This window comes from Zea mays, chromosome 1, assembly GCF_902167145.1.
Source record: "Zea mays cultivar B73 chromosome 1, Zm-B73-REFERENCE-NAM-5.0, whole genome shotgun sequence".
Taxonomy (NCBI): Eukaryota; Viridiplantae; Streptophyta; class Magnoliopsida; order Poales; family Poaceae; genus Zea; species Zea mays.
Window position 1 is genome coordinate 30,311,672 of NC_050096.1, and position 72,089 is coordinate 30,383,760.

General features: G+C 44.4%; 2 protein-coding genes and 2 pseudogenes across 3 annotated transcripts; all 4 read right to left on the bottom strand.

Annotated features, from left to right (window-relative positions):
• Nucleotides 1-9,678: 9,678 nt before the first annotated feature.
• Nucleotides 9,679-12,563, bottom strand: LOC103633216 (replication factor A protein 1). The gene is made up of 11 exons (XM_020547108.2): nt 12,309-12,563; nt 12,091-12,193; nt 11,877-12,007; nt 11,683-11,761; nt 11,437-11,566; nt 11,197-11,348; nt 10,507-10,909; nt 10,372-10,418; nt 10,224-10,266; nt 10,093-10,151; nt 9,679-9,965 (listed from the first exon to the last, which is right to left on the bottom strand). The coding sequence occupies exons 1-11, from the start codon at nt 12,466-12,468 to the stop codon at nt 9,932-9,934; spliced, it is 1,341 nt and encodes a 446-aa protein (XP_020402697.1). The 5' UTR covers nt 12,469-12,563; the 3' UTR covers nt 9,679-9,931.
• A 10,840-nt stretch (nt 12,564-23,403) lies between these two features.
• Nucleotides 23,404-25,409, bottom strand: LOC109461481 (LOC100217014-like pseudogene; annotated as a pseudogene). Its single transcript, NR_145266.1, has 2 exons — nt 25,257-25,409; nt 23,404-25,058 (listed from the first exon to the last, which is right to left on the bottom strand). The product of NR_145266.1 is annotated as a protein-like pseudogene (transcript).
• Nucleotides 25,410-49,006: 23,597 nt separating this feature from the next.
• LOC103633206 (uncharacterized) lies at nt 49,007-49,845 on the bottom strand. Its single transcript, XM_008654904.2, has 2 exons — nt 49,486-49,845; nt 49,007-49,252 (listed from the first exon to the last, which is right to left on the bottom strand). Exons 1-2 carry the CDS (start codon nt 49,757-49,759, stop codon nt 49,218-49,220), a joined length of 309 nt encoding a protein of 102 aa, XP_008653126.2. The 5' UTR covers nt 49,760-49,845; the 3' UTR covers nt 49,007-49,217.
• A 16,275-nt stretch (nt 49,846-66,120) lies between these two features.
• LOC103644526 (uncharacterized) lies at nt 66,121-70,435 on the bottom strand (annotated as a pseudogene).
• Nucleotides 70,436-72,089: the final 1,654 nt, after the last annotated feature.

A 72,089-nucleotide genomic window follows, 5' to 3' on the forward strand; every position in this document is an offset into this window, starting at 1 on the left:
GATCTGGGACACCCTCAAGATTTCACATGAGGGGAACGACGTCACCTTGCTCACCAAGATGGAGTTGGTGGAGGGCGAGCTTGGACGATTCGCGATGATAAGGGGCGAGGAGCCGACACAAACATACAACCGGCTCAAGACCCTTATCAACAAAATAAGGAGCTACGGAAGCACGCGATGGACGGACCACGACGTCGTCCGATTGATGCTAAGGTCCTTTACCGTTCTTGATCCTCATTTGGTGAATAACATTCGTGAGAATCCCAGGTACACCAAAATGTCGCCCGAAGAAGTCCTTGGAAAATTCGTAAGCGGGCGAATGATGATCAAGGAAGCGAGGTATGTGGACGACGCTCTAAACGGTCCAATCAATGAGCCTCAACCCGTTGCCCTCAAGGCAACAAGGAGCAAGGAGGCGTTACCCAGCAAGGTAGCACAAATTGAGGCCGCCAGACTTAATGATGAAGAGATGGCCCTCATCATCAAGAGATTCAAGATGGCGCTTAAAGGTCGCAAGGGACAGCCAAGCAAGATCAAAGCCAAGGGGAAGCGCTCATGCTTCAAATGCGGTAAGATTGGTCATTTTATTGCTAACTGTCCCGATAATGAAAGTGACCAGGAACACGGGAGCAAGAGGGAAAAGAAGAAAAATTACAAGAAGGCCAAGGGCGAGGCACATCTAGGAAAGGAGTGGGACTCGGATTGCTCCTCCTCCGACTCCGACAATGAAGGACTCGCCGCCACCGCCTTCAACAAGTCATCCCTCTTCCCCAACGAGCGTCACACATGCCTTATGGCAAGGGAGAAGAAGGTATGTAGTCGAAACTCTACTTATGCTTCTTCAAGTGAGGACGAATCTAGTGATGATGATGAAATAGATTATTCATGTTTATTTAAGGGCCTAGATAGAATCAAGGTAGATAAAATTAATGAGTTAATTGATGCCTTGAATGATAAGAATAGGCTTTTAGAAAAACAAGAAGATTTGTTGTATGAAGAACATGACAAATTTGTAGAAGCACAAAAATCTCATGCTTTAGAAGTTAAAAGAAATGAAATGCTTTTCTGTGAATTATCTTCTTGCCATGAGACGATTTCTAGCTTAAGGAGCATTAATGACGATTTGAATGCTAAGATAGAAATAGCTAGTAAATCAACAACTTGTGTAGAAAATGTTGTTATTTGCAATAGATGTAAAGACTTTGATATTGATGCTTGTAGTGAACACATAGCTTCTATTGCAAAGTTAAATGATGAAATGGCTAGTCTTAATGCCCAACTTAAGGCTAGCAAAAGTGATTTTGATAAACTAAAATTTGCTAGGGATGCCTACACGATTGGTAGACACACCTCAATTAAGGATGGGCTTGGCTTCAAGAGGGAAGCCAAGAACTTAACAAGCCATAAGGCTCCCATCTCCGCCAAGGAGAAAGGGAAGGCCCCTATGGCAAGTAGTACTAAAAAGAACCATGCTTTTATGTACAATGATAGAAGACAGTCTCATAGGAGGTGTAATACTTTTGATTCACATGCCTATGCTATGTATGCTTCCAGTTCTTCCTATATGCATGGTAGAGATATGCCTAGGAAAAATGTTCATCATGTGCCTAGAAAGAATGTTGTTCATGCTGCTAGGAAAGTTATGAATGGTCCTTCTACAATTTATCATGCTTTAAATGCTTCCTTTGCTATTTGTAGAAAGGATAGGAAGATAGTTGCTAGGAAATTAGGGGCAAAATGCAAGGGTGATAAAACTTGCATTTGGGTCCCTAAGGAAATTGTGACTAACCTTGTAGGACCCAACAAGAGTTGGGTACCTAAGACCCAAGCCTAAATTTGCCTTGCAGGTTTATGCATCCGGGGGCTCAAGCTGGATTATCGACAGCGGATGCACAAACCATATGATGGGGGAGAAGAAGATGTTCACCTCCTATGTCAAGAATAAGGATTCCTAAGATTCAATCATATTCGGTGATGGGAACCAAGGCAAGGTGAAAGGTTTAGGCAAGATTGCAATATCCAATGAGCACTCTATCTCTAATGTGTTTTTAGTTGAGTCTCTTGGATATAATTTACTATCTGTCAGTCAATTATGTAATATGGGATATAATTGTCTATTTAAAAATGTAGATGTGTCTGTATTTAGAAGAAGTGATGGTTCACTAGCATTTAAGGGTGTACTAGACGACAAACTTTATTTAGTTGATTTTGCAAAAGAGGAGGCCGGTCTAGATGCATGCTTAATCGCTAAGACTAGCATGGGCTGGCTGTGGCATCGCCGCTTAGCACATGTGGGGATGAAGAACCTTCACAAGCTTCTAAAGGGAGAACACGTGATAGGTTTGACTAACGTGCAATTCGAAAAAGATAGACCTTGTGCAGCTTGTCAAGCAGGTAAACAAGTGGGAGGAGCACATCACAGCAAGAATGTGATGACCACTTCAAGACCTCTGGAGCTGCTGCATATGGACCTCTTCGGACCCGTCGCCTATCTGAGCATAGGAGGAAGTAAGTATGGTCTAGTTATTGTTGATGACTTTTCCCGCTTCACTTGGGTGTTCTTTTTGCAGGATAAGTCTGAAACCCAAGGGACCCTCAAGCGCTTCCTCAGGAGAGCTCAAAATGAGTTTGAGCTCAAGGTAAAGAAGATAAGGAGCGACAACGGGTCCGAATTCAAGAATCTTCAAGTGGAGGAGTTCCTTGAGGAGGAGGGGATCAAGCACGAGTTCTCCGCTCCATACACACCTCAGCAAAATGGTGTGGTAGAGAGAAAGAACATGACGCTCATAGATATGGCGAGGACTATGCTTGGAGAGTTCAAGACCCCCGAGTGCTTTTGGTCGGAAGCCGTGAACACGGCTTGCCACGCCATCAACAGGGTCTACCTTCACCGCCTCCTCAAGAAGACCTCATATGAGCTGCTAACTGGTAACAAACCCAATGTATCGTACTTTCGTGTATTTGGGAGTAAATGCTACATTCTAGTGAAGAAGGGTAGGAATTCCAAATTTGCTCCCAAAGCTATAGAAGGGTTTTTGTTAGGTTATGACTCAAATACAAAGGCGTATAGGGTCTTCAACAAATCATCGGGTTTGGTTGAAGTCTCTAGCGACGTTGTATTTGATGAGACTAATGGCTCTCCAAGAGAGCAAGTTGTTGATCTTGATGATGTAGATGAAGAAGATGTTCCGACGGCCGCTACACGAACCATGGCGATTGGTGATGTACGACCACAGGAACAAAAGGAGCAAGATCAACCTTCTTCCTCAACTATGGTGCATCCCCCAACTCAAGACGATGAACAGGTTCATCAACAGGAGGCGTGTGATCGAGGGGGAGCACAAGATGATCATGTGATGGAGGAAGAAACTCAACCGGCACCTCCAACCCAAGTTCGAGCGATGATCCAAAGGGATCATCCCGTCGACCAAATTCTGGGTGATATTAGCAAGGGAGTAACTACTCGATCTCGATTAGTTAATTTTTGTGAGCATTATTCCTTTGTCTCCTCTATTGAGCCTTTCAGGGTAGAAGAGGCCTTGCTAGATCCGGACTGGGTGTTGGCCATGCAAGAGGAGCTCAACAACTTCAAGCGTAATGAAGTTTGGACACTGGTGCCTCATCCCAAGCAAAACGTTGTGGGAACCAAGTGGGTGTTCCGCAACAAACAGGACGAGCACGGGGTGGTGACGAGGAACAAGGCTCGACTTGTGGCAAAAGGTTATGCCCAAGTCGCAGGTTTGGACTTTGAGGAGACGTTTGCTCCTGTGGCTAGGCTAGAATCAATTCGTATCTTGCTAGCATATGCCGCTCACCATTCTTTCAGGTTGTTCCAAATGGATGTGAAGAGCGCTTTCCTCAACGGGCCAATCAAGGAAGAGGTGTACGTAGAACAACCCCCTGGCTTCGAGGATGAACGGTACCCCGACCACGTGTGTAAGCTCTCTAAGGCGCTCTATGGACTTAAGCAAGCCCCAAGAGCATGGTATGAATGCCTTAGAGATTTCTTAATTGGTAATGCTTTCAAGGTTGGGAAAGCCGATCCAACTCTTTTCACTAAGACTTGTGACGGTGATCTTTTTGTGTGCCAAATTTATGTCGATGACATAATATTTGGTTCTACTAATAAAAAGTCTTGTGAAGAATTTAGCAGGGTGATGACGCAGAAATTCGAGATGTCAATGATGGGCGAGTTGAACTACTTCCTTGGGTTCCAAGTGAAGCAACTCAAGGACGGCACCTTCATCTCCCAAACGAAGTACACGCAAGATTTGCTAAAGCGGTTTGGGATGAAGGACGCCAAGCCCGCAAAGACGCCGATGGGAACCGACGGACACACCGACCTCAACAAAGGTGGTAAGTCTGTTGATCAAAAGGCATACCGGTCAATGATAGGGTCTTTACTTTATTTATGTGCTAGTAGACCGGATATTATGCTAAGCGTATGCATGTGTGCTAGATTTCAATCCGATCCTAAGGAGTGTCACTTAGTGGCAGTGAAGCGAATCCTTAGATATTTAGTTGCTACGCCTTGCTTCGGGCTCTGGTATCCAAAGGGGTCTACCTTTGACCTAATTGGATATTCAGATTCCGACTATGCTGGATGTAAGGTCGATAGGAAGAGTACATCGGGGACGTGCCAATTCTTAGGAAGGTCCCTGGTGTCATGGAACTCTAAGAAACAAACTTTCGTTGCCCTATCCACCGCTGAGGCCGAGTATGTTGCCGTAGGACAGTGTTGCGCGCAACTACTTTGGATGAGGCAAACCCTCAGGGACTTTGGCTACAATCTGAGCAAAGTCCCACTCCTATGTGATAATGAGAGTGCTATCCGCATGGCGGATAATCCTGTTGAACACAGCCGCACAAAGCACATAGACATCCGGCATCACTTTTTGAGAGACCACCAGCAAAAGGGAGATATCGAAGTGTTTCATGTTAGCACCGAGAACCAGCTAGCCGATATCTTTACCAAGCCTCTAGATGAGAAGACCTTTTGCAGGTTGCGTAGTGAGCTAAATGTCTTAGATTCGCGGAACCTGGATTGATTTATAACATACATGTGTTTATGCCCTTGATCATGTTCCTTATGCATTTCGTTGCTTACTCATGGTGCTCAAGTTGTACAAACACTCCCTGGACCTCACAAGTCCGTTGCAAAGCGATGCACATATTTAGGGGGAGATGTGTTACAACTGGACCCTTTGAGACTAACCGTGTGCTTGAGTTTGCTGATTTAGTCTCAAAGAAAGTTTGAAAGGGAATAGATGGACTTGGACCATGAAAGACTTCCACTGCACTCCGATGAGAGGGTAACTTATTCCAAGTTCATCTCATGTATTCTTATTGCCTGTGTATTCTTATTGAAGATTTTGGTGAGGCAATGGGATTCTAGGGCCAAGATTTATCCCGTTTTGGTGCTTGATGCCAAAGGGGGAGAAAATAAAGGCCAAAGCGATAAATGGATCAGCTACCACTTGAGAGATTTTGAAAATAGTAGAATAGAGCTTTTGGTTGGTCAAAACTCTTTTATTGTCTCTCTTGTCAAAAGTTGGCTTCTTGTGAAGAGAAGTGTTGAAAAAGGGGAGTTTTTGAAATCTTGAATCAATTTCTCTTGGAATCACTCTCTTTATGTCTTAACATGTGTGTTTGACTTAGAGATAGAAATTTGAGTTTGATTTGCAAAAACAAACCAAGTGGTGGCAAAGAATGATCCATATATGTCAAATTTGAATCAAAACAAGTTGAGTTCTTAGTTGAATTGATTTTATACTTGTTCTACTTTGTTTATGTTGTGTTGGCATAAATCACCAAAAAGGGGGAGATTGAAAGGGAAATGTGCCCTTGGGCCATTTCTAAGTATTTTGGTGATTTAGTGTCTAACACAAGTGCTTAAATGTAAAATGGTGGACAAAGTACAAACCAAGGATAAAGGTATGTTTCTCAGACTTAGTACATTGTTTTAAGGACTAATGTATTGTGTCTAAGTGCTGGAAACAGGAAAAATCCAATTGAAAATGTCTTGGCTCGAGTAGCCAAGAATCTGCTCAGTCTGGGAGCACCGGACTGTCCGGTGGTGCACCGGACAGTGTCCGGTGCGCCAGACTGGATCGAGCGAAGTGGCCGCTCTCGGGAATTCACCAGCGACGTACGGCTATAATCCACTGGACGTCCGGTGTGCACCGGACTGTCCGGTGAGCCAACGGTCGGCCGGGCCAACGGTCGGCCGCGCGATCTGGCGGGACACGTGGCCGAGCCAACGGCTAGAAGGGGGCACCGGACTGTCCGGTGTGCACCGGACATGTCCGGTGCGCCAACGGCTCTCTGGCTGCCAACGGTCGGCTGCGCCGTTTAAGGAAAGAAATCGGGCACCGGACAGTGTCCGGTATGCACCGGACTGTCCGGTGCGCCAGTCGACAGAAGGCAAGATCAGCCTTCCCAGATTGCTCTCAACGGCTCCTAGCTGCCTTGGGGCTATAAAAGGGACCCCTAGGCGCATGGAGGAATACACCAAGCATTCCTACAACATTCCTAAGCACCAAGACATCAATTCCGCGCCTTTGATTCTTTGCGATAGCAATTAGAGCTCTAGTTGAGTAGTGAACTCTTTGAGTTGTGTTGTGAGCTCTCATTGCGACTTGTGTGCGTGGTGTTGCTGTGATTTCTTGTCTTGTGTGCGTTGCTAATCCCTCCCTTGCTCCGTGCTTCTTTGTGAACTTCAAGTGTAAGGGCGAGAGGCTCCAAAGTGTGGAGATTCCTCGCAAACGGGATTAAGAAAAGCAAGCAAAACACCGTGGTATTCAAGTTGGTCTTTGGACCGCTTGAGAGGGGTTGATTGCAACCCTCGTCCGTTGGGACGCCACAACGTGGAGTAGGCAAGCGTTGGTCTTGGCCGAACCACGGGATAACCACCGTGCCATCTCTGTGATTGATTTATTGTGGTTACTGTGTTTTGACTCCTCTCTAGCCACTTGACAATTATTGTGCTAACAATTAACCAAGTTTTGTGGCTTAAGTTTTAAGTTATTCAGGATCACCTATTCACCCCCCTCTAGGTGCTCTCAGTAACTTAAACATCCACTTCACTTGTTAGAGAGTCTTGGAAGACTTAAGTCCCTAGTATAATATTTGGTGCGCACAAGCACCGATAGCAAACAAATGTCATTGAATACTAGACCTAAACGTAATTAAGAATTAATGCATCCTCTAACTTATATAAACATTATATAAAACACATTTACGAATTAGCTAATCTTTTTAAGCACTTTAGGCGGCTAGAGAACCACTGAATGGACCTTAACTCACTAGCAACTTCTTTTAGCTCCAAGTCACGTGAAATGGTTGCATATGAAGGTGTATATAGCCCTAATGCATTAAATCATTATAACTCTAAAGACAAAATAAACACACATTAGACTACCAAAGAGTTCCAATATCTTGCCACATCGAATAGTTGTTGTAGATGACCATTGGAAACGAAAGTTCTGAGGCTGCATCAGAGAGCTCTAATGAGTTAACTCCACGAGTCTTCAACATATTTTCTATCTTCCAATGCACCAACCTCATAGAACTACAAGTATCTTTGTGCATGCAAGTATCAATGGAGGTACGAAAATCTTAGGGTATGATTGGTTGTTGTATGGTCGAGCATGGCTCGAATTGGGAGCTTGATTGGTTTAAACTATCTTAAGGAATTTTCGGTGGTTGTAGTCATTAGAGTAAGGCCAATGGTTTATCTGACTGTCGGATGTAAGTCATTGACATATCCTTTACAACTAATTATATAGTCATCGCATATAGGTTGGCTATAAGAACGTTGAACAATTATTATTAGGGTCGCCTCCATTTATTCTCTTAACACATGTTTTGGAATCTGTGCTACAACTAACTAAGTTGACTCATAATTATTTGCCTACTTCTCTTTTTTCTTCTCTCTCCTCCATCTTGGCAAAAAATGATGTGGTAAACCATTTAGCCTACTTACATCATCCTATTATACTTGCTCTTAGTTAACTATTGAAGGATCCAAACTTCGATGGGGAGTTGGGTAGCACCTACAGTGTGATCTTCAACACATTCTTAGATAAAGCTCTCATGCACTACCAGAAGGTAAGATGCCTTCTTTCTCTTCAATCTATTGTTGGATAGCCTTCTAAGGTTTTCTCTCAATCCACTTGGGCAGCCTTCTAAAGCTCCAATGTGACCCCAACTCCATTTCTATACATTCTTTTTGTGGCACCCCTTGATCTTTTCAGTTAGGATGCTAACCAATATAGCCTTGTCAAGTCTATCCTTGCGTTAATATAAGTAAATATAAGTAAAAAATATTAGAAAGCAAATAATATTAGTTTAATTGAACATATTATCACTCAACCATCAAAATCATAAATGGCTATGGACAAATGACATTTCTGTTACACTGAGATCCAACTAGAAGCTTCAAACATGATTTGAACTTTTAGGCTCAAGTTGAGGCGGGTAATCGAGATATCTTCCTTTTCCTATTAGAAATCTCATGCATGCCGGGTAATTTGAACTTCAGTAGGTTGTTATGTTATCATTGGGTAACTAAACTTCTTCCTTTTCTCTATTATGTTACCATAGGTAATATGGACTTCTCGCTTTTATGCCTTTGAGAGAATCTCCACCATTTTGTAAACATGTTAGTTCTCCAAATGCCTATAGAAACCATAAGTATATGTGTTGTTTTTCTCAACTACCTCTAAAATCTCAATTTTAAAATATATTATATAGTTTTACATAAAAAATCCTAAACTATTTCTAGCAATATAGATTTTATATTTTCTTTATATCTTATATTTTTTTGTGTTTTAAGTCCAATGCTCATGTCCTTTATCAACTGCCACATCAACTATCAATCATTATCAACACCAGTACTAACAAAGTTCTCGTACGTCGCTATAATTCTCTTTTATGCTTGAGTATAAAATTTTATCTTTTATTTGAACTCCCAACACAGAACTTTGTGGACAGTAGCATGAGGCCTCAAAATTTTATTAGAGAACTGGATCTTACAAATTTAGCAGAAGACTATCCGAAGTTGAGAGAACTCATACAAAGGAAAGATGAAGTTGTTGCTAAGTCAGCTTCACCGCCAATGTATTACAAGTGTGACCTACGAAAACATGTTTACAATTATATTTTTGAATCAACATGATTTATATGAAAAAATTACACGTCTCAGAAAATGCTTAAATATGATGACCTACTGTTTATTGCAATTTACAATCGCACGATCAGGTCAATATTTTTCTCTGTTTCTTGGACTCCTCTGAACTTGTTGTGATGCTCCCGGGCCATACTAACTCTCCTGAATCTTCAATTGTAGAAGGCATCCAGCCACTCATATGGCCTCCCTCGCTACGACAACGACATCTCTTTCACCATGATTCTTCAGAACCGTGGAGTGCCAGTTCACTCTCAAAGGCTGGAGAAAGGAAGGCCCATCATCATCTGAAGTTGGTATGTCTTTCTTAATGCACATCTCTCCCTCTTGTGTGTGTTATGGTGCCCACCGAGGGCATGAGAACTAAAAAACTTTCTCATGCGGTTGTTGCAGGATAAAGTCCTACTAGTGACTAACGCGCGCCCAGCGCGCCATAATATGTATGATACGGAAAATATGATACAGAGAGGAAGACAGACCTTGATGGCATATATATACAATGTTTAAAGCATTAAGCATTTAGTGTGATCCGAGTATTAATTATACAATATTTATGCCTTTTGTAAAAAAGGCAGTCATTCAAAAGGAAAATGAGGTAGCCATATGAACTGTTTGTGGCATGTCAGTACTACATTTATAAAGTTGCAAAAGGGTGGCTAGCTTGCACAGAATAAAGACAGTAGCCATTTTTGAATTAGTTCCATGTGGTTGCACATATCATTCTTGGTGGTGCCTTGGTCTTGTCTACTCTTTGATTGTCAACGGTCCTTGTTTGTGCCTGTTGAATGAAAAATTTAGAGTTTTAATAAATCGTCTGATTATTACGTATTAACACATAAATATTTGTTTTGTGCTACAACACTTGGTATCGTTGATGTCTATGAGGTATTTGTTTAGAGGTTTACCTTTTTGGAGGAGATTGAAGATGAGGTTCGATCTCTTTGCCTTTATCAGTGGGGATTCCCTGCAATTATTAAAATAGAATTAGCGTAATATTTTGTTTGTTTAAGTATGCTTTGGTTGATAACGAAGTTACCTTATCTGCATTAGTTCCTTGTGCTACATCCAAGACTTGAGACCTGCAGATGGAATACGTTAATTTTTGTTGTTGTATGGATACACTAAGAAACTTAGTATGCCTTTTAAAAGTTTGTGTATTTAATTTTAAAGATAGTAACAAGTACCCTATGATGTCTTCGTCCTGTGTTGAATATGTGAGTTTTTTGCCAACCTAAAATGTAAGATAAATACAAAATATGTGTCAAATTTATTGAATTTGTTATATATACCAATATAAGAAATATGGAGAAATAGCTTACATCTTTGGATACTTTTGTTGATAACCTTTCCATAGCAGTAGAAGGTGATTCTTCTAATAATTTGAGTGTAGCTTCTTTGTTTGGTGTTGATGGACCTTGATCTATGGTGTTTTGAATTCCTGATGGTAGAGAGTGTTGTCTTCCATGTACAACAACTATAGAATTTATTTGTAACACAGTGGGTTGCTTCTCTCGTTGAGCGAATGTTTGGTTTGATGCTGTAACACGAAATGTAAACTTTAAGGATACTATTTGTGCTAGATCTGGAGGTATTGGTGCTGCTTCAGTGGCTTGTTTCAGAACTGTTTCACATGGTCTGCCAACTATATGTCGTGCTACAGTATCAAAGCAAAACATTTGCGCTGTTGCTGTTGCATCTGATCCCATGAATGTTAATTTATATCTGCAATGTTATTATATAATTAAAACACATTAGGTCTTATTTGTTACCATGAGTAGCAATATAATTGAATTTAGAACCTGCTAATGGTTCTACAAGGAATGAAGAAGTAGAGTAAGAGAGAGAAAAGAGTAATTTTAGGTAGTGTGTTAGTAGAGCGTATTAGAATAATGAGGGAAGTTTACCTTAGTGTGTACGCTTCTGATTTACAGTAGGAGAGTAAGAGAGAGAAAAGAGTATTTTTAGGTAGTGTGTTAGTAGAGCGTATTAGAATAATGAGGGAAGTTTACCTTAGTGTGTACGCTTCTGATTTACAGTAGGAGCAATAGTAACCACCATCTTGTGGTCTACATGCTCGACTGCATTTGGTGCAAGATGGAAACCACCAACGATTTGTTGTAGGTACTTCTATGATTGTAACTGTGCATTCATATCCTTGTTTCTATAAAATTGTCAGTACATAAATATAGCAGAAATATATTTAATTGTTAATTGTAATGGTTGGTAAAAATATGTTTTTATGGTCATACCGGAAATGCATATGGATCCAACGCAAGAAGCTCATGCAAGGTTTTGTGTTCTACATGTGTTTCTTTTGCAACAGATAGTTGTTGTTCCTGCTCTGATGGTATTTGTAGTTTTATTTTTTGAGATCCAAACCTGTACAGAAATATATTTGCAAGTAATGACAATATCTGATTGAGTATATGTTGGCTTAAAAGGGTGTATAAAAGCGAAATAATATAGTGAATTATTTATTTGTAGAAAGGACATACCTTTGATAATAAGGAGCGGCTTCCTTAATACCAGGATTGAAATACCATCTACATGCTGTTCCACCATTTAAGTATGCACCTATTGTTTTTTCATGGTAAAAAATTTTAAATTAGTTTTTTAAAATTTGATTGAATTTGTCTTGCTATGTTAACAGGAAAATGTGAAAAAAAATGTTGATATTATTTGTATGTACCTTGGAAATTTTTGGCTAAACAACCTACAAAGAGTGTGACGATTGGCTTTTGCTCTAGAGGATTGTAAACATCATCTAATTTAAAAGCTTTAGCTCGTTCTGCCCATAGGGTTAGTCTCATTGTGACATCACTGCACATTATAATTATATGGTGAATTTAAAAAAATGCAAATTTTATCTAAAAATGTGGTACATAAAAGTAAATGTTTCATACTTGATATCTTTTATGATGATCTCTTTTATGACATTTGAGCTTTCCTGGGTCTGTGTCCGAACTGGTTTTAATGCACTCACTTGAGTGATAACTCCGAGCACATCTAATACATCATATAATAGTAACAGAAGTGTTGATATTGGAAAAAGACATAAAACAGGTCAATATAACATCCGACAGAAAATAATTTGTAAATAATTTTGATGTGATGAACTTACCAAGGAAGTATTCATTCTTTTGAATATAGGATTCGATTTGATGCAATGGAGTCAGATGATAGACATATCTAGGAAATGTTGACGGAGAATCAAGTGATGCCTTAATAATTGTGTGATATGTGAAGTGGATCATTTTGTCTATATGAACAGGTTTGAACATTTGTCTTGCTGAAGATATTATGAATCTACTGATCTCATATATTTCATTTTCTTCGATGATAGATCCTTTCTCTTCAGCTAGATTTCCTGGGATTTCAGCACTTATACCATTACCCTGTACAATAGAGATAAAAATGTTATAAATGTAAGAACTACTAAGCAATTGTCTATTTAAAATGTTTAATATAATAGGTATATTTTTACCTCTTTGTCTATCAACACAAGATCGATGTGATGTATAGGTCCATTGTCCATTGCGCCACGAAAAATCCATTTTCTCGAGACATACACTTTTATAACAGCATGTCTATTTTGTGGTACTAAATCTGGGTTAAGCGTGAACTCCATGTCTGTTAATGTAATTATATGTTAGATTTTTAATGAATATGATGAGTATTTCGAAAAAGAAATATGTTTGATAAAGAGAAATTTATTACACTAAAAAGTGATTTATAATACCTGATAGGTAATAATATGCTGTACATAGTGTAGTAACAATCATAATATTTACATATTTATGCTACTAAAGCGTGAAAATATTTCTTTGTACACTATATTTTTTGTTTCATTGTTTGACTTGCCATTGTCATCTTCAATCAGTATTTTTAATCCTTTCTTTGATGTGACACGTGATATAGCAACATATAATTGACCATGAGTGAAAACGGGTCTCTTAAGATATATTCCCACATCTGAAAGTGTCTGACCTTGGCTTTTATTTATTGTCATAGCATAACATACTTTAATAGGAAATTGTCTTCTTTCCAAAACAAAAGGTAGCTTGTAATTCTTCAATGATAAACATATCCTTGGGATAAGAACAGTTTTTCCAGTTTGAATTCCCGTTATTATTTTTGCCTCTAATACCAGATCTCCCAATGAAGTAATAATTAATCTTGTGCCGTTGCATAGCCCTTCAGATTGATTTAGATTTCTAAGGAGCATTATTGGAACACCCTTCTTCAACACAAGTAGATGTTGTGGAAAGTTATTGCCTTGTAGTGAGTTTAGGAACTCCACCGGATATAATAAATCGTAGTCATCATTCGTATTTGGACCTTTGATAATTGTATCACAACTCCTGTATTCTTTAGTGTCACCAGCAATCATAGAGACTATGTAGTCGTTGACTAAGTCGACCATATCATTTGTAGGTGTTAGAATTGCCCTTGCTTTTAGGTAGTCAGGATCATCATAATGTTCTGATATGTTGGGGTATGTACTTTCTATCAGCATAGATAAATTGTTGCCCTGTGGCATCAATAAAAAATCAGAAGGTATTATGATCCACGAAGGTTCTAATTCCCCATTTTTGGTTGATGCTTCAATTTTTCCTTCACCAATGTCTAATGTCCATCGGCTGAAAAGATCAATTTCATTTTTAGCCTGATTTGGTAAATGTAGTGATGAAAGTCGCATGTTCTCTGTTAGTTGGAGTATAGTGACTGAATGCCACAATGGTGAGTTAGTAATTGCAGCATTGATAATCTGTGTGCGACTACCACCTTCTATTACTGGTAGTATTTGACGAGGATCCCCTCCTAACACAACAACTTTCCCACCAAAGGGAATTGTCATAGCTTGCTGATGATTTGTAGACATTAAATCTCGAAGGGTCCGATCGAGAGCTTCAAATGCAGCTCTATGTGTCATGAAAGCTTCATCCCAAATTATTAATGAAGCTGCTTCAATTAATTCAGCGAGCATTGTACCTCTCTTAATATCACATGTTGTAGTTTCATCTAAATCACAAGGAATTTTGAAGCGGGAATGAGCTGTACGACCTCCGGGAAGCAGCAATGATGCAACTCCTGAAGATGCGACTGCAAGTACTATTTTTTTCTGTGCTCGTAGGTATGTAATAATGGCTTTCCATAGAAATGTTTTTCCAGTTCCTCCATAACCAGAAACAAAAAAGAACCCTGGCATATCAGAGAGTACAGTTTGTACAATAGAATGAAAGGCATTCATTTGTTGTGTATTCAATTTGCATTGCAATTCATGGGATTGAGTCAACATGTCATTGATATTATAAAACAATTCTTCTTCGATGAAACGATTTCCATGCAAAGTTTCGGAAGATACACTTTTTGAAGGTAGGTCGTGGTTTTTAATGTTTCCACCACATTTGTTGAATAGAACTGTGAGCTGGTCTATTAGGTGATCTTTTATTTGATGTTCTTCCATTTGATATGCAGGATGATTTAGTGTTTTGCGCATATTGTATTGAATATCATCTGCTAGTAATTTCCAAACTTTTTCAAAGAATGAATGTTCATCTCCAACTTCGCAAAAAAGTAACATAGTTACAAAAAGTTGTCGAAGTTGGTTCGAAGTTGCCCATCTAGCTGCTTCATCGAACGCATTATACCACTCTTGATCATCATTTAGAAGACCACGAGCTTTGCATGCTTCTTTGAAGGTACGATATAACACACCATTATATTTTCGTAGATCTTCGTAGCTTTGTGCACCTTTGACAGTCAGTAGTAACATTCTAAGATAATATCTTTCTCCTGTTGATGGATGAACATAGTAGATACGACCAATTTTTCCTTCCTTTGTTCCTCTCGGCTTCCAACTTCTTGTTTGTTCTTCCCAGCGCCATTTGGATGGGAATTCTATGTAAGTTAGCTCTCTTGCTTCTTCCCTTTCTTTATTGGTAGTAAACCATTCAGTTAGCATAGTTTTACGCAAGAATGGTTCAGATAGTATTTGAGACATATTTGATGTTGCATTATAAGTGATTGAATTTTCATTTGGCAGGTGAACTGGCATTCTTTCAACAGAAGGATAGTGTCTATGGATTTCATAGCCTAAAACACGCCAACATGAGTCTTTGTCACATAAATATCGACTGTCTAAATATTCTTTGACCTCATTCCTTGCTTCTGCATCTTTGTCATATGGAGCTTCTTCACCATTTCTTATTTTTTGTAGATAAGCTTTACTACAGTCTGGACCTTTCGTCACGTACTTGAAGAGGTATTTAACAAAAATGGTTTTGTTGCACCACTCAATGTTTATATGTGCCTGATAAATTTTCAGAAGTGTTGGATTGTATGGTACAACCCATCTGTTATCGAGTTTGTTTCCTGATTTTATAACATATCTGTTACTGTTTCTACGTCTGTAGATAACAAAACCTTGACTATCAAATGAGGTGGTTTCATGAAATTCTTTTGGATAGTTTTTTGAGCATCTGCCATTTTTCATGCAGGGACAATTTGGATTGAGTGTGCCACATGGACCGTGCATCATATGTTCAGCAACCAAGCAGTATGCAAGTGGATCAGTATTCGGATCTGGAATCTCAGCACATATAAAAGAGTCAATGAGCTCTGATGTCGGATGTGTTGTATCAGTTGAGACCCAAAATATAATATGGGAATGAGGAAGACCTCGTTTTTGAAATTCTGTAGTGTAAAGCACTGCAGAAGCAAGAAAAAATATACGGAGTAGTGAATGAATAGTTTTAAGAAATTTGTTGGTTAAAGAAATATTTTTTTGTGCTTCTGATGAAAGATAGTACATAATTATGGAATCAATATTTAATTGTTGTTTGTGTGTATCTAAGAAATGAGAAAGCTTATGTACCTGCATTGCATGGACCAAAAAAAGATCTAGATTTAATATCATGGAGCATATCTTGAAGCTTCATATGGAAAACTCGGACGACCACATCAGATCTATCTGGAGGATTTTGACCAGGTTCAAAAAAGCTTTTTTGAATTTCAGGCCAGTTTGCATTGCAGGTGAAAGTGATAAAGAAATCTGGTGGTCCGTGAATACGACAGATGGCTATACTATCATGATAATTTTGTATCATATATCGTCTGCCACCGATATGTGATGCAGGTAAAATAATTGTTTTACCCATCTCATTGCCACTTGTGTATCCATGACTAATAGCATCCGTTATGCCCTGAATAGTCTCCATGCGTAAATTTTTTTGGTTTTGTAGTATGTATTCTAATCTGCTCTCATCAATACAAGCTCGGGCATCAACCTTTGCTTGACTTGATAGTAATCCATAACATAGATATGGGTTGGGCTGATTTTTTCGGTAATGAAACTGATGGCAATAATACTCTTGCATAGTCATGTGAGTACGTTTACCTTTATCTGACGGATTGACACCGTTGTAGATAATTCCAATCTGAAATCCGCGTTCTCCAAAAGGAAAAAGAAGTGGATATTGTAAAGCCATGAAAGCTGGGTGTAAAGCAGATATTCGTTTAAGTTCTTTGCTACGCATTTCAATAATTATGTCACGCTTGAATGTGTCAAGAGAGAAATCACCAACAACTAACATGGCGAGTTCTTCAACTGATGGTAAGTTGTACTGCACAGAATCACCTTCTCTGGCTCCGATTAGTCTGATGATGAATTCTTCATTTTTATTGTTAGCCAGACGTTCTCTTGCCATTCTGAATTTTTTAGCCAATGGATTATGAAGATCGAGCATTTTTATTAGATCTTTCACTATGGCCGGATCTAGATCTTGATGTGGCCCTTCATTGTCTTTAATACATTCTATTCTGTTTTGCACTTCATTTGCAGTGTCATAGATATATAACTGTATAAACTTCGGAGGAGAACCATCCGGAGGTAATAGAGATCCAACACGATGATAAACTTGACCACATATTTTGAATAGCGGTGGTCCACGTCCATCGTTTACTGATTTATCTATTTGAGCACCCATTGATGTGAAGGCAAATAGGCAGTTATACTGTCTGATATTCTTGATGAACTTCTTTGATGTGTGATCGCCATCAAACCTTGCAAGAGTGGATAGAGGTTCGGGTCTTGGTTTGTACGGAGGAATATCAATTTTGCCACCTTTGCAACAGTTGTTGTAAACAATTGTTCCATCACGTTGTTTGGCTCTAACTCTCTCCCCATACCAGAAAATAGCTTTACAGTGACGACATTCATAGTCAGGGGTTCCATAATATGATCGATTTGGATAAGAAGCTATATCCAATGCAAAAAAATCATTTATAAGAGAAAAGTTAAAGAATGTTAGGAGTGTTAGATATATCCCTTAATTTAGTCTTAAAATGATTATTATTGATGTTTAATTTTTAGTAATTTACCTTTGAGTGCTTGTATGTATTCTTTAGTAAAATGACCACACTGTGAATTTTCTGTTGTTTGACATGGTAGACCTATGTTAAAAAACAAGAACTATTTGTTAGGTAAAATATGTGTTGTTGATTATATGGTTTGAATTTGAATATGTAAGTGTTTAGAACTTACCTCTTTTAGCAATACGTTGTTGGTCCAATAAACGCCTTCGATTTTGCCTTGCTTCCGTAGCATTCGTTATTGGCGGTGAATATAATACAGAGGAACCTTTTTTTAAAAAAAATAGTTTTAGTTGGATATTAGCACATATTTTTTATGTGTAAGTAATGAGCACTCTCATTATATTAAAAGCAGAAGAAAGGATACTTACTGACTTTTCGTTTCTTCGTATTTGCAATGTGTTTATCAGAGTCCATTTCATTCCAATTATACAATGCTTTGTCTTCTTTTTTTCTTTGATACCACTTTTGTTTATCAATTTTGATGATGACTGCTTGATTCCACAGTTTAATCTCGATATATTATTTCCCTAGTAGAAAGGAAAGAAATGTGCGTTTGTTGGGTTACTTATTTAATTTTTAATATAAGAGATTCTAACTGAAATAATGTAACTAATAGGGAAAAATGATGATACGGTAAAAAGATGAGAGTAATTGTTAGGAATAAATTCAGCTTCCATTCAATTGCAATGACGAAGGTAGGGGGAAAATCTTATGTCAATAGGCAAAGTATTTATTGGATATTACCTTTTTATGCTGTAACTCAGTTTTTTCCTGGAAATTATATTCTTCGGTCAGAAGTTGTAGCGTATCTAATTTGACCTCCGAAGATTCCAAGCAGACCTCTGAAGACTGCAAACAGTAAGTGATTGTCAAAAAATAGGAAACAAAAATTTCAGTTTTATGTCATACAGTTTGAGAGGGGTTACAAATTAAAAAAATACGTAAATAAATATTTTTTTATTGAACAACATATACAGTTCTAGACATTTTTATACTAAACATGGTGTATGTCTATATGAGTGTACAAAACTATATGACTGAATAGCCCATATAGTTGTAGATGAAGGATCCTAGTTCATAACACTACTGAATCCGACATTCAGTCTGCATTCAATTGTAATGGCAAAGGGAGGAAGAGAATAAAAAAACTAAATTGTAAGCACGGTGGAGGGAATCAAGTAAATATTTCAATTTTCTGTTATATAGTTTGAGAGGGGTTACGAATAAAAAAAAAGATATACGTAAATAAATATTTTTTGATGGAACAACATATACAGTTTTAGACATTTTTTATATTAAACATGGTGTCTGATAACCTAGGGAGAGTGCAGTAGAAAGACAGATTTAATATGACACATATTATTTACATATTTCTTTTATACGCGGTTATAAATATCATTTTACAGTAAAGGTCACCAAAGTTGTCAATCTCCTATGAAATAGCAGAACTGCAAAATTACTTTTACTTATTTTTTTTCAAAAAAAAAACAACAACTATGTAATCAGTGGCACCGGCACAACTTGGAATGAAGTGTGGTATTATTCAGAAGAACCAATTGTTTTGAATGCATTGATTCAGTTCATCTATTTCAGAAGAACCAATGGGCTCAACTGATTTTTCCCCTCTTTTTTTTTGTATTTGTTCTGCTGTCATAGATTCGAGAGTATACTAATCTTTGTGGCTAATAGGCGGAACAATTCCAAATACATAATTATCAGAAGAAATAGATGAAGTGAAAGCTAACGTAATTATTTCGAACACAAAAGTCAGTAGAGAATAAAATAAAATTAAACCTAATGTACATCTCATACGAGATTTCCTGGCTGTTGTACAACTACAATACATACCCAAGAAATTATTCAAGAAATTATGTGTGCTAATAGAACAATGGCAAGAAAGACACCTTACTGTCACAGCAATTTACTATATTAATAGCGGGAGTATATTAACAGCAACAACAAAGATTATAATCCATCTAACGTTTTTATCATCAGCAACAACAAAGATTATAATCCAATAAAGTTGGGATAGGCTAGATATCTATTGCAGAAAACCCCAACAGTGGTCTCTAAACCCTAACCGAATACGACCATTTTGTTCCGTGCTCTCTAGAAAATGCTAGCAGTGGTGTAGGGGACTCGACGGCAGACGGAGGATGAATGCCGCTCGGGGAAAAAAAATGCCTGTATGCTTGCGTTGTGGCTCTGATGTGTTTGAGAAAGCAAAGGGGAGGGAAGATGCTTGCTACATCTTGAGGAGGCGAAGGATAGGCATACCTGAATGCTGAGAAGTCGCTGGGAGAAGTCGCTGGGAAGCTGGCGTAGCGGCGGCGGCGGTAGCCGAGTCGTCCGTCGCCTGTGCGAAGGGATTGGAGAAAAGGAGGTTTCAAGAAAGAAATTTGCTTTGCTTCAATACTGTATCGCTCAGCTACACGGGCGGAGGAAGCAAGGAAAACCATTTCCTTCTGTCTGAATCTGGATGTTTCCTGGATGTTCTCCACTTACTATTCAAGATTCGTATGAAGCGTTGGATTTCCATCAGACGGCTGCCGTTATTTAAGATGACGTGGCCTAATCTTGTGTCGGAGTTGCTCCCGCTGTTAATATAGTAAATGTGGAGTGGCCACCGGGAACTGGTGAACTAGATATTTGTTGTACATGCTGCAACATTTCACCATCAGTATAAACTTCATGGACCATGGTTTGAAACAATGAACAAGTGTTCAGAGAGGCACTCTTAGAGCGAGAAAGAGGGAGCAAAATAAGTAATGACTAATAAGAAAAAAGGTAGCTAAAACTACATTATGTAATATAATTAATCTTGTATGTACCCTATTGTTCCTCACATTTAGTCCCATTTACTGAAATTGTCTCTTCATGTTCATCAGTAGACGCAATAAAATATTGGTGGCATTACTCTTTGGAACCAATAAGAAGTTTTTGTGATATTGGTGGTATTTTATTTTATACTTGCATGGACTGTCTAGCGCTCGGTAGGGCGCATTCTTTTCTAGTATACTAGATGAGTATAAAACATAAGAAACATATTTGTTTGTCGGTTATATTATATAGGTGTAAATAAGTATTTAGAGCTAACGACTATGGTTTAAACCCTTGTGTGTGTATATATAGCATATTTTTGTCATTTGAACATTATATATTGTTTTAAGCCCGTTAGGCCCATTGGGTCACCCCGACAGATTATTAACCTAGCAGGTCATGTCTAGGCCTCACTCGGGACTAGAAATGTCAATGAGGAATTCCACACCGGGTTTAGATATCTCATACCCATCCACATGAAGCTATAGCTATCTCCATCTCCATAACCCATACCCATCCTCATTCGTGTATCGAGTCCCAATAAATTCTCATTCTTATATAAAAAGCATGACCATATTATATTTTATATGACATCAAGATACCCAACAACAATACATCACAAATAAATATGTTATCTAACAAGAAAATATTGTTTAACCACACAAAAGAGGTGGGCAGAGCGGCTGGTGGCTATACTCTTGGGTTGGGTGGATGGGTGCTTAAAAAGGTTGGGAGAGTTAGAGTTAATTGTTGGGCTTATTGTCTATTGGGTTGCATATATAATTTTACTAGATAGATATTATCTATGGGTAATCATCATGTTCAGATTCTACTTTCTCGTATCCATACCAAATGGAGAAAGAGTTTATCCATACCAAATGGAGAAAGAGTTTCTCAAATCTATACCTTTCCATACGATACGACCCTGATAGATATTCGAGTATCAGCACACCCCCACTCGGACCCGTTGACCGGGTATAGTGGGTGTTTGGTTTCTAGGGACTAATGTTTAGTCCCTTCATTTTATTCCTTTTTAGTATATAAATTGCTAAATATAGAAACTAAAATAAAGCAATTTTGGAACAAAAATGGAATAAAATGTAAATGATCAAAATGTACCCAACAGGTCGAGTACTCTTTCATGGAAGGCAGGGTTTTGGATACAGCAGCTAATTATTGAGTCAGTTCTATTCAAATCCCCAATACTATCTCGTATTATGTATTTAAATCGGTTGAATCACAGAATACAGACTAAAGGATCTGGGTGGAGTCGAACCACCTTCCGTCAAAGGCTGTATTGGACAGTCCAGTGAGGGCCTCACCGTGTTGAGACAAGATCCACAGTTAGGAGACAAACAGGGCTAATGGCGTGTGTAAATTTCAACGCTGATCAAAATCTAAAACAAATTTTAAATTTTGTTTAATTTTTTTTTTTGTAGAATTAGGTCACACAAACAATTTTCTACGCGCCTTGGTTAACAGTACTAGTTACAAATGGCAGCAATCAGTGGTCTTCAGAATGCAACAAGACTATCTAATAACCAGTAAAAAATCGAGTTATTGATAATTGACATATACCTTCGTAGAGCAAAATCGAGTTATTGATTGATAATGGATGTGGTGAAGCCTCCAAAAAAATTTGCAAACAATGGCTGCTCAGAATTAACAATCCGACACGAATATACAAACAATAGAACAGCAAGATCACTGAACATCAGTCGCCAGAGACTGCACATGTCCACCGCAGCCATTTACCATGACGACCAAATAAGGGATTTTTACTTCTCCACAAACATTTCTTTATCTACAGTGTAGATTTAACTACAAGCATACCAAAATCTGGAAAGTCAAAACATCTTTAATTTGAAAAGGAGGGGAAAACATCTGGAAAGTAAATACATTTTTTGATTTTGAGAAGAGGGAAATTTAAGGAGGCATTAAGAATAAACTCACCCAAAGGAGAAAGCTCAAATTAAGGCCTATGTTTGGAACCAAGAGCTAATAGTTAGCCAGCTAACAAATTGCTAATAGCTAGATTAATCCAGTTAACGAGTTAATGAACTAATTGTTAAATAGCTGACAATTGTGAGTGTTTAAAACCTCTATATCTAATTTTAGAGGCTAACGATTAGTTCTAGAAGAACCAAACAGGACCAGACTATAGCAAAAAGTATCTTATCCTGCAAAATAAAGATGTAGTCCTCCGTCCCTTCACACACGCATGCAGTGCGCACGCAAGACTTCATGCAAGCGCCCCCTAAACACATGCGCGCAATGCTGCATTGCTTTGATCGCCCGGATAAATGATAATACACAGCTGAATGAACGCCTTATCATATAAACTAACTACAATAAAAATGACTGCAACCATACGTCTCGCATTCGAAGCTACAACAAATAATACACAGCTGAATCTCTCTGTATGTACAATGTCTTCACAGACAAGTTCGCATAAACAGCCGTAGGACATTAGACGTATGCAGGAACAACTCAACTAGCTAATAATTTTGAATATGCGGGAACTACTCAACTAGCGAATATTTTTTAGTACGCAGTAAAAGACTTAGGTCATTGAACTTAGCAAATAATTATCATATTTTTATTATCTCTCATGAGAATCCGGAATTGCATGCGACTAATTTCATTTATACTTGATTCATATATTCCACATGATATCTCCAGTTAAATGTTAAGAATATGTGGAAATTTGAAATATTGTATTTAAAGCATCTATAACCGTGCTTTAAATCAGTACCCTACCTTAAAATATAGAGCAACTCAGTAAAAACAGCTCCAACACAGTGCCCTATTTTATAAATTTCGGAGTAAGGCTCTATCCTTGTTTTCTACATCATTCTAAACATTTTTTCTAATAACATAATTTATTTCCTAAGATACATGATTAAAGCTTAAATGTTGAAGCACAATTTGTTTTTGGCGACCTGAACACTTTAAATGTAGTATTTTAAATTTGAGACATCATTGAGTCACCTTGTTAGAAATGCTCTTAAACCTAGGGGATATGCAAATACAATAGCAATGCATGAACAACTAGTCATCAAATATTAAAACGTCACAGATTGTAGTGCAAAAAAAAAAGAGAATCCCTGGTTTTCACATATACGAATCCTTAGGAGATACTTGAAACCTAGCTTCAACTCAAGAGATCAATAATAGGTAAATACTCAAATGAACTATAGTGCAAGTTGAACAAGCTCTTATCTGAGTTATGTCTTGTATCTAATTGTGAGCTTGAGCAGAATATTTCTTCCCTGTCCGGTGACCAAGAAAGAAAGCTTTGAAGGCCATAGCCATTTCATACTGACGATGCTGAATAGTGACCTTCACATCATACAAATACTCCGTCCACCGTGTAGGCACTGCAGTTGATCTTATATACAAACACCGTGATGAGGCAGGAGGTCTTCATATGGCACAGCAGTTAATCTTCATGCGGTGACAACGACGTATCATATAAACTAACTACAATAAAATGACTGCAACCATGCGTCTCGCAATCGAAGCTACAGCAAATAATACACAGCTGCATCTCTCTGTATATACAATATATAACTTCTCAAATATAACAAAGGAAACTAAAAATCTTCCGTAATGCATCTAGATACGTTTTTAAATGATAATGACAGACAAGTTCACCGAAGGACATTACACGCATGCAGGAACAACTGTAGCTAATAATTTTGTATATGCCGGAACGACTCAACTAGCGAATATTTTTTAGTACGCAGGATAATTATGACGTTTTTATCATCTCACATGAGAATCGAATCTGGAATTGCCCAGATTTTCAGACCTAGTTCGTTATACTAGATTCATATATTCCAGATGCTATCTCCAGTCAAATGTTTTTCTTCAATGGTCAATAGAAGACCCCCGTGCGAGAAGCGTTGGGTGAAGAACAAGAACGCCTTACAGAGTGAATGAACGCCTTTCGCATGTGCTTTATAGCCTTACGGGATAAGCGTTGGGTGAATGAACTGCATATGCATGGCGTAGTATAGGCGTAGAAGTTTGTGGCGCGCTGAGTTTTGAACGATTGATGGTGATTTCAGTAACTTGCTAACTTCGCTGTAAATTGAAAATGTTTAGATCCGGTTTGTACCTTGTGTGTTGCGTTGCGATGTAGCCCCGTTCAATTTGCAGCACGCCGTGAGACGAGAAACGCCGTTCAATTTGCAGCAGCACCGGTGATGAAGCGTAGGACGAGAAGCCAAACAACACGAAGCAGGGCACAGGGACACAATGGGCGGGAGAACCCAGGGATGAAAAAAACAATTCCCTGTGCGATCTCCCACCCAGCACACAAAACCAACATCTTTATTACGATGCCTGCCATGCGAGCGCACCCAACATGGCAAAGGCCTTCAAGATGTCACATCTCACTTCTTTTTCATGTATCCTTTTCCCCTCTTTTGTCTCGGACCTTACCTTGCCTTCAGTTAGGCACGGACCGCCGCGACCAACATCTCTCCGATCTAATAATTATCGAAATTTCATCCAATAATTACCAATACAAAGAGATATCATCGAGTCGCGGGGCAGAAAGGAGATCCAGCAATCCAGCCACGCTTTAGAAGCCCGTCAACGCCTCGCAATTGTCCAGTCAGCCAAGATCCAGATCCCCCGGAAGCCGGAACGTCGCAGCTCTGAAGGTCTGCAGATAACAAATTGTAGCATCCAGTTTCCTTAAACACGCTGATCAGAAACCTCCAGGCACAAAAACCATGCAGCCTCGTCTCGCTTCGAACCGATGCGTCAACTCATCAATCAAACGAAACTGATCGGAACCTGCACATCATCACAAAAACAAAACCATGCATTTCGAACAATCAACTAACAGAGCAAGACTCACCGTCGTTGATCGGACCAAGCATCTGATCTGGAAGCCACGCGGAGGCTCAGATCTAGACGAGAAGAGGATTGATTTCATCAGGCAAGAGGAACGCGGCGACTTTTCAACACCAAGGCAAAGGCGGGGTGGTGCCGGGGTAGGCAAAAGGTGCTGGTTGGCGTGTACGAGAGGGAGAGGAATCCAATGTATTTATTGTCCAGTTAGCGGAATCCAACGGCTGCGATGAGGCAGTTCAAGTTGGACGGTCAGGATGGCGAGCGCGTGCCGGAAGGAATCGGTGGTGCCACGTCAATTGCGTGGGTTGGCCGCAACTTTAGCATCACTGCATGCGTCTTTTTTTTTGCAGGATCTGTTGCAGAGAGAATAGAGGTGATTGGCTTGTGGCCACCATGGTCGACGGTCCCCAGTAGTTGGTTACTTGGTTCGTAGGGATTTTTATCGGAACTAGAACATCAGGCGCCCATTCGAAAATGCCTGCTTCACCTCTCCCCACACGACGGAAAAGGAGTGCCCGCTTCTGCTATGCTGCGTGTACGGACGAAACCTCGTGACCACGACAGTGGGCATGCGCTCCGCCGTTCCTGTTGTGCCAGTTAAAACGCGCACACGGCCTGCGCTGTCCGTAAAGCGCCAACGGAGAGAGGGGTTGGCTGAAAAACAGTGTGTGTTGATGGTGGCATGGTGCTGGCAGGAGCGTTGGCTTGCCGCTTGCGCCTGGGGTGGGGCCTGGACCGTGGTTGAAGCCAGAAGCAAACGTCGAGTCAATATAGTTGTATGCAACTATAATAATAATAATAATAATAATAATAATAATAATTAGATAGTAAAAGTAAGATCTAAACAAACACAACAGCGCAGGTAAAAAGTCATTAGACTGTCTCCAGCAACGTCCTCTATATTCATCCTCTATATCCGTTCTTTACAGTCTTCTTTAAAAGATTTTATCCTCTATATATCCTTTCTCTTCAACAACATACTCTAAATCATGTCCTCTATACGCAAATACCTATATTAGAGACATTTTTATTTTTTTACATACGTATTTGTCATACTCTTAAATGTATTGTGCATATTTTAGTTTTGTTAAACCGGTTATTTAAAGTATTCAAATGGATAGATGTCCGTTTAGAGAAACTCTATATATAAAGAATCCAGCAACGTTCTCTAAATTTAGAGGACCATTTAGAGTACGTTGCTGGAGAGCATAGAGGTCTGTTTGGTCCTCTATATTTAGGGTAGAGGAGGCTTTAGAGACTATTGCTGGAGCCAGCCTTAGAAGCTAAGATTAAAGGGGTGTTTGGCAGAGCTTCCATAGCTCCGCTTCAGCGAGAATCACTCTTACAGAGCTAAACTGTAAAAATCTAAACTGCTGCACGGTGGGAGTAGAGTGAATCTAGTCTCTATGTTTATACTATAAAGTGGGAGCCAAAAAACTCCTTCCCACTGCTCCCAACCTGCTCTCCACTCTATAACCTCTCAGAAATCACTTCACAGCTTATTTGTCAAACAGTTTTCGTCAAATAGATTCACTTCTGCTAGAGAATCACTCGGAATCATTCTACTAGAGAATCGGCTCTCGGAGCTCTACCAAACGAGCCCTAATATAGGTTGTGTAACGATGACAAGTAACAAAGAGCATTTAAAATAAAGCTGAAGGCTCAACATCTTTACCATCATTCCTAAGAATGTAGCTGTAGCACTCACTACCCTCCCTAGCAGAGTAGAAAGGAATCCTACCCACTGCCCTATTGAAACTCTGAGCCCTTTGTTTCAGCCACAACATCCTATAAATGCATATTAAGCAAGGGAGCTTCCCTTGTAATACAGTGAGCAACACCAGCATTTGTAATCACTATAGAAACCACAACAGATGCATCATTCAGATCTTCAATTTTAACAACATGAATCTTTTCAGTGTCTCACTTCTGATCTTCACATCTGGCACTGTTAATTGCAGAAAACCATAATTGCAGTTCAAATGATGCAGATAACCGAATAGAATTCTCATAGTAAAGTGGAGCATGTTAAACTAAAATCAAACAACAAATCTCTTCTAGTTTCCCCTTTTCCAGCTATTCCACTATATTCTCAAAAGCACCAGAAGCTGGCACGTCATCCCTTATATTGCTAATAACATGGTTGAGATTTCGTTCCGGAAACGAATTTCTTTTTTAACCATTTTTTCAATTTCCCACTTCTCAGAGGCATCTCCTTTGCTATAAATACAAAAATCAAGGGCGAAGTTATTATCAAGGAAAAAATACAACTAAACAAGTTAAGATTAATAATAAACATATCTCAAGCAGAGTCTTATTGGGTAATAGTATATATAGCCAGTGCTCTCATCCTCAACACAAGCAATGTCATCTCTCCATCAATATAGACTATGTCATTGGAATACTTATTTTAAACCATCCAGACAGTTCTGGTGAAAGAAACAAGCGATGCCTAAGAGGGGGGTGAATTAGGACTTCAAAAACTTTCAATAAACTAGGCCACAAATAAATTCCTAGAGCAAAACCTATGCAATTAATCAAACTAGAATATGCAAACTAGGTTTTGTCTAAGTGTTTGCTATCTCTACCGCAAAGGCTAAGTTTCAATCTACAACAATATAAGTATAAAGACAAGATTGAAACTTAAATGCTTAATATAAATGCGAAAGCTAAAGAGCGAGGTAGAGATGTAAACTCTCGTGGATGACGCCAGTATTTTTACCGAGGTATCCGGAACCACGCAAGGTCCCGATTAATCCTCGTTAGTGCCCCTACGCAAAGGGAAGCCCACGTGAGAGCCAAGCACCTCGGTCGAGTAACTCCGTAGAGAGTCGCGGGTTTTCTCCACATGCAAGTGGTGCTCCACTTCCGGCTCCTCTCGGACGCTTCCCGCCATCTCCACTATCGAGCTTCCAGCCGAAACGTCGCGGGCCTCGTTCCCTCCGGTACACGGTGGCGGTCGTGACACAAACGTGGTTGTCATGGTCTCGCAAGACTCTCGCTCCACTCGGTACAATTATAACAGCTCGCGCAAGAGCCGAGGGGCTGTATGGTTTATCTAAACTCACTCAACTAACTAGGTTTCACCTAGAGCAAGCGCTAAAAGCGGTCTAACTAACCTAAGCACTTCGCAAAGCACCTACGCTAATCATCGAGTGATTCTATTAAACACTTGGGTGTACGAGCACTTGGGAATGTCTACTATATGCTTTGGTATGTTGCTTGGGCTCTGAAAGGGAAATCGGATTAACCATTTCCTATAATCGATTTTGGTGGTTGACATCCAACACAAACCACGTGGACTAACTAGTTTGTCTAGTTATCATCTATTACAGGTGCATAAGGTTCAACACAAACCAAGAAAGAAATCCAGTTAGGGACACAATAAAAATGGAGCAAAAGGACTTGAGTGTGCTGATTTTTGGCGCACCGGACATTGTCCGGTGCACCAGGCCCGTACACTTCCAAACTAGCCAGTCTCGGGAATTCCAGAGGCGCGCTCCACTATAATTCACCGGACTATCCGGTGTGCACCAGACTATCCGATGAGTCAGCGGAGCAACGACTCCCTGCGGGCCAACGGTCGACTGTGCAGAGCTATAGTAGTGAACAGTGTCGTCGCAGAAGTCAGAGCACAGAAGTCAGAGGTCACCGGACTGTTCGATGTGGCACCGGACTGTCCGGTGCAACAAGACGACAAGACATTCCAACGGTCAACTGCTCCGAACCCTAACGGACACGCTGACGTGGAACACATCGGACAGTGCACAATGACTGTCCTGTGGCGCACCGGACTGTCCAGTACGCCCATCGCCAGCAAGCTAAGCCAACGGCTAGGAAGTGGTTGGGGGCTATAAATACCCCCAACCACCTCATTCACTTCCATCCAAGTTTTCTAAACATCCCATTCATTGCAAGAGCAAAAGTCTTCACTCCAAGACACATCCAATAGATCAAATTCTGTCCAAGCCTCCAAATCAACTCAATTCCATTAAAGACTTGAGAGAGGGTGTTTTATGTTCTTTTGTTGCTCTTGTCGCTTGGATTGGCCTTTTTCTTTTTCCATTCTTATTCACAAGTGCTTTGTAAGCTAAGCAAGAGACACCTAAGTGTGTGGTGGTCCTTGCGGGGTCTTAGTGACCCGTGTGATTAAGGGAAAGGCTCACTCGGTCTAAGTGACCGATTGAGAGAGAGAAAGGGTTGGAATAGACCTGGCCTTTGTGGCCTCCTCAACAGAGACTAGGGTCTTTGGAACCGAACCTCGGTAAAACAAATCACTGTGACTCGCTTTGATTCTCACTTGATTTGTTTTGCACTCCTTCCTCTCTCTAACATTTCCTTGCTAGTATTGATTTGAGTTTGCTCTCATTTGTCATCCGCACTCTTTGAGCAACTCCTAGCAAGAGAAACAATCTTTTGGACTTGAATTTAATTCTAACGCTAACCTCGGTCTTTAGTGTGTGTTTAAGTTTATAAATTTCAGGTTTCGCCTATTCACCCCCCCTCTAGGCGACTTTCAGGCTCCCATGCCTTGGAATGGCCGGTTGGGGGTGTATTTATAGCCCCCGACACAAAACTAGTCGTCGGAGAAAAGTTATGCTCTCTACGGCACACCGAACAGTGCACTATTCACTATCCGATGCGCCTAGCCGTTGGTCTGGCACTGCAGCCGACTGTTGGCGTGCGGGCTTTTTACACCGGACACTCCGGACTTCACACCAGACAGTCTGGTGGTCTTCTCTCCACAGTGCCACCTGGAACTAGCCGTTGGGGCCTGTGAATCATCTAGGCCCCTTTGATAATGTTTTGGTAATTAATGACAACTACTTGTGGACTAACGATTCTTGGAGAAATAAGAATGCAGGGTTGGACCACATAGAACTGAAATGTTGAAGAGTCATACGCATTGGTTGTGGATCAGATGAAGGCAAAGGTATAATATAGGTTTTACTTTTGCCGGTCTTGAGGAGTTTAGAGAAGATACCTGACCGGATTAGTAGGCTAGATAGTCGTACTATTAAGAGGGGTCAATGACTTAGATCTGTGTAAAACTTAGTGCCTCATAAAGCATCAAGTAGTTGCATTTGCATAAGGACTAACAGCGCTTCTCATTTAGTGAGTTAAAAGTTCATTCAAAAGGATGTTTGAGATTTGAGAAGTCTTGGTCACGCGGACTGTCCGGCCCTTGGGGGCGGACCGTCCGTGATCCTCCAGAGGGTCCGAGGTTTGACCATTTGTGTTGGCTCTGTGTTCTTTTTGCACTGCGGACCGTCCGGGCCTTAGGGCCGGACCGTCCGCAGTCCTGACCAGAGGAAGGTGGCTTCGGGTCAGTCCCTGAATTATAGCCGGACGGTCCGCCTGTGAGGCGCGGACGGTCCGCATGTGTATAACTCTTTTTGGACAGGGACTGTGTGTTTTTATTGATTTGTACTACGGACGGTCCGGGGGACCAGTCCGGACAGTACTGTCTCTGGTCGCGGACGGTCCGGGATTTATAGCCGGACGGTCCGCGTGTGTTAACTCCGTTTGATCCGAGGCTCGGGTGTTTGAAATTGCCAGGTCGCGGACGGTCCGGCCTTGAAGGGCGGACTGTCCGGACCCACCTTTTGAGTCTACTCTGACATGTTTCAACGGTCATTATAGCCGTTATGGTGTACAGCGGACCGTCCGGCCCTAGGGCGCGGACGGTCCGCGTGTGCGCAGAACTGCCCCCTTTTGCACATAACGGTTGGTTTTAGATGGGGGACTATAAATAGAAGGGTAGCTCGTGTGTGAGACTTCTCTTGGCCATTCCTTGCACACATTGAGCTCATTTGTGATCCTCCAACTCACTCTCTCACACTCTTTGCTTGAGATTGCATTCTAGTGAGAGATTGAGGGTTCCTAGTGCATTTGCATCATTTGGTGATTCTTGAGGCACTAGGTGGTACACCGAGCAAGCGTCGTTGGCTTGTTACTCTTGGAGGTTGCCGCCTCCTAGACGGCTCGGGTGATTGTCTCCGTCGAGCTCTCCAAGAAGATTGTGGTGAAGCCGCGGTGTTGATTGTGAGGGGTTCGCGCCTACCTCGCCGGAGCGGCAAAGGTGACATTAGTGGAATCGAGGTATTGAGTGATTTCTTGTCCACTTGGCTCAAAGATCAAGTCGTGTCTTGATAGAGGAGCAAGTGAGAGCTTGAAGTCCACCTCAACGTGGATTAGGGGTGATCGGCAAATCACCGATACCACGGGATAAATTTCGGTGTCTATTCCTTCTAGCATTACTTATTGCCTTGCAATTGATTAGTGTTTTGCTTATTGTTCTTCAAGTATTCAATCTCCGTAGTTGTCTTTCATACATTGTTTACTTATTGACACTAGTAAATTTATTCCTCTTGTTGTATTGATTAAATTTACTTAGTATTGTTGTTTTTAGTCAAAACCGTCTATTCACCCCCCCTCTAGCCGGTGTCCTAGATCCTACAAGTGGTATCAGAGCCGAGGACTCCATTGTTTGTGGATCTAATCATCCCGGAGTGGGACAAAATGGCTAGTAACAACAATGTGCACATTGGGAAGCCACCGCACTTTGATGGAAACAATTATGATTATTGGAAAATAAGAATGTCAATGCATCTTAGAGCAATGGGTGGAAAAATTTGGCCAATTGTTAGAGATGGATTCGTTGTATTGAAGGAAGATGAACCATCCGTTAGTGATAATGAGAATATCCTCACAAATGATCAAGCCATGAATGTCTTTTATGATGCTCTTGATATAAATGAGTTCAATCGTATCAAGAATCTCACAACCGCTCATGAGATTTGGGTAAAACTAATGGAAATTCATGAAGGAACTACAATTGTGAAGAGTGCCAAACTATATGTGTGCAAAGGGAAGTTTGAGCAATTTATTATGAAAGAAGATGAGAGTGTATCCGATATGTTCAATCGATTGAATGAGATTGTAAATGAACTCAAAGGACTTGGTTTTAATGTACCAGATGTGGATTTCACACACAAGTTCCTTAGATCACTTCCGGAGAAATATGAGACTATTGTGACAATGCTAGTAAGGAGTGATCTATCTACAACCTCTCCAACCGAAGTATTGGGAGAAATTCTCACTCAAGATATATTTAAGAAGTCACAAGCCGATGCTTTAAGTTTGGCAAAGAAGGTGAAAAATGAATCTATTGCTCTCAAAGCCAAGGCCTCAAAGGCAATTGAAAAGGAAGATAGCAATGATGAAGAAAATGAAAGCGAGAGTGATGGTGACATGGCTTTATTTGTAAGGAAATTCAATAAATTCATGAAGATGAAAAGAGGTCAACCTAGAAGAGGTCAAACATCTAGAAGAAATGCTTTCAATGATAGAAAATGTTTTGAGTGTGGGGAACCCGGTCACATTGCCATGAATTGTCCAAGCAAGAAGAAGAAGGGCAAAGATGAAAGTGACAAGAAGAAAAAGAAATACTATAACAAGAAGAAAGATGGCAAAGCCTACTTAGTTGAATGGGACTCGGATGATAGCTCGGATGATGATGATGATGACACCTCATCCAAGCTTAATGCCGGAATTGCCATCAAGGAAGCTCCCTCACTCTTCTCGTCCCCCCATTGTCTCATGGCAAAGGGAGATGCTAAGGTAAAAATCATCACCGATTTAAATGATATAAATGATGATGATGATATCGATGATGTTGATGATGATGGCTATTCATATGATGATCTTGTTAGAATGTTAGGTGAGGCCGATGACTACATGCACAAAGAAAAATAAAAATTTAAGGCCTTGAAGGAATTGTATAAAAACCTCCAAGTGTCTTTTGAGGAGCTCAAGACCTCTCACAATGACCTCAAAGAAAATTGTGAGAAGCTTGCGGATGCTCAAAAATCATCTATTGTGCATGAAGTTGAGGTGGTCACTAAGGATGTTGGAGTCACTTGTGACTTACTTGATAGTCTTACAAGTGAACCACTACCTACTAACTCTATTTGTGATAAATGCAAAATTTCTCTCAATGATAATATTGCTCTTGATGAATCAAAAATTATTGTTGAGAATGAAGTGTTAGTGGATAGAATAAGTACTCTAACTCATGACCTAGAAAAGGCATATGGTGGTAAGAAGAATTTGGATTTCATATTGGGAAGTCAACGATGCTCTCTTAACCGTGAAGGTCTTGGATATGTTCCCAAGAAAGGAAAGAATGCTTTTGTAAAGCAAAAGACATTGTTTGTGAAAGAATGTGACAAAGTGTGTCACAAGTGTCACAAAAAGGGACATGTTAAGAAAAATTGTCCCAAGTTCAAACATGTATCCTCCACTTGTTTTGAGCATTGTTATGTTCTTTCTCATAATGCAAAAGGTGTTCATGCTAAATTTGTTGGTACTTCAATTGTTGGAAACAAAAAGAAAGCTATTTGGGTGCCAAAGACCTTGGTCACTAACATCCAAGGACCCAAGCAAGTTTGGGTACCTAAAAGAGATTGATTTCCTTTTGTAGGTAAACTACAAGGCGGGAGGGAATCATTGGGTGTTGGATAGTGGATGTACTCAATACATGACCGGGGATATGAAGATGTTTACCCAAATGAGTGATGAAGATTGCTCAAATTATGATAGTATCACATTTGGAGATAATCGTAAAGGAAAGGTTAAAGGTTTGGGTAAAATTGCTATTTCAAATGATCATTCTATATCAAATGTGCTATTGGTTGAGTCTTTGAATTTTAATTTACTTTCCGTAGCTCAATTATGTGATTTAGGATTTTGTTGCAATTTCACGGTTGAAGATGTTATTATCTCTAGTGTTGATGGTAGCAATCTTAAATTTAAAGGTTTTAGACATGAAAATCTTTATCTTGTTGATTTCTCATCTAATGAGGCAAAGCTCACAACTTGCTTATTTTCAAAAGCTTCACTAGGTTGGTTATGGCATAGAAGACTTGGTCATGTTGGGATGAAGCAACTCAATCGGTTAACCAAGCATGACTTAGTTCGAGGCTTAAAAGATGTGAAGTTTGAAAAGAACAAATTGTGTAGCTCTTGTCAAGCCGGTAAGCAAGTGGCAAATACTCATCCAAATAAAAGTCAAATGTCCACTCATCGACCTTTGGAATTACTTCACATGGATTTATTTGGGCCCACATCTTTTGTAAGTATTGGTGGTAATTCTTATTGTCTTGTGATTGTGGATGACTATTCAAGATTTACTTGGGTTTATTTTCTACGAGACAAATCCAATGTGTTTGAAACATTCAAGTCATTTGCTATATTGGCTCAAAATCAATTTGATTTCGACATCAAAAAGGTTAGAAGTGATAATGGGTCGGAATTCAAAAATGCAAGAATTGATCAATATTGTGATGACAAGGGTATCAAACATGAATTCTCTTCCAAATATACCCCGAAACAAAACGGTATTGTTGAAAGAAAGAATAGAACTCTTATTGATATGACAAGGTCTATGTTAGCGGAATATAATATATCGGATTCTTATTGGGCCGAGGCAATAAATACCGCTTGTCATTCATCAAATAGACTATATTGTCACAAGCTCTTGAAGAAAACTCCATATGAATTGCTCATTGGTAGAAAGCCAAATATCTCATATTTTAGGGTATTCGGTTGCAAATGTTATATTTTAAGAAAGGGAAGCCGACTTTCTAAATTTGAGAAGAAATGTGATGAGGGTTTTCTTCTTGGATATTCATCAAATAGTAAGGCTTATAGAGTCTTCAACAAAACTCATGGTATTATTGAGGAAGCATATGATGTTGAATTCGATGAAACAAATGGGTCTCAAGATGAGAGTGAAAATCTCGATGATGTTGGGGGAACTCAATTGATAAATGCAATGAAAACAATGGCCATTGGTGAAATAAAACCAAAAGAAGATGATGATGAAAATAGTGTGGTTGTCATTCCCTCATCTTCAACTATAAATGAGGAAGATCACCAAAGCCAACAACTCAATGAAACCATTGATACTCATGATCAAGGTACTTCAAGACCTCCAATTCCTCCTAATGCTTCAACAAGCAATTATCAAACGGTATCAAGAATTCATCATTCCATTGTGAAGGATCACCCGGTTGATCAAATTGTGGGTGATATTAGTAAGGGTGTTCAAACTCGCTCTCGCATAGCTTCGTTTTGTGAACATTTCTCTTTTGTATCTTGTGTGGAACCTAACCGTGTAGATGAAGCTCTACTTGATGTTGATTGGGTGAATGCAATGCATGAAGAATTAAATAACTTCGCTCGAAATGAAGTTTGGGAGCTTGTTGAGAGACCAAAGAACCACAATGTTATTGGTACAAAATGGGTATTTCGCAACAAGCACAATGAAGATGGTGTGGTAGTAAGAAACAAGGCAAGATTAGTTGCACAAGGATATACTCAAATTGAAGGATTGGATTTTGGGGAGACATTTGCTCCCGTAGCAAGATTAGAAGCAATCCGGATTCTACTTGCTTATGCTTGTGCACACAATATCAAGCTCTACCAAATGGATGTAAAGAGCGCCTTCCTAAATGGTAAGATTAGTGAACTAGTGTATGTTGAACAACCTCCCGGTTTTGAGGACCCCAAAAGACCTAACCATGTGTTCAAGCTTTCTAAAGCTCTCTATGGGCTTAAGCAAGCTCCTCGCGCTTGGTATGAAAGGCTTAGGGATTTCTTGTTTTCCAAAGACTTCAAAATTGGGAAGGTTGACACTACTCTATTCACTAAAAGAATTGGCAAAGATTTATTTGTTTGTCAAATCTATGTTGATGATATTATTTTTGGATCTACTAATGAATTATTTTGTGAGGAGTTCGGAAAAATGATGTCAAAAGAATTTGAAATGTCTATGATAGGAGAATTGAGCTTCTTTCTTGGCCTTCAAATCAAACAATTGAAAGATGGAATTTTTATAAGTCAATCAAAATATTTGAAGGACATGCTCAAGAAGTTTGGTTTAGAAAATGCTAAGCCTATCAAGACTCCAATGGCAACAAATGGTCATCTAGACTTAGATGAAGGAGGTACTATGGTTGATCAAAAACTTTATCGTTCAATAATTGGTAGTTTGCTTTATATTACCGCATCTAGGCCCGATGTTATGTTTAGTGTATGCATGTGTGCTCGATTTCAAGCTTCTCCTAGAGAGATTCACTTGAAGGCCGCTAAAAGAATTCTAAGATATTTGAAGTATACTCCCAATATTGGTCTATGGTATCCCAAAGGTGCTCAATTTGAATTAATTGGATATTCGGATTCGGACTATGCGGGATGCAAAGTTGATAGAAAAAGCACCTCCGGGTGTTGTCAATTTCTTGGTAGATCTATTGTTTCATGGTCTTCTAAGAAACAAAATTCGGTTGCTCTATCTACCGCCGAGGCGGAATATATATCGGCCGGAAATTGTTGCGCTCAACTATTATGGATGAAACAAACCTTATTGGACTATGGAATTATTTTCAAGAATGTGCCTCTTATGTGTGATAATGAGAGTGCGGTAAAATTAGCTACCAATCCGGTCCAACACTCAAGAACCAAGCATATTGATATACGACATCACTTTTTAAGGGATCATGTTGGCAAGGGAGACATCTCTATTTATTCCATTGGCACCGATGATCAATTAGCAGACATTTTTACAAAACCTTTGGATGAAACAAGATTTTGTTCTCTAAGAAGTGAAATGAATGTGATCGATATCTCAAATGTGGCTTGAAGTTGATCACACATGTGTCATCTTGCATCTCGGGTCTAAGTATGTTCTTTATGCTATTTATTTGGTATTATTTGTGCATTTTTCCTTTCTAATTGCTCTAGATAGTTTAATTCAAACATTTTGCATTACTCAATTACATCATATGTCTATGCATGCATACCAACTCTTGGATTGGTCAAAATGTCCATATATGAGCACCAATTCGGATTCGGAATTCAAAATCAGAAAGTGGACAGAAGTTGGAAAAATGAGTGTCAGGCCGCGGACCGTCCGCCCATGGACCGCGGACCGTCCGCGGAATCAGGAAATGGACAGTCCGAGCAGCCTCGCAGACCGTCTGAGATCCTCAGGGCGCGGACCGTCCGCCGCCCCAGCGCGGACCGTCCGCGACAGGGCAGAAAAAGGGACAAAGACGCAGACTTGCCAGTTGTGCTCCCTCGCTCTATCTCTCTTGCTCTCCACTCGCCATATACTCTCTTGTGTCGAGTGTGCGCGGACCGTGAAGTGCAGTTGCGTGCGGACAGTCCGACAGCTTGCAGCAACATTCCCTCAACATGTCTTCATCACGGTATCTTCAAATCTTGTGGATTTAATCAAATTTTATCAACTTTGAGATTATTTGGGTTTCTTCTCTGATCTGAAATTGAGCAGTGGATTCAAAAATCTGATTGGTGGGATTGATAGTTCTCTCCAATATCCATGCTATGCAAAATTTTGAACTTGTTTTGCTGGGTATTATCTGCAAAAACATCAAATTGAACTCTTGTGGCGGCTAGGGTTATTGGAGTCGCCCCTGGTCGGTCGCGGACCGTCCGCCCGGTGGACGCGGACCGTCCGGGCCTCTGGCGCGGACAGTCCGGCCCCCTAGCGCGGACCGTCCGGACCCTGGCAGAGCATTACCATTCCATTCCTTTTTATAAGTGGTGATTGGTAGCAATTATTTATCTATGGATGTCTGTCACCTTGTTGCAGTGGTTTTGGTGGTCTCCGCAAGAAACTTGCAGGTCGCTTTAAATCCAAGCGCCCTCGTGGCAATGATGATGACTATACACCGACCACTGATTCAGAGGCCCAATCCTCAGCTGGGGGCACTGAATCCATGGATGCTGAAGATTTTCTTCATGTTCACCCTGATTATCCCATTGATATCCAAGGATGGACTTACCCCAAGCGGAGATTTTCTATGGCTGAGTACTGCTCTAGACGGACTGTGAACCAGTATGCTCTGCCATCAGATACAAATATTCAGTTTTTCCACACTCAGCTGCAGTTTGATGTCTTTTGGGGCACCCTGGTGGATACCAATTTTCATAAGCATCAGGTGATTGATTGGTCCTTCTTGCTCAGTCAATCAGTCATGGAGGGTCTCATTCCCAAATTTGAAACATGTGGGTTATATCAGTTTATGGGGCAGCGCACTGATTTCAATGAAATGGCAGTTAAGCAATTCTTGGCTACCTCAGAGATTGATATTGCAGAAGAATCTATCACATGGATGACTGGCTTTAAGCGGTATTCTGCTTCTTTTGCTGACTTTGCCGCTGCCAACAGTCTGAACTATGGCACCATTTCTGCTGGGGTGGATCTTTATACTGAAGATAATTTTGAGGATTTTGTGCAGTTTTATGAGCCCGCCAGGCTCGGTATACCCAGGAGGTTTGGAGAAACAGCAGGACTCAGACATCATCCTGCTGTCATCAACAAGATTGCCAGAGTCACCATTCTTCCCAAGAGTGGTGATAAGAGCAAAATTCGCGATAAGTTCTGGAACATAATCCAGCACATCATGAATGGTGAAGTCATGAACATTGTTCTTTTCATGATGAGGCAGCTTAATGATTTAAAGATGGACAAGAATCAAAACTTGGCTTATGCTCCCTACATTATGGCTCTCATAAAATCCAAGACAAGATTTGAGGGCCCATGTGAGATTGTTCACACTCCATTCAGGCCTTTTAAGAATGAGATAGGGTTCCTCACCAGGCCACTCACTCCATTCCCAGATGATGAGGAAGACCCTGGCTATGCGGGTGGAGCAGCTCCTAATGTTGAGGAACAGCAGATGCCTCCTCCTCCACCTCCTCCTCAGCCTCAGCACTATTGGGAGCCTGCTCCAGGATATTTTGATCCTTATTTTCACAATATGCAGCAAGGGCTGGAGACTCATATTGATGCTCGCTTTGATGGCCTGATGTCACATGTGGATCACCGCCTTGATGACATGCAGTCTCGCTTTGACAGCAACTGGGATGCGCTCAACTCTGAATTTTCTGACTTTCGTGATCAAATTCACACTAATGTCACTGATCCCATCATGTCAAGGCTCAATAATATGCAACAAAGCTTTCAAGATAACATGAGTGCTCTCTCCAGTCAGTTTGACAATCTTTCTACAACTGACAACATGCATGATATAAGTCAGAGGCAGCAGCAGCTCCAGCAGGACTTTGGCCAGTTCTCCTCCCTGTTTGACACCTTCAGCACTCATTATTACAACATGCATCCTCCGCCGAGTGATCAGTAAGGCCTCTCCTTTGTGGCAATTGATGCCAAAGGGGGAGAGAAGTGATGAGAAGTTGTCAGGCGTCTTCCCAGGGGGAGTTGGTGGTTCTATGTGGACACTAAGACCATGCATGCATTTTCCTTTTTCATGCCGCTTTAGTTTATGTCTTATGCATTTGGAACTTGGTTTGATCTATTATCTGTACCTCTATGTCTGTGGACTATTATCTGTAATATTCTGTGGGATGAACTATGTTTTAGTTCAAATTACTCTGTGTGTGGTTAATCGAGATGTGATTATAATTGCTGCGCTCACTCTACGAATCATCTCTTGTATGCCTCGATAACCATGATTGTAGGAAAGTCTCCATCAAGCTCCAATATATTATGTGTGTTATATCTTCAACTTCAAATAATCCTGCACACACTTAGGGGGAGCCTTTCTTGCATACTGAGTTTTTATTTGGATTTATCTATCTCTTGGACAGAACTTCAAATCAAGATAAGTCCTATGAAACTCATCTCCAAGATCTATCTTATACCTTAGGTATGAGAGAGATTTGGAGAAACTAAAACTTCTCTTTAATATACTATGTGGTGTTGTCATCAATTACCAAAAAGGGGGAGATTGTGAATCATCTAGGCCCCTTTGATAATGTTTTGGTAATTAATGACAACTACTTGTGGACTAACGATTCTTGGAGAAATAAGAATGCAGGGTTGGACCACATAGAACTGAAATGTTGAAGAGTCATACGCATTGGTTGTGGATCAGATGAAGGCAAAGGTATAATATAGGTTTTACTTTTGCCGGTCTTGAGGAGTTTAGAGAAGATACCTGACCAGATTAGTAGGCTAGATAGCCGTACTATTAAGAGGGGTCAATGACTTAGATCTGTGTAAAACTTAGTGCCTCATAAAGCATCAAGTAGTTGCATTTGCATAAGGACTAACAGCGCTTCTCATTTAGTGAGTTAAAAGTTCATTCAAAAGGATGTTTGAGATTTGAGAAGTCTTGGTCACGCGGACTGTCCGGCCCTTGGGGGCGGACCGTCCGCGATCCTCCAGAGGGTCCGAGGTTTGACCATTTGTGTTGGCTCTGTGTTCTTTTTGCACTGCGGACCGTCCGGGCCTTAGGGCCGGACCGTCCGCAGTCCTGACCAGAGGAAGGTGGCTTCGGGTCAGTCCCTGAATTATAGCCGGACGGTCCGCCTGTGAGGCGCGGACGGTCCGCATGTGTATAACTCTTTTTGGACAGGGACTGTGTGTTTTTATTGATTTGTACTACGGACGGTCCGGGGGACCAGTCCGGACAGTACTGTCTCTGGTCGCGGACGGTCCGGGATTTATAGCCGGACGGTCCGCGTGTGTTAACTCCGTTTGATCCGAGGCTCGGGTGTTTGAAATTGCCAGGTCGCGGACGGTCCGGCCTTGAAGGGCGGACTGTCCGGACTAGGGATGGCAATATTACCCGTGGGTTCGGATATCCGCGGATATCCGACCCGTCGGGTTCGGTTTCGGGTACAATATTTTACCCACGGGTCTTACCCATACCCGACCCGAGGTAACATCGGGTCGGGTTCGGATATTGTACTTTACCCGCGGGTACCCGCGGATATCCGAAAATATGTAAATAGGAGCCACCGAGCCAAGTAGTCAATTGTGGCCCAATTGCAGGCCCAACTTGTGACCGACTGGGCTAACCCTAAGCTCTTCAAGTCCCACCCGGTGTCCCGGCCGCCAGCAGTACTGCAGTAGGCATCAAGGCATCAAGCCGAGCGAGTGAGCGACCGCGCGCGCCGACCCTGCCGTCCTGCGTCCGGTGTACCTGCCCCAACCACCCAGTCGCCACCCGCCAGCAGCAGGCATCAAGCCGAGGCGTCGAGCGACCCTAGGATCCTGCGTCCCTAGCACCTGGCTCCTTGCCCTTGCGTCACTGCACTCCAAGGCCCTTGCGTCACTGCACTCCAAGGCAGGAGCCGGCCACCGGGCCCAGGCATATCCCAAGCTGCTACTGCCAGCCGCCCAGCCACCGGCAGTCCAGCACTCTGCGTCCAGGTCCAGATCCCAGGCAGGGCACGTCGCCCGGCCACCGGTAGCCCAGCCCCTGTCCGCCCGGACACCGGCAGCCAAGCACGTCGCCGTGAAGCCGTCCTCCAGCGCCATGTCCAAAACTCCAAGAGACCTTTACTGTTTTGTTGAATTGAATACTTTGAATTTGGTTCAAGTGTGGCTTCAAGTGTGAATTGAATACTCACAACCATGTGTTTTTTTGTGTGAAGTGTAACTATACCCACGGGTATCCGATACCCGCCCGATACCCGATGGGTACGGGCACGGGTACAAAATCCTACCCGCGGGTATAGTCGCGGGCGGGTATGAGTAATGCCCGCGGGTATTGTCGCGGGCGGATATTTACCATACCCGATCCGAACCCGACCCATTGCCATCCCTAGTCCGGACCCACCTTTTGAGTCTGCTCTGACATGTTTCAACGGTCATTATAGCCGTTATGGTGTACGGCGGACCGTCCGGCCCTAGGGCGCGGACGGTCCGTGTGTGCGCAGAACTGCCCCCTTTTGCACATAACGGTTGGTTTTAGATGGGGGACTATAAATAGAAGGGTAGCTCGTGTGTGAGACTTCTCTTGGCCATTCCTTGCACACATTGAGCTCATTTGTGATCCTCCAACTCACTCTCTCACACTCTTTGCTTGAGATTGCATTCTAGTGAGAGATTGAGGGTTCCTAGTGCATTTGCATCATTTGGTGATTCTTGAGGCACTAGGTGGTACACCGAGCAAGCGTCGTTGGCTTGTTACTCTTGGAGGTTGCCGCCTCCTAGACGGCTCGGGTGATTGTCTCCGTCGAGCTCTCCAAGAAGATTGTGGTGAAGCCGCGGTGTTGATTGTGAGGGGTTCGCGCCTACCTCGCCGGAGCGGCAAAGGTGACATTAGTGGAATCGAGGTATTGAGTGATTTCTTGTCCACTTGGCTCAAAGACCAAGTCGTGTCTTGATAGAGGAGCAAGTGAGAGCTTGAAGTCCACCTCAACGTGGATTAGGGGTGATCGGCAAATCACCGATACCACGGGATAAATTTCGGTGTCTATTCCTTCTAGCATTACTTATTGCCTTGCAATTGATTAGTGTTTTGCTTATTGTTCTTCAAGTATTCAATCTCCGTAGTTGTCTTTCATACATTGTTTACTTATTGACACTAGTAAATTTATTCCTCTTGTTGTATTGATTAAATTTACTTAGTATTGTTGTTTTTAGTCAAAACCGTCTATTCACCCCCCTCTAGCCGGTGTCCTAGATCCTACAGGGCCACTGTTCCTGGTGCACCGGACAGTCCATCTAGCAACACTTGTTTTGTTTCTTGGACTTCACTTGATCTTCATAATGTCTTCTTTTGAGATGTTGCTTTCCTCAATGCCTTGGTCCAAGTAACTTTAGCATCCTGTGAACTACAAACACAAACACTAGAAAAACACATTAGTCCACAGGTTATATTGATCATCAAACACCAAAACATGTTTAGCCATATGGCTCGGGGTCCATTTTCCTTACAATCTCCCCCTTTTTGGTGATTGATGACAACACAACCAAAGCAAGCAAATATAACAACCATTTGAAATAAAATATGCAATCTACTTGCAAGGATGCATGTTTATCCCCATAATGTGATATTATGGACTTAAGCCTCCCCTTAACTCCATAGTTCACTTACTTCCTATTTTAGACCAAAGAAGCAAAACCACTTGAAGGAACAATGATTGAAATTTTTTTAATTTGGTGGTGTTTGGTGGTTGATACAATCTTCATTGCTTTGGTCCCTACAACTTCTCCCCCTTTGGCATCAACCACCGGAAAGGAAGACATTAAAAGCATGTAGGAAGCAAATAAGGACTTGCCCTCATAAAAAATTTATCAATTAAAACCAATTGAAGAACTTGGCATTACAACTCCCCCTAAATGAGATCTTCTACTTAGGAAAAAGCATGTAAAAATAGAGGTGTAAGACATGATTTGATTAGACTAACTTCCCTTATGCATAGGTAATAGAATATGATTTAACCACTTATGCATGTATAGCAACATGGGAAGTATAAGATATGAAATATAGTCTAACCAAATATTGGAGAAGACATGTAAATGATGCCAAATGTAGTCTCAAAGTTACCAATTGAAAATAAATGGCGGACCATTTGAAGACAAATGGTAGGCCTGTGAGGCATAAGAGTTCTTGTAAATTTGCAGTAGAAGCTTGTTGTATTTCTCCAGGGATTTTATTTTCCTTACAATGAGACTACTACAAGAAATAGACTCGAAAAAGATATTAGTCTCAAAGTCTTAGATTATAGAGTAACCTTCCCCTGAAAGTGTGCATAAAAGTTTAGAATACTTGTAGGATACATGCATTTTGATTTTGATATCAAGAGGGATAGATTATCCATAATTCGAGCTTTGGCACATATAAGTTAAATGATACCAGTTGTAGGATATAAGCTTTTGAAGCATTAGTGTCATTTACTTAGGGATGTTAAATAAGCTATGTGACGAGCTTAATTTAAACATTTTAAATCATGTAGGTTTTCTCAAGAGTATGAATTGAAATTAGCAATCCTACCATATGATTTACCTAGCATGTATGCATTGATAATCTAAAATAAGTACCAAATGAAATACTAGGCATGAAAGGTGAAACTAGATATGAGAAAATAGATACACATATCTAAAAATGAGGAATACAATAAATCTAGTTACCTTAGTCATGGGTGGGGAAATTTGGGTCCAAAATATTCACTAACCCACTTGGCAACAAACTTGACCCAATATGATGTATCCCATGATATACATCCCAACTTTGCCAAGTCTCCAAATTCCCCATGGTCCTTCGGACTGCTCGCTTTCCTTTCGGGATCCAAACCTTCTTGGTGCTTTTCATGGTTGAAATTATTTCTTTTGCCACCTAGATGCGTTTGGCCCCTTTTCCTTTGTTGGCTTGCTTATTGGCCTTGATTGCTATCACCTTTCCATTCTTCTTCTTCTTGATCAAATATAGTGTAGCAACCTTTTTATCCACCCTTTTGATGTAGGTGTTGGAGATTTTGCTTGTTGTCTTTTGCTTATCCTCGGTACTTGCCTTGCATTGGAAAGACTTGTGGTCTTCTTTTAGACATAGCCTACAAATCACAGTTTCGCCCTTCATAGGCTTGTTCACTCCCATAGTGGTGTTATCCTGTGGAGGTTGGGTTTGTTTGGCTTTGCTTTTCTTGTCATACAAGTATTTTCCTAGGTGAGCGACTTCTTGCTTTAATTGCTCAATTTCCATTGCAATATCGTCCGAACAAGTTTCTATAATAACATTCTTAACAAGAACTTGATTGCAGTGGTTAGAATCATTATTTAAATCAAAGCAGGAAGTAGAAGCATCTTTCTTAATAATTTTAGGTATTTCAACCAAAGATACTTCTAGGGTGCTACCTGAAAGAGAAATAGGGTCAAACCTCTTCCTAAATGATTTTGGTGGTTGAATTGCCCAACACAAACAATTGGACTAACTAGTTTGCTCTAGAGTATATGTTCTCCAGGTGCCAAAGGTTCAACTCAAAACCAATACAAAGATTAAAAAGGGTTCAAAAAGAAAGGAGCAAAGGAAACCGAAGTGCTCCCTAGTCTGGCGCACCGGACTGTCCGGTGTGCCACCGGACAGCGTCCTGTGCACCACCAGACAGTGTCCGGTGCACCAGGGAGGATCGACCTCAAACTCTTCAGCTTCGGGTTTCTCAGACGTAGCTCCGCTATAATTCACCAGATTGTCCGGTGGGCCACCGGACTGTCCGGTGTGCCAGCGGAGCAACGGCTACCTGCGCGCAATGGTCGACTCTGACAGTGAACAGTACAGCACAGTGATCACAATAGAAGTCAGAGCAGTTGGTCAGAGGTATAGGTGTACATTTGGGCCGGGCCTGATGGGCCGGCCCGAAGCACGGTAAAAAAAGCACGGCCCAGGCACGGCACGGCACGAAATATTTTAGTGCCGGGCCGGCACGGCCCGATATATCGGGCCGGGTTTGGGCCGAGGTCACGGCCCATGGGCGGGCACGAGCACGGCCCGTTTAAGGCAGGCACGAAATGGCCCATATAGAGGCACGAAAAGGCCCATATATTTATTAAAATCACACTTCATTCCACACTTTCATGTACTTGATAAAGAACACAAATCTATAGATAATGTTAGTTAGATGTTTTTTGTAGCTTTGAGTTAGAGTATGTGATGTAATTTTATTTTTGTTATGAACATTAGATAATAAACTGAACTTACGAACTTTATTTAGAGCTGATTATACTCTTTTTCTTTCTAACAAAATGATTTGTAAACGAGGTAGTCATTGCATAACATCAGTAACTTAATACAATTATTAAGTTTGCTTTTAGTCAAATTTATTTGTCTTACTAAATTTGTTTTGAATTTCGGACCCTGATGTGAATTTCGGGCCAAAAACTGCATTTCGGGCCAAAAATTGAATTTCGGGCCCTAATGTGAATTTCGGGCTTTTATAATTTCGGGCCGCCCGAAATGAGCCCGGCACGTTTAAGCAATTACGGGCCGGGCCGTGGGCCGAGGGCCGGCCCGGCATGGCCCGAAATTCAAACGGGCCGGGCCGGCCCGAAATTCAAACAATACGGGCCTTTTCGGGCTTGGGCCGGGCCGGGCCGGGCGGCCCGAATGTACACCTATAGTCAGAGGGGCACCGGACTGTCCGGTGTCGCACCGGACTGTCCGGTGCCGCATGAGGACAAAGCCTCCAACGGTCGACCAGCTCCAAGCCCTAACGGGAGGATGACGTGGCGGCGCACCGAACACTGTTCGGTGCGCCCATCGCCAGCAGCCTTCTCCAACGGCTACATTTTGATTGGTGGCTATAAATACCACCTCAACCGGCCACTTCAAGTGGTGGGAGTCCAAGCAACATTCCAAGTCATCTAGTTGACATACTCAAGCCCTCCCAACCACCTCTATTCATTGATCCATCCTATACACAAGATTTAGACCACTACAACCAACACAAGTGCCACAAAAGAGAGAGCAAGCAAGAGAGAGCTACTCATTTGAGTTTAGCACTAGTGCCTTGTGAGATTCATTGAGGGCACTAGTGCCTTGTGAGATTCATTGAGGGATAGTGTGTACTACATCTTTGTGTTCATTTGTGCGTGGAGTTTTGACTCCCATTTATTGGAGTGAGGCGCTTGAGCGCCGCAAGGTGGGGCTCCCGAGGGTCGTGCATATGGAGGCAGACCTGCTGCACGGCGTAGGAGATGTCCGGCCTGGTGAAGGTGAGGTACTGAAGGGCACCGGCAAGACTCCTGTAGCCGGTGGGGTCCGCGACTGGGTCACCCGTGGCCTCAGAGAGCTTGGCCTGCGTGTCGACTGGGGTGGAGCAGGGCTTGCAGTCACTCATCTGGGCCCGCTCCAGAATGTCAAGCGTATACTGTCGCTGGTGAAGGAGGAGTCCTGAGGGGCGAGGCTCAGCAGTGACCCCCAGGAAATGGTGAAGCACGCCCAGATCTTTGACCGGAAACTCCCGCTGAAGCGCGTCGACGAAGCGGCGAAGAAGAGACGGACTGGAGGCGGTGAGGACAATGTCATCCACGTAGAGTAGCAAGTAGGCAGTCTCTGCGCCATGATGGTGCACGAACAAAGACGTGTCGGACTTGGCCTCCACGAAGCCCAGTGTCACTAGGAAGGTAGCCAGTCTGGAATGCCACGCCCGGGGGGCCTGCTTGAGGCCGTAGAGGGACCTATTGAGCCGGCAGACCATGTCAGGGCGAGAGGAGTCCACGAACCCCGCAGGCTGACAGCAGTAGACGGTCTCGGTGAGGGCGCCGTGCAGGAAGGCGTTCTTGACGTCGAGCTGGTGAACTGGCCAGGAGCGAGCGAGGGCCAGCGAGAGCACCGTGCGGACGGTGGCCGGCTTCACAACCGGGCTGAAGGTCTCATCGTAGTCGACTCCGGGGCGCTGAGTGAAGCCCCGAAGAACCCAGCGAGCCTTGTACCGGTCTAGGGTACCATCGGCCCGTCGCTTGTGTGTCCAGATCCACTTGCCGGTGACGACGTTGGTGCCGGGCGGACGGGGCACCAGATCCCACGTCTGGTTGGCGACGAGCGCCGCGTACTCCTCCTCCATCGCCTGACGCCAGTGGGGGTCCAGCAGGGCGGTGCGGACGGAGGAGGGTACTGGAGAAACCTGCGAGTCTGCGGTCGTGGCCGCCAAGACACGGGGCGGCGGGGTACCGGCCGCGTGCCGCGTCACCATCGGGTGGACATGCCGCGGGTCGCGATGAAGGAGCGGTGGATGGTACACCGGCGTCGCGACACGGGCCGCGGGTGGCCGCGGCGGAGGTGTAGGTGTCCCTGGCGGGGACTGGGCCACCGGCGGTGACAGCGGCAGGGGCGGCGACGGTGGAGGTGCGAACCCCGGTGGCGGCAGCCGGCGCTGGTAGACCCGCACCGGCTGGGCGAAGCGGGCCGGAGGGGTCGTAACCGACGGCCCCGGAGGCGGTGCAGTCCCACCACCCTCGCTCGGCCCGGGGGCGATCGGAGACGGGGCTCCGCGGAGACGCGACACCACCGAACCCGAGCAAGGTACCGGGCCGGGAGTAGGACCGACAGGTGGTGAGCGAGTACCTGCAGAGAGAGGAAGGAGAGGTGGCTCGACCACCGCGTCAGTCTGAAAGAGAGTGAAGAGGTCAAGGTCAGGGTCGGAGGAGGGTGGTGTGGTGGTGGAGGAGTAGGGAAATACGGACTCATCAAACACCACATGGCGAGAGATGAGGACCCGGCGAGAGCAGAGGTCAAAGCAGCGGTAGCCTTTGTGGTCCGGGGAGTACCCGAGAAACACACAGAGGGTGGAACGGGGTGCTAGTTTGTGAGGAGCAGTGGCAGCGGTGTTCGGGTAGCAAGCACACCCGAAGACACGGAGGTGGTCATAGCGCGGAGGGGTACCGAAGAGTGCCTGGTGAGGAGTGGGGGCCGGGCACGCAGTGGAAGGGAGACGGTTGAGGAGGTAGGTAGAGGTGTGGAGGGCCTCGGCCCAGAAACGAGCCGGAAGGTGCGCCTGGAGAAGAAGAGTGCGGATGGTGTCGTTGGTCGTGCGGATCATGCGCTCAGCCTTGCCGTTCTGGGAGGAGGTATACGGGCAAGACATCCGCAATTGCATCCCGTGGGAGAGAAAGAAGTCGCGGGAGGTGGAGTTATCGAACTCCCGACCATTGTCACACTGAACGGCCTTAATGGTGAGGCCGAACTGAGTGGACACCCAGGCGAAGAAGTGGCGGAGGGCGGGGAAAGTCTCAGACTTGGCACGCAAAGGAAAAGTCCACACATAATGAGAAAAATCATCAAGCACCACAAGATAGTATTTGTAGCCTGACATACTGGTAATAGGTGAAGTCCACAAATCGCAGTGTACAAGATCAAATGCATGAGTAGCATGTGAGGAAGAAGAAGAAAAAGGAAGATGAACATGACGGCCCAACTGGCACGCATGACAAAGATGCTCATCATGGGATCTAGTACATGGGATAGTGGCACTACGAGTAAGCTGCATCAAGGCGTCGCGTCCGGGGTGACCAAGGCGACGATGCCAGGTGGTAGAAGACGTGGCGGCAGCAAAAACAGCAGCTGTGTCAGGTGACGAAGACAAAGAAGATGTGGCGTACGGAAGCCGAAGGGTGTAGAGGGGGCCGGTGCTGTCACATCTGAGGAGGGGGCGTCGAGTTGCCGAGTCCTTCACAGTAAGACCAAAAGAGTCAAACTCGACAGAACAAGAATTATCAGCAGTAAACCGACGAATAGAAAGAAGATTGTGGACCAAAGAAGGAGCGACAAGAACATCGGGAACGCGAAAAGAGCCGGGAGGGCCGGCGGCACCCACAGATGTGACAGGAAGACACGAGCCATTCGCCACCATGATGGACGAGGGGAGAGAGGAAGAAGGAGGGCGAACAGAGGTGAGTATACCAGGGTCGGGGGTGGTGTGGTAGGTAGCACCGGTGTCCGCGATCCACTCGGGACCCATCGGCGGAGTCAGAGTAGGAGTCTGGAAAGCAGCCAGGGCGGCCGCGTCCCAACCAACCAGCCCGGACGGTGGAGAAGCCGGAGGCGTGGGCCACGACGAAACGGCAGGTGTCGAGGTCCAGGGCGACGGAGAGGCGAAAGCGAACCCTGGCTGCGCACCAGCGAACATGGCCGCCGGAGGCCGAGCCTCAGAGCCTGGCCCCTGGAACGGCCACATGGAGATGCGCCCTGACCACGGGTGGTGGAAAGTGGGCCAAGGCGCACTCTGCTGGGGTCCCGGCGTCGATGCGTGGCCACGGACACCACCACCACCACCGCGGCCACCACGGCGGCGACGTCCACCACCGCCCCCGCCTCCGCCACCTCGACCCCCGCCGCCCATGCTCGGCCCGAGAGGGCGAGGGCCAAGGGCAGACTGTGACGGAGTGGGCGGACGGGTCGGGGTGAAAGCCGCCAGTGCTGTCGAAGAGGACGAGGACCCCGGGCCAGAGATCGATGCAGCCTGAGCCCCCAGAGTGATCTCCTCCAGGGCGAGGTCGTCGCGAACCTGGAGGAAGGTAGGAAAGGGGCGCTGGCGCATGAGCAATGACCGGAGGTGGGTGTAGCGATCGCCGAGGCCGCGGAGGACGTTGAGGACTAGGATGCGGTCCTCCACGGGGCAGCCCAGATCGCCAAGGGAGTCCGCCATGGTCTTCATCTGGCGGCAGTACGCACTGACACTGAGGTCCCCCTGGACGAAGGTGCGAAAAGCGGCGTCGAGGCGGAGAGCCCGGGCCTCGGCGTTGCCCATGAACTGGCTCTCGATGGCAAGCCAAACAGCACGAGCGTGAGGAAGGTTCCGGAGGAGGCTGTGGAGGTCGACGGAGATCGTCCCCACGATCCAGGTGAGCACGATGCTGTCGAGGCGCACCCACGCAGCAGTCGGCGCCACACCGATGGGGTCGCAGAGGACGTGGTCATCCAGGGCGTAGCGGCGAAGAGTGAGAAGAAGCAAGTCCCGCCAACGCGTGTAGGATGGCGACTCTGACTCCAGGACGACCGGAACCATCAGGCGAATGTTCTGGACACTCCCAGCCTGTAGGTGGAGCTGAGCCACGAGCGGGTCAGCCGGGTCATGCCAGAGCACCGCGGGGATGGTCCGGGGCCCGGTCCCGACTGTCGGTACGGTCGAGACGCCGTACACGTCGCCCATGGTGTTAGCGGAGGTGGCCCCGCCGTCGTGGGCCGCAGGCGAAGCGAGGTGCTGTTCCGCCGCGGCAATTTGAGCAGCGATAGCATCGGCGGCCGCGCGCTCGCGCTCCCACGCGAGGGCCGCTTCCCGCAAGCGGGCCTGTCGAGCAGCGTGCTCCGCACGAGCAGCGGTGAGGGCGGCGACAGTGTCTTCCTGGTGGGTGAGCGGTGGAGGAGGCGGCGGATCGACAACCATCGACGGGGGGATTGGCGGTGGCGGGTTGGAGTCCTCCAGATCGGCAGTTCCCGCCGGAACCACAGCCGCCACAGCCGCAAGAGCAGAGGCGGCGCCGGCAGCAGTGGGGTCCCCACTGGTGGCGCTAGGCGCAGCCCCCCACGTGGGCCCAAGTGCGGGGGAGACGGGAACCGACCCCCACGCTCCTGCTACCAGGGTGGGCGCGCCAGCAGGGGAGGTAGGGACGGCGGCGGCTGGCAGGGGGTGGGGCACGGCGGCGCGTCGGCCAGGGGATGCAGCGCGCACCCAGGAGGAGAGGGGAGGGAAGGAGGAGTTGGAGAGAGAGGGGCGCTGCTGACCAGCCATGGGCGCGCCGGGAAAGATGAGGCGGCGGCGGAGGCGCCCTGGGCGGCGCGGCCGGTCCTTGCGCGGCTGAGGGCGCGCACGGTGGCGGCGGGGCCGCGGCTGGACGCGGCCAGGCGCGGTGAAGCAGGGGCGCGGCGCCAGGCAGACGGCGGCGGAAGCCCTGGGCGGGAGTCTGGCGGCGGCGGCTGAAACCCTAGGATAGGGTGGCGGCGCCAGAAACCCTAGGGCGAGGGTAGCGGCGGCTGTAGGGAGGGTGGCGGCGCCAGAAACCCTAGGGCTAGGGCAGCGGCGGCTGTAGGGATGGAAACCTGAGTGATACCATATTGGAGTGAATATTCCATAGATTAGGGCTAACCCAACAGGTTAGCTATATAGTGTTTACATGGGCCACATGGGCCAAGCCTTAACAGGCCTAACACTCTAACACCATTAAACTTCCTCCAAAGTTTTGGAGGCTTGTAAAGCTAGCAATAGACACCAAAGAGTGCGGTGATCCTTGCGGGGTCTTAAGTAATCCTTGAGAAGAAGAAGAGCTCGCCGGTCTTGTGTGATCGGTGGAGAGAGGGAAAGGGTTGAAAGAGACCCGTCCTTAGTGGACTCCTCAACGGGGACTAGGCCTTCGAGGGTCGAACCTCGGTAAAACAAATCCTCGTGTCTCTTGTGTTCATTACTTGTGATTTGTTTGTTCTTCCCTCACTCTAAGTTTTCTTGCACTATTCTTTGCTAAACATTATTTGGTGTTGCTTCAAGTTAAATTCTCTTTTAGTGAAGCAACATCGTGCAACAAAGAATTTTGTGTTATTGCTCTTCTTATCTAAGCTTTCTTGCTTTATTCTCATAGATCTTCTAGTTGCATTGATTTATCAATATCACATTATTTGAAAGCAATACTCTTTACAAGCAAAGGACTTAGTTTTTATATTCCGATAATTGTGCATCTTGTTCTAACCACTAATCAAGGGATCTAGTTGGGGGATAAAGTTTTAATTTTTAGGTTTCGCCTATTCACCCCCCCCCTTTAGGCAACTTTCACTTCCAATGTTTTCTAGCTTAGTAGTTAGCTCATTATTGTGTATGCTAAGAATTTCCATTTTCCCTAACAAATTTTCAATACCTTCTTGGGAGCTAGCTAACTTAGCCTTAAGTTTTTCATTCTTTTTAATAAGGCCATCATCGGTAGCTATGGATGTAGCACTAGACTATAATTGCTCAATTTTAGTTGATAGCTCACAATTCAAATTTGCAAATGCTTCAAATTTTTCTAGCAAACCTTTATAATTATTTTGAGAGCTAATCAACTTATTTTTCAAAGTTTTAAATTGAGCTTTTTGTTTAGTCCAGACATACTGAAAAAATTTAACGGCTTCCGCTAGCTCGTCTACGGAGGGCTTTCCCTCACCTTTATCATCACTACTATTTTCATCACTAGATGATGGAATACTCATTTTACCTCTTGCCATAAGGCACTTGCGTGATGACCATAATAAGCGTGATGAAGATCGGTGGCTGCGCGTCCTTGGAGGTTCATCTTCGCTTGAAGAATCGTCCCAAGTTTTGATACTTGTTAGCGTCATGTCTTTGCTTCTCTCCTTTTTAGGTTTGGCCATAGTTGGACAACTGTCCCTGAAGTGGCCCTTCTCCCCACATGCGAAGCATCCTCTCTTTCTTTGCTTTTTTCTATCAATGTTAAAGAGAATATCCTCTACCTGCAGGGGCACACCCATTAGATTAATCTTGTGGATCATCCCCATTACCTTTTCAACGCGTCAGATTGTTTCTTCGTCCTTGGAGGATGATGTTGATGGTTGATTATCTTCTCCTTCATCACTTTCTTCTTCCTCTTCTTCACTTGAGGAACTTGGAGTGGGAGCCTTCTTTTTACCCTTCCTTTCATCACATGCAAAAGCATATGGCCTTGAGGAAGTTGGCTCCTCTCCCCGACACATTTTTTGCGACATCTCAAAGGCTGCGATTTTCCCAATTACGATGGTCGGGGTCATTGTACTCAAGTCCTCCATGTTGTGAAGAATGGTGATGATGCTCCCATATCTTTGTTGTGGTAGCAGGGAGAGAATCTTCCTCACAATGTCCGCATCACCTAGCTGATTAATGTCAATAGAATTGAGCTCATTTATGATTATATTCAAACAAGAATACATATCTCTAACAAGCTCATTATCTTTCATAGCAAAAGAATTATACTCATGTAAGACTAGGCAATGTTTTTGCTCACGGACATTGGATGTGCCGTCATGGAGCTCATGCAATTTTAGCCAAATCTCATTAGCAGTTTTCAATGTAAAAGCTTGATTAAAAATATTCATGCTAAGAGATTCATACAAGCAATTTTATGCTCTAGCAATTAAATGAATTTCTTTTTCCTCACTCGTGGTGGGTTTCTCGAGATTTTTGGGTGGTTTCATCCCATCACGAGTGACTATCCAAACACCTAGATCAACGGCCTCTAGGTAACAAGCCATTCTAGCACTATAATATGGGAAGTAAGTGCCGACGAAGTGTGCTGACCTATGGGTATCCATCTCTTCCTCTAAAAAGCGTCGGCTATTTTAGCGGTGAAGCTAAAGCGTTTTAAATGAGCCAAACCAGGCTCTGATACCAATTGAAAGAAACAGGTAACACCTAAGAGGGGGTGAATTAGGACTTCAAAAACTTTTAATAAACTAGGCCACAAATAAATCTCTAGAGCAAAACCTATGCAATTAATCAAACTAGAATGTGCAAACTAGGTTTTGTCTAAGTGTTTGCTATCTCTATCGCAAAGGCTAAGTTTTAATCTACAACAATACAAGTATAAAGACAAGATTGAAACCTAAATGCTTAATATAAATATGGAAGCTAAAGAGCGAGGTAGAGATGCAAACTCTCATGGATGACGCCGATATTTTTATCGAGGTATCTAGAACAACGCAAGGTCCCGACTAATCCTCGTTGGTGCCCCAACGTGAAGGGAAGACCACGAGAGAGCCAAGCACCTCGGTCGAGTAACTCCGTAGAGAGCTGTGGGCCTTCTCCATGTGCAAGTGGTGCTCTGCTTCTAGCTTTTCTCGGATGCTCCCCGCCGTCTCCACTATCGAGCTTCCGGCCAAAACGTCGCGGGCCTCATTCCCTCCGGTACACAGTGGCATCCGTGACACAAACACGGTTGTCACGGTCTCACAAGACTATCACCCCACTCGGTACAATTACAATGGCTCGCGCAAGAGCCGATAGGTTGTGTGGTTTTTCTAAACACACTCAACTAACTAGGGTTCACCTAGAGCAAGCGCTAAAGCGGTCTAACTAACCTAAGCACTTTACAAAGCACCTACGCTAATCATATTCTATTAAGCACTTGGGTGTATAAGCACTTGGAAATGTCTACTATATGCCTTGGTATGGTGCTTGGGCTCCCACACCTTGGAATGGCCGGTTGGGGTGTATTTATTGCCCCCAACACAAAACTAGCCGTTGGAGAAAAGCTGTGCTCTGTGCGGCACACCGAACAATGCACTGTTCACTGTCTGGTGCGCCTAGCCATTGGTCTGACACTGCAGCCGACCTTTGGCACGCAGGCTTTTTACACTGGACACTCCGGACTTCACATCGGACAGTCTAGTGGTCTTCTCTCCACAGTGCCACCTGGAACTAGCCGTTGGGGCTACTGTTCCTGGTGCACCGGACAGTCCGGTGCCTTCGCACGGACAGTCCATCTAGCAACACTTGCTTTGCTTCTTGGACTTCACTTGATCTTCATAATGTCTTCTTTTGAGTTGTTGCTTTCCTCAACGCCTTGATCTAAGTAACTTTAGCATCCTGTGAACTACAAACACAAACACTAGCAAACACATTAGTCCACAGGTTATGTTGATAATCAAACACCAAAACTTGTTTAGCCAAATGGCCCGGGGTCCATTTTCCTTACATCTGGAAAGTTTGTTCCTTATGTCTAAAAAGCTTTGATCTAAGAACTAGTTCCCACTGGAGTTCTTAGCTGACCACAATACCAACTATCCACAGATATTAATCCCAAAGTAGAGCACATCAAGAGAAGGAAAAGAGGTATTAGTCCATCCAATGTTCTTTATCTGGTCTTCATTGTCATGTCCCTTTGATTTATTATTATTCTAGCAGAAATAATCTATAACGATATTATTCATCCTACTCCATGCAGGTTGTGAATTCTTTTGCCGAGGGGGTTTGCACTCAAAACTAAAACCAAAGAGGACACTCGATGCAAATGAGATCCTTCTAGTTTAAAAAGAAAATAGAAGAGACCTAAAAGATTGATAACAAAAGTTTCCTCTCAAGTTACTGTAACTGAAGGGCCATAAGGTACTGAAAAGACAAAACATGTCCCAATAAAATGCAAAGTAGAGGAACTCGATAAATCCATGGAGAGGTTATAGACAGTAGATCTACTCTCAGTTTCACTCGTTTCTGATAAACGCGCCATGGATGTTACAGACAGTAGATCTACTAGGAAGGTAAACAAGATAGTGATACCTAATAAGATAAATGCACCTCACCACAACCTCCATCTCGGCCACACGCTCAAGCCCATCGTCTGGCACGCGCTCCGTAGCAGCGGGCTGGACGAGTCCGGCACGAGCGATGGCAGGGGCGGGGCTCGGTGGCGAGGTCAGGAGGAGGCAGGGCGTGGCGGACTTGGAACAAGAGAGAAGCATGTGTTGGCACGTGCACAGACTCCTGACCGCGAGAAGCGTAGAGGCCCTGAGGAAGACGACAATGATGAGATGGCTGGGGCCCAGGGAGGTGGCCGCAACCTCCATCTCGGTCGCGCAGTCGGCCCCCTCGCCTGGCGCACACTTGGCATCAGTAGACTCCACGAGTCCGGCACAGGCGATGGCGGGGACCTAGGCCTAGTGGCAAGGTCGAGAGGAGGAGGCAGGGAGTGGCGGATCTGGAACAAGAGAGAGATGCATGTGTTGGCACGTCCATAGACTCCCGCTTGCAGGAAGCGCAAAGGCCCCGAATAACACAGAGATGGCGAGGTTGTTGAGATGCGGCTGCAGCCTTCGTGTGGTCGGCCCCTCACCTGTCGCACGTTCTGAAGCAGCCGTTGGACGAGTCCAACACGGGGGATAGCGGGGACACAGGCTCGGTGGCGAGATTGGGAGGAGACAGGCCACGACAGATCCGGAACAATAGGGAGAGGTGTGCGAGACGGTGTGGGAGACCGTAAAGGGGGGAGGAGCATGGAACCCGAACGTCAATAGGTCGATTGAAGATAAATTTCGGGTCTGGATTGTTCGGTGTCGCACGCACATAGGCCATCGCCCACGAAAATATGGGGGAGGCCTCAATTCTCAGTGTTCAGTGGGGTGTTTGTTTGAGGAATTGATCCATAAAAAATGAGGTGGTGTATTATGGATCTATTCCTCAAATTTGGTGAGATAAACACATTCCTCATATAGTACTAACTAACTATGAGGAATGAGGTGATGATGGATCAAGTCATTCCATTCTACAAACCAAAGAAAAAAGTGAAGAGTGAGAAGATAATGGACTAGCTCATTCCTCAAACCAAACACTCTATAGAAGTTTTTTTATCTATCTCTACAATTATAAAACACTAGTTTACATTGTCACTATGTGTCAACACTTTTAAAAACATGCCTCATTTACAAACTTAGATTTTAGCGTTGGTGCTAGCGCAGAGACGATGAATGCTGGCCGCCGGTGTATGCGGGATGGGGGCATAGAGTGCGTCATGCGGCTCATGTAGTGGCTTTATATACATACAATATATATATACTAGGTGAATGTCCGTGCGTTGCAACGGAAACATATAATAACACGATAACTTATGTATAAATGTGTGTTATAGCGTTATGAGAAAAGGTTTTGTAATCCATTTGTGATCTTAGCCATACATAAATTTTGTTATTTTAATCAATTGAAAGATTCATTACTTGAACGCATAAGGAACTGATAGAGATCAAATTTGTTGCAACGATTATGCTGAATTGAACCTTAATGTCATCATACCCAGTTAAGATATAGTTAACATCTAGGGGAATCCGATCAACACAATGAACATCTCCACTGTGAGCTTTCTCAACCTGGAAATACGTTCAAGTAATGAATCTTTCAATTGATTAAAATCACCCTTAAGATGTGCCTTAAATCTCTACTAGGTGAGTGCCTGTGCGTTGCAACGGGGACATATAACACCACGATAACTTATATACAAAATGTGTGTTATACTGTTATGAGAAAATGTTTCATAATCTATTTGTGATTCTGGTCATACATAAATTTTGTTGTTTTAATCTAGTTGTTTCACCACTACATTGCAACCATCAGTACCGACTTCGATATATGCCACGATTTTCATGGTCTCATCATTGGTGAGCACGCCCCACGCCTACCAGAAGAAGTTCCCTTGTACATCATCAGTCATCAGGCACGTACCACCATACGTGCTTGCTCAAACAAAAAAGCAATTGTTTGTGTTTGCAAAGAGAATTAAAGACAGACCAGCACAAAAAGCTACCCCGACGGTGGGGAGGATGACGAACTGATCATTGCTGTCGGTCCTCCTCTACGTCACCTCCGTTGCCGAGATGATGCCACAGTCCATGATATAGTAGTCGTCGAACGCGCGCGACATGTCGAGTGCCAATGACTCTTGGTTGGGCTGCCAGACGAAGTGCACCTCGGGTTCATCAGCAAGGTAGTACACCTGACTGTTGCACCACTAGATGCGCTACTCCTCTACATACATCATATTCGAGGACACTCACACAACATCACCAACGACCGTCGTCTGAGCGCACAAGAATTTATGGCCGGTCAGTAGCGACTTACATGGCAGGTTGGGCTTCAGATGGACGATGAGCTAGACGGTGTGATGGCTCCATCGTTGGATGCGGTGCCTAGAACAACCCGAGAGTCGCCGACGTTGGCAACAACCATGAGGTCCCCCTGCTTGACGATGGACAACGCGATGCAGTCGCTCTGGACTGATTCCAAGCGGCGACTGTGTCGGAGCTTGTCATACACAGCGGTTCATGCGGCCACGTAGGACTGCTTCCAGAGGTCGAACTGACAGTCGTTAAGCTTCTTCTCGTTGTCGATCAGCGATGCCAACGTGAGCGCTTCCTACTAGTGGTGTTTGTTTGGGGTTTCCAAGCAAGAAACATGGATTCATCCTTGGCGTTGGTTTATGAAAATGACTCACAAGTCAGATCCATGGAAAAATATTATGGAGAATAAATGCCACACATGCAAAAAAGGAATTTAAGTTGAAAACATTATTCAAACAAAAGAAATTGCATGCAAGGCTCTTCTTTAAATACTACTCATTCCATCTAAAAATATAATTTAAGAATCTCGGTGATACTTATCTACTACAACGCATTGTGCAAGGGTAGTAGGGTAGGCTTGGGGAGAGATGTAGTAGATATTTTTCCTGTCATAGATATAGATATAAATACACATGTGGTGTAGCGGTAGCTACTGCTCACATTTGTTTGAGAGGTCGCGGGTTTGAATCCCTTTGTGGTCATTTGTGTTTTTTAATTTTAGCTAGACGTGGGCTGTACGCGGGAATGAGAATAGAAATGGGCTTTGCGGGGAGGGGGAATGAGAAAGGCAGAATAGAAAATGACAGAATATGGGAATGGGCTATGCGGGGAGGAGGAATGAGAAAGGCAGAATAGGGAATAGGAATAGGAGAGGCAGAATAAGGAATGACAGAACAGGGAATGGTGACAGAACACGGAATGTCAGACTACTCTTATAGCCTTACTGCCTTAATAAGTAGTAGTGATTATCTACTGTACGAGATTAGGACGTCGGCATGGAAACATCCTACTCGTGCCCAGTGAACCATGTGCTTTGCTACCTGCTGCCTGCAACTTGCGCATCATGAGGGGAACACACCATCGCATGGCGTGTTGTAACGCTGCCACCTGTTGAGGTTGTCATCAACAAGCATCTATGCCATGATACGGACAGTTCGGCGCAGTCAATGAACATTACTACTAATGTACTAAAAAACAGAGCCTTGGTTTTATGTAATGAAACATAGCCGATAAATGCGGTCGCCCGAGGCCAGAACGCCGAAAAAGGCCACCGAACACGCTCGGCGTGGGCGCACACTGTCAAACGAAGCAGAAATTGACACGCGGCGGATCTGATTTCAGCTGTACGTACCCTGCATAGGCCCAGACCAGGACAGATTTCTATGTAGCCACTCCACCGCCATGTCCCGCGATGATGAGTGATGGCTGCCCTGCTCGCGCGGGTGCTGAGCCACGCTTTGACAATAGCCCCACTGCACTACCATAGTGCAACAGCAGCAGTGCTGCGACACAGGCTCACAGTGACCCAGACTGATCTGACACCGTGCCAGTGCCGTGCACCCCGTCTCCGCCAGCCAAAATACCACCGCCGTAACCGTTGGGCCCGATTTTTTTTGTATTTTAGCCCCTAAACTGAAGTAAAATCACGTTTAGACCTAAAAAAATTTTAAATGCAGTTTTGGACCCTTAGCTCGGCGCCATAGGCCGTGGCGCCGAGCTAACACAGCTCGGCGCCACAGCCTATGGCGCCGAGCTATGACGTGGCGGCAACGGCTAGTTGCGTCTAGGGCTTACCTGGCTCTGACGTGGCGGCGGCGCGGCCTCGTAGCTCGGCGCCACAGATCTTGGCGCCGAGCTACGAATTCCTATAAAAACGCCCGCGCGGCTGGCCGAGAGCAGCTCATTTCGTCCCATTTCCAAACTTCGTCAAAATTTCCTGGATTCAAAGATTTGAGTTGGTTCACTTCGTAGGCCAAGGTATGATTTCCAACTGATTCGTTTTGTATATTGGGTTGTTAGTTAAATAATTTGTATACACCTATTATATTATCATTTCGAATATTAGTTTGTGTAGACTTATTATAAAGCATAATAGGTACAAGTGATAATTATAATCGTTTATTTCCTGAAAGACATGTACCGAGAGGCGTTGTGGCAGAAGAGAGGTCGTCCTCGGGAGTTATATCCGGACGTATCTAGTAAGGATGCTCCTGTTCCTCCTGAACTCCCCGTGCCTAACTGTGACTGTGGCAGACTGGCTTGGGTACATCAATCACAACATCCAGACACGGCTGCTCGCTGCTACTACCTTTGTGGCACTTTGGACGTACGTAGCTTATGACTTGTCACTTAACTTTGTTCGCATTCATTTTTTTGTAGATATGTAATAGTGCATCTTTCCATTATTTTAGGGACATCAGAAGTGTTTCTTTTTCCAGTGGATCGATGGTCCTGATAAATTTGACCCTCGATATCTTCTTTTCGTTAATTGGTTGAGTGGAAAGACCAGTCATGAGCGTTTTAAGCGTTGGGTACCTCCTCCCCCGAATCCTCCACCAATGACGGATGCGGAGAAGGAGGTAGCAACAGAAAGACGGATGGACTCACCGCCTCGATGCGATTGTGGAGACCGTGCTGTCATCGACGAAGACTATGACAAGCAGTTCTGTTGTCCGAACATTGATTATGTGAGCCCATTGATACGCTAAATGTATGAACTAGTTTTTATTTACAATAAATTACTAATTTTTTCTCCTGCAGCCATACGGCTGGCGTAAGTGTCGTTTCAGAGAGTGGTTGTATGGTCCTTTGTCCCATTGGCCAGAGCCAGAGGTAAAGGAAAAGAGATACATGGGGTGGGCGGCAGAAGAGGTCAAATTTGATCCAGTACTCTGCAAATGCGGTATTGAAGCTAAGTATGGATTAGTTCCTTCGGAGCTTGGTGTTGGATATTTTTGTGGACATATGGTCGATTACGATGAGGTTGGTATTTTTTTTGCACCAGATGTAATGTTATAGCGGTACTTACTATTTTTTTGTAGGAGACGAGGAAATGCAGTTGGGAGAGTTACGACGACAAAGGAGAGGTGATGCGCACAATAGAGTCCAAGAGAATAATGGGACAGAAGATGCGTTGTGGATCTCGGCTCGTTGATTCATACATTAACGATCGCATACGCGACATGCGTAGGGAAGCTAAATCTGCCTTTTATGATAGCCCGAAGCGTGCAGAGTATAGGAGGTTGAAGGCGGCAGATGAGAAGAGAGCACAGGATGCAAGGGAATGGGAAGCGGCTCAAGCCGAGAAACAGATGTTGGATAATCTTGCTGATCGCCTCAAGGGAAGTAAGTGAGATAAATGATATTATAATTATGTTAGTACAATTTATTTATCCTGACTTTGCTAACTTAATTTTCTCATTATATTTGCAGAGATTGGAAGCGGCGTAAACTATTTGGCCGATGAGGCGCATGCGAGATATGTTCAGGATAAAATGGCAACGGTTGAGCTGATGGAGGAGGAGGACGACGACACATCTAGATTGAGTGAGCTTATCGCCCTCGCAGAGGCAGGATTACATGAAGAAGAGGAGGACGACATGTCAAGGTTGAGTGAGCTCATAGCACTAGCTGAGGCAGGATTACGTGCTCAAGAGGAAGAGGATGAGTTTCTGTCACAGGCCGCCGCAGAGGTAGAGGCAGCTTATTACAAGAAGAAGTCTGATGAGGCTGAGGCTGAGGATGAGCTATTCTCCCAAGCTGCAGATGAAGCAGAAGCCAACTATTACAAAAGAACTGGTGACAAGTGTGATGCAGGACAATGCAGCAAGTGGAATGAGGTTGTTGTTGAGGATTGCGCGACGGATGACTCCGAAGATGAGTTACTCATAGATTGTGATTCAGACTGAAGAATTGTAGCCTATTATGTAGTATTTACGTATCAAAAATAATTTAGAACTCTAAAGATGCGTTACTTATTGCTTATTATGTTTTTTACAGTTCACAAAAAAATTTTGCAAGAGTTCTCCTTGTTTTATTAACAACCACAGTTCAAATAATCACATATTATAAGACATATAAGCATTTCAACATATAATACATCACAAAATAACATCGAATATAAAAACATCCACAGAACATAGTTCTTCATATAATGTCCACAAACAAAGTCCAAAATACAAGTTCCCCAACACATAGTCCAAAACACAAAACATAGTTCATATTACAATGTCTCCAGCATAAGTCCAAATCACACAGTCCATATCACAAAAGTATTCATTTCCTCCTAGTCTTACCCTTGCCCTTGGCCCCAAGAGCGTCGGTGCCTGGAGTGTAAGGGTCTCGTGGACGCCTTCTACGTGGTGTCAGCTGTGATGGCTGAGTTGTAGGAGCATCCTGCAACTGAGACGGTCCAATCTCCACCTGACCTGCGGCGCCAGCGCCAGCGCCAGCGTCGTCGTCGTCGTCGTCGTCATCGTCGTCGTCGTCGTCCTAGGCCACGTTCTCAAACGTGTCCCGCGTCGATCGCGACGAGCTGAGTCCTGCTGTAGATGGTCCAACTGCACAAATGGGAGGCTGAATGTCCTGCTGCATACGAGGCACAGGCAGCTGCACGTCAACGCGCGCTAGAGACCGGCATCCACACCGAGCCGCTGCTCGACGAAGACGACGTGATACCCTCTATAATCGAAATGTTAGTTAAAGACATATGTTACAACATACAAATAAACAAGTTTTCTGTTAGACATTGATACTCACTGATAGTAACGATAGCGTAGTAGTATCTGAAGTTCTCTGTGAGATACGCTCGAGTTCAACAACAGATACGAGCATAGAGTTTCCCTATCACAAGTTAAGACATTAGGATGCTCAAAACTAGACATATCCCATTGAATTGAAATCTCTAATTTTAGTAAAGAAATAGTTACCACTCTATCAAGGATTGGAGCAGCCTCAATTTGGGACCCGTGCCGAGCAGCTATGTCGAAAGCTGTGTCTTCGTCGTCTGACGATTCTTGCTCGGCGTAGTCTGCTGCTGTCCACTGTCCCTTCAGCTTGCACCTAGTCACACCAGAATACCAAATCAAATACCTCCGGAAGTTGTAGTTCCGAAGTCATGGTCATAATTGACTTCACCTTCAAGTTTGGCTGACCCTTCAATATCCCCAATATCCTTTTCGCAATCAGGGTAGATGTCAACTGACGATGCTTAGAGCTCAGCTCTGTCTGGGCACAAGTGTGCGGACCTACAATTTTGGTGATCTTAAACTTTCCGGTGTCCTTCTGCCTTCGGGCACATACCCTCCAATTACATTCTGGCACCTCGCACACAACAGTGTAACGACGCTGTGCATACGAATGTCTCACCTTGAACGGCCTCTTCCGGTTCACAGAATATTCCTGTAGCCATCGTCTCAGTGTAGGCAGATCCTTGAAAAGTAAGCCAACCTTAATCTCAATGCTGTCGGCGTTATCCGGAGCCTCTAGCAGTTCATCGTCACGTCCTTCAGCATACGCACGGGTGGAATGACTTAAACTGCTAAATTCATGTACTGCAGGGTCTCGCTCCGGACACAAACGTCTTATGAGTTCAATTTCTTGAACCGAACGGTCATCATCAGAATCTACGGCCCGTGCAGCCTCATATGGCTCCTCCTCATCCTCAATCTGAACATCAACACTATTGGATGCCCTGCATATGTTGTTCATATTATATGACACAGGCACATCAATCTGAACATCAGCATTATCGATATGTGGAGATCCTGCATCGGGTCGGAGCAAGAAAAACCACATTAAAAAGTCTAATCAAACGAAATAATGATGGATACGAACAATGTGTCGAAGACACTTACTAGGATGATCGTCAACTGGATCCTGGGTTAATGGGATCTCTTGGGGGGGGTACCACCGCATTAGAAGCCCCACAAACGCCGGGAATAGGACGAGAAATCCCATACTCGTGCGGACCCGATTGAGCATCGGGCACAACAACGACTTCTTCATGAAGCTCTACCAAAGGAGCTTCAATACGAGATGCATTTGGCATTTGTGGAGATAACCTGACTGGACCTTCGCATTGACTAACAGGTAACTTTTGAACAACCACATCCAAACATGGTGGAACCATCGTCTTCACAATTTTTAAATATATCACCCAATCATCTTCTGAGGTAATGGAGATCAACCGTCGGACAACTGTTCCATATGTAATATGGGACAACAAACCCTGAATTGATATTCTAGGGTCGTTTATGTCGCAACTAATCTCCTCACAAGCTCGAGCCAACAGCTGGTCAAAAGTTGGTCTTTCAACGAACAACATGGTCACGATCTTCATACCATCAAAAGTAACACTCCCATAAGCATCTATCTCCACCCTTCCTCCATGGTATAGTGTTACTAGGCTGTCCATCTATTGCAAAAATGGATTACTAACTCAATAATGGCTACATACTTAAGCCTACTAACTTACTAAGTAATAAATATATATTAACTAATAACTATACAGTAAAAATTAAATGAACAAATCAAACGAAATTACATAATCTATAAATAATGTACGAAAACTATGTATACCTGAGAACGCGTACGAGTCCAGCTAACGGTGGAGAAGGTCAAGTCGGACGAACACCTACGTACAAAAAAACCAATTGTCAGTAAAAAATTTGGCAGCACCTCCCCTGTAAAGTGATGTTTATAGAACCTGCGAATAAACGACAACACGATGGTTACCAACACAGAAAACATGTAATATCAATGCGCTAAACAAAATCCTAACTATATAATCACTAAGAATTTACTAAACACTAAGAATATGCTAAGCAAGAAACTAGCTAACTATTTTAATAAACACTAACAAGAAAATATCTAACTATTTACTAAACAATAAAAAAATACCTAACAATAGCTAACAATTTACTAACTAATACCTAACAATAGCTAACAATTTACTAACTAAGTAAATACCTAACAATACCTAACAATTTACTAACTCTTTTGGATTAAACTTCAATACATGGGACTGCAAATCATGGTCAGGTACCAAATCTGCTCAGACCAGATTTGCATTGAACTCAAAGGAAAGGAGTCAATTAGTTTGAAAGAGACCAACCATCACATACCAGCATAGAATTTCAGCTCTATTAAGAATGCTCTAGTTGACCAGTAATCCAGCATAATGCAATAGAACACCTAATCGAAGTTCGACTTTTGTAACACTAGGATCAAATGCACATTTTTTCATTCCAACTTAACTAGACAGAAATCACCAATCATTTACCTCCGGTCGGGGCGGGAGCTGGAGCGGCGGCCGGTGGCGGGAGCTGGCGCGGCGGCCGGTGGCGCGGCGGCCGGGGCGGTGGCGCGGCGGCCGGGGCGATGGACCGGCGCGCTCGGCGGGCGGACGGGGCGGGCGATGGCGCGCTCGGCGGGCGGGCGGGGCGGGCGATGGCGCGCTCGGCGGGCGGGGCGGGCGGCGCGGTCGATCGGCTATGGCGAAGAAGAACGAAAACGACGGGAGCGAGACTGGAAGGAAGAAGAAACGGCTCGGACGCTTAAGTCCTAGCTCGGCGCCAAGATCTGTGGCGCCGAGCTAGGCGCCACGCGGTCATCCACGTCATCCCTGCCCGCCATGGCCACGTCATAGCTCGGCGCCATAGGCTGTGGCGCCGAGCTGTGTTAGCTCGGCGCCACGGCCTATGGCGCCGAGCTAAGGGTCCAAAACTGCATTTAAATTTTTTTAGGTCTAAACGTGATTTTACTTCAGTTTAGGGGCTAAAATACAAAAAATTCGGCCGTTGGGCGTGGGGGCAGCGGGTTGACTCACCGTCGCCATGGTGGGATGCCCGGCCAAAACTTCAAGTCTTGGCCTTCTGTCGCTTTGCGAACTGTAGTTACACACGCACGTGAGGTGCAAAGCGCCATGCAAAAAGAGGGATTTGAAACGAGACAAGTTCATACTCTCCAAGAGGAACGGATTCGTACAAGAAAAGGAAGAAGAAAAGAATTTGAAATCTTCCTATCTTCATCTATCTCTAATAAAAGCTAATGCTCCTGCTACTTGGCTGAACTCGCCTTCCCTGCATACGCCTACATCGATGGTCATCGTCTTCTCCCCGCTCTTCCCATCCTTGGGCGAAGACACCACTCTGCAGCAATTTCGCCTCGGAGACTGCAAATCATGTTACATCAAATCAGTGACACGATTATTTAGACATGAAACATCGGGGTTGCCTTTGCCTAGTACTATCCAGGTCCAGCTTTTTATAAACAGCATCAGATTTTATAAAAGTTACATCTTGGCATTGCAAACTCTGTTTTTTTTCTTATAAGCTTGCCTCTTACGGAGTGAGTACCTGGCTGCGCACATAGTACTCTAATCCAAGCAACATATTGGTCTACGATACAGTTTTGTTGATTCCATGCTTTAAAAGAGTTTGGTTATATGTACAGCAATGCTAGCCTGTTTGTGCATCGGCCAGTTGTTTGTCCTCTCTAAACGTAAACGACAATGCATCATGCTTGCAGTTTATGGATGCAAGATAAGAAAAAGGAATGATGTGGCACGAAAGATTACCCTTTACCAGAGCCTGGGGTCAGGCTTTTTGAGCACGATGATGTGATCGAGATGCGCGTCCGGGTCGGTTATGTCCCACCGGCACGCGGGTCGTGTCTCATTCGGATGGCGCCACCGCTCGTATCGCGTCACTGTCGTCTCCCCGCCGTGCAAGGCCTCGCGTTGCTCCGACGATAGGTAGTACACCACCGGCTTCTGGCACGGGCTGCGCGCCAGCGGCCTCGTGTTGAAGGCGTACGCCGTGTAGTCAGCGCGGCGGTACCAGTTGAGGAACGTGCGCGCCGACATCTCCATCTCCCGAGGCGACATTATGCCCCTCACCACCAGCACCGTGAACCCCCATGCCACGGACACCGTCCAGCGGTTCGCGCTGTCGTAGCAGATGGACTGCTGCATCAGCCCCGCCGTGTCCAGCTTCACCGGCCCGTCGAACAGCCGCCGCACCGCCGAGGGGCGCGACCTCGCGTCCGGGAACAGCGGCTTCACTACGTCGAGGTGGTGAAGCATCACGATCGGCGCCACCGGGTGGGACGCGAGGAGGCCGAGGAGGTCGCCGTACACGTCGTACTGGTGGAACCCCAGGTGCTTGGTGAGCAGCACGCCCAGCTCCGCCATGCACGCCTGGATCCGGTCGTCGCTACCGTACAGCACCGGGTACCGGCGGAGGCTGCCATCCTACATCCGCACGAGCGCCTCGGCCAGCGGCCGGCTGATGGCGAAGCCGCCACCGCCGTATGCCATCCCGTAGGAAAAGTAGATGTTCTGCAGGTGGCTCTCGGAGAGGGAGCCGATGTAGTAGGGCTGGCGGTGGTCGAACTTGTTGAGCACGGTGAGGAGGTTGTCCGGGAAGAAGACGGTGTCGTCGTCGCCCATGACGAACCAGCGCACGCCAGGGAGGCCGAGGCGGAACGTCTCAAAGATGATGCGAGAGATGCGGATGGCGGAGCGGTTGCCGCGGCGGTGCGTGTAGGGGAAGGCGGACGTGTCAGACGAGATCCTGATGGCCAGGAGCCCCGTGCACGCCGTGGACATGTTGGACTCGCGCACCTCGCGGTCCAGCTACATGTAGCCCCGCATGGCGCCGCGCCGGCGCCACCACACCTTGATGTACTCCTTATGCTTGTCCCATAACCACGACATCGCCGCGATGCCGAAAACTTCGTGCTGCAGCGTTGTCGACGTGGACCCAGCCACGGCGGAAGGGGGCAGCTGCTTCTCTGCCACCGCCGTGAGGTTGGCAGACATCCGGGAGACCGAGACGGCGTCAGGCGCACAGTTGGAGGCAGCCGACGACACCGAGGTGAGGAGGAGGTGCAGCGTGTAGAAGAAGTAGAGGGGCGGTGAGGGGGAGGAGAAGCAGGAGGAGGAAGCGGAGGAAGGAGGCGGTGAGCGTCTCCTTCCCGCCCCTCCCTTCATCATCCCCGTCGCCGTGGCTGCTGCTCCTCACGAGCTCACCCTCACCATGTCGAACGAGCCCCTCGGCGCCGCCGTCCACCGCTTAGTTGGCCGAGCCGTGAGACGCCTGATTTCGCCGGCGGAATCAGAATCAATGGGGTTTCGCGGGGGCAAGAGGCTCACACGGGCTGCGCATTCCCCTCCGCGTGTTACTCCGCGCCGCCACCTGCTGCCCTCTCTCTCCTCAGCTCGGGTTCTCTCCTATCGGCCGGCGATTTGGGTGGGAGAGTGGTGCGGTGGGTGGGTCGGCGAGCGGTTCTATCCAGAGAGTGCTCCGCCCGCGCACGTTGCACGACCGACGCTGCGACTCGTACGCCTCGTCGCACGACCGACGCTGCAGCACGGCTGGATCTTGCGTGGACAGGGAAGGGCGCGTGCGACTGGATGGCATAGGCAATAGAAACAGACGGTCCAGATAAATGGGAGGCAGAACGGCAGAATGATGGGATGCAGACTACTATTGCTTACTTAATAAGTAGTAGAGACTCCCATGAAAGGGGTGTGGGTTTGAGTCCTTGCTCTACACTATTTTTTCGCGTCGTTGGCGTGGGGAGAGTGAAGCCGTGGTAGCAACGGGGATACTTGTGTGCATAAGTTATTGTTTGCTGATGAGCACATTGCAGGCAGGTTGAGAGAATGTTATGTAAAGAAAAAGGAAATCTAGTGTTTCCACTTTGTCTGACTCAACAGTAGCAATAACATGCGAAATGAACGATATGGATGCACTTACATCCAAACAAGCATGTTGCATAACACAAGCGAACAGAGAATATAGGTGATCTATGATTTTCTCGGGCTCTCTTATGAAATCCATTTAGCCATTTGATCTCCTCCTCGGCTTCTGCAATGATGAACTGTTATTAGTGCATGCTTAATGCTGATTAGAGCGGCCATCAAGACAATCCAAGGTTAGGAAGAATGTGATTGGATCTGAAATATTCGATAACTTAGATTGGTCCATTGGATCTGAAATATTCGATAACTTAGATTGGTCCACAACTGGCATAGGTTTGCTGAAAAGAAAACATAATCAATAAAAGTCAGTTCTAACGACATTCAAGCTCACAATACTTATTCAATTGATTGTCTTATAAATTTATTTTAAATGCAAGTTGTCTATACTTTTCTGTTTCGATCATTCTATGCAATGTACGGTGAGTTATATGAACTATGGAACAAAATTCCTCTAATATGTTTTTCATGTGAGAGGTAATTATCTTCAAGCAGTGTAGTGTTCAATGAATGCAACCTTTCAACTTCAAATGCTAAATACCAATAGTTTGACTCCAGACAACATCAATCGTGATATTAATAAACTCATGATTGAATTGAACAACACATTTTTGTTTCCCTCCTAAATCTTAACACATTGTGTAAAGGTAGAAACCATAACACTTGTTGTCTCAGCCACCATTGTCCCATTTCGATAAAAGAGTCTTAGAGAATACTTGGCGTACAAACAGTCCAAACTGGCTACGGTGCCTCTGCAGTGCAATTCTGTTCTAGGTCAGGACATCAAATTATAGTTTCCTACTTTTATCGAATGCGATGTCATCCACCTACACAATTCGCAAGCATTTATCTCAACCCAGCGGCTGGGTAATGAGCATAAACCAACCCCCAATTAACTCCTCTTGACAATTAGCATACTGAGTCCATTCGAGCAAAACAACAGATCAGCAGAAAGCATCAGAACCAATCAAGCGACTGTGTTCAACGCTCACGCAGTGGACAAACGCTCAAGATCCCACCACAAAAATGCAAGGAAAATGAAGGGGGTCCACGCCCCAACACAAAAGAGAAACCGAGAGGCATGCGTTACCTCGCGCTTGGAGGATGGCACAGACTTGAAGCAGTGGAGCGCGACATCCTCGAGCATGAAATAGCGCTTGCGCGAGTACTGCATCCCAAATCGGTTGGATCGGAACAGGTACAACCATCATTCCATCCGCATCGCCTCCTCCCTGCCACCGACCGTGGCATGTGTCGCCACATCAGGCGGCGTGATTGTCGCAATCAGCGCCCCACCTCCATTTCCTCCACGACCGCTACCTCCGCCCTGCCAGCCATTCGCCCGTGCTAGCTCCCCCACCAAAAACCGATCTCTTGGGCCGGGGGGCATGGTATAGCCGAGTGTCTCGGGGGCGGAAGGCGAGATGGAGGGGATTGGGGGGAGGCGGAGTAGAGACTTACTGGGAACCCTAATCTCTGGATCGATGCTTCTCCTGCGCAGCGGATGGCCTCATGGGAGTGGGGCATGGTATGGCCTCGTGGGGGCGGTAGCGAGGATCACGACGCGTCAATGGTGCCCTTCCATCGACGGAGAGCAGAGGGGGCGGTGGGTGGGCAGAGGGATCTTGCGGGCGAGATTTCCGCGGGCGGGGGCGAGGTTGGGGTGGTGGATGTCACGGGCGTGGGCACGGCAGCGGAGATTGCGGGCGAGGGACGCGGCGGGCGAAGTTTTCGGCACGCGGTTTGCGAGGTGGAGGGCGCTGATGGCGGTGGGCGACCAGGGGAGGGGCGTGGAGGCAGAACATGGTGCACAGGGGTGTGGATGCCTACACTACAGGCTTATAGAGTAGTAGAGATATGATCGAGGTAATGGAAGCCTTGGGCTTCAATTAGTAGGGGAAGCCCCAGCCAGGACGCGGATAGGCCACCAACCGCGTGATTGCGTCAGCATTTATGTTGGTATAACCGAATTATAGAATTTGCATATACCATGCAACGAATCTGGGAAGGTAGTTCACCTATGCATGCATCAGCATTTATATCAGGATAAATATATTGAATAATGTGCATAAACCATACAAAAAAATCTGCTGACGTGCAAATCACGTGGGATGACTTTATAAGTTTGTTCAGTGTTTACGACTGCATAAGAACATGAAACGTAACATCATAAACCGTGCAATATCGCGACATTAGACCGTTTATGCTATTGTATATACGTGACAAGTGTGTGCATAGATCTGGGTTGGTTTGAGATTAAGAAAGTAGTGCTGTAAATTCGCGATAATGTGGGACGGTTACCGTGTAAATCGTCGATCTATTTCATAACGACGAATGAGGCCCAAATTACGGCGTGAAAAACACGCGTTCCAATCATGCTAGGGTTCTAGCTCAGGTGGATTTAATCATAAAACGTGAACCGAAATAGCGTAAATGAATACGTAATTTACGTAAATTATAGACCTGTTTCGTAACAGCGAAATTATGGCGTGAAAATTGTGCACTTTAGATCGTGCACGGATTCTAGCTCAGTCAAATTTTAGCATAAAACGTGAACCAAAACAGTGTAAATGGGTACAAATTTTAGCATACATCATCAATCTATTTCATAACGACGAATGTGGCATAAATTACGGCGTGAAAATCGCGCTCTGATCGTGCTCGGGTTCTAGCTCAGGTGGATTTAAGCGTAAAATGTGATCCGAAACAGTGTAAATGAATACGAATTTTAGCGTAAATCAACAATATGTTTTGTAACGATGAATGTGGCACTTGCTTTTTAGTGGAAGCGTAAAATGCAATAAGTGGTATCGTAAAATTTTGTTTGAAAATGTATAAATCACGATGGTCATAGACGACATGATGACGACGGGGATGCCCCTGGGCGCCGCCGACTCCTTGACGTGCTTGAGCAGCTCGTACCCGGTCATTCCAGGCATCCAGTAGTCGGTGATGATCATGCTGATGTCGGGGAGCAGACCCATCGCGAGCAACTCCAGCGCGCGCGTCACGACTCTACGGCGGTCACCCTGTACCTGGAGCCGCACAGGATCCTGGCGATCACGGCACGGTCCACGGAGCTGTCGTCCACCGCTAGCATGTGCTTCTCCAGCTCCGATGTGTCCACGGGCACCACCGCCTTCCTGCTGTCGTTGGCCTTGGGCGCAGGGGACGGCGCCAC

What these genes read in the sequence shown, in the direction of transcription:
- LOC103633216 (XM_020547108.2), bottom strand. Translation starts at nt 12,468, where the DNA reads ATGTTCAAACCTGTTCATATAGACAAAATGATCCACTTCACATATCAC. An exon ending in AAAGAATGAATACTTCCTTG is followed by an intron (nt 12,194 to 12,308) that starts GTAAGTTCATCA and finishes ATGATGTATTAG; the next exon opens with ATGTGCTCGGAGTTATCACT. An exon ending in ATCATCATAAAAGATATCAA is followed by an intron (nt 12,008 to 12,090) that starts GTATGAAACATT and finishes TATAATGTGCAG; the next exon opens with TGATGTCACAATGAGACTAA.
- LOC103633206 (XM_008654904.2), bottom strand. Translation starts at nt 49,759, where the DNA reads ATGTGGCCGTTCCAGGGGCCAGGCTCTGAGGCTCGGCCTCCGGCGGCC. An exon ending in CCACACCACCCCCGACCCTG is followed by an intron (nt 49,253 to 49,485) that starts GTATACTCACCT and finishes CTTACTGTGAAG; the next exon opens with GACTCGGCAACTCGACGCCC.